Source organism: Phocoena phocoena, chromosome 4, assembly GCF_963924675.1.
Source record: "Phocoena phocoena chromosome 4, mPhoPho1.1, whole genome shotgun sequence".
NCBI lineage: Eukaryota > Metazoa > Chordata > Mammalia > Artiodactyla > Phocoenidae > Phocoena > Phocoena phocoena.
In genome coordinates, this window is record NC_089222.1 from 73759935 (window position 1) to 73832023 (window position 72089).

Here is a 72089-nt window from a genome sequence, read left to right on the forward strand (position 1 = left end):
TACTGAAGCCCACGTGCCTAGAGCCTAAGCTCCGCAACAAGATAAGCCACTGCAATGAGAAGCCCACGCACCGCGACGAAGAGCAGCCCCTGCTCGCCACAACTAGAGAAAGCCTGCGTGCAGCAACGAAGACCCAATGCAGCCAAAAATTAAATAAATAAATAAATAAATAAATAAAAGAATAACAGGACAGATGGAAATTTAAGATAAGTAAAATACGAGACTTAGAAAGATTAAATATGACAATTATTTTTATTGATTAGGTGTAATACAGATCTTTAGCAGTATAGAACTTAAACGTGCATCAATAATATTACACCAAAAACATGATAAAAATCATTAGGATAGAGAGAACATGAAGACAAGCCACAGAGTGGAAGGAAATATTTGCAAAAGAAGTATCTGATATAAAGATGCTCAGTCTCATACTTCATTAGGGAATTGCAAATTAAAACAGTGAGATAGCACTACACACCTATTATAATGGCTAAAATCCAAAGCACTAACATCAAATGCTCGTGAGGATTTGAGCAACAGGAATTCTCATTCACTGTTGGTAGGAAAGCAAAATGGTTCAGCCACTTTGAAAGACAGTTTTAGCAGATTCTTTACAAAACCAAATATATTCTTACCATACAATCCAGCAATCATATTCCATGCTATTTACTCATATCAGCTGAAAACTTATGTCCACGAAAAACCCAAATTTGGATGTTTATAGCAGCTTTATTCATAACTGCCAAATGTGGAAGCAACCAAGAAGTCCTTTAGTGGGTAAATGGGTAAACAAACTATGGTATATCCCAACAATGGAGTATTATTCAGCATAAAAAAGCAATGAGCTATTAAGCCATGAAAAGATATGAAGGAAACTCAAATGCACACTGCTAAGTGAAAGAAGCTGAAAAGGTTACATATTGTATAATTCCAACTATATGACATTCTGGAGAAGGCGAGACTATGGAGACAGTTAAAGCTTCAGTGGTTATCAGGAATTAGCAAGAAGGGAGGGGTAAATAAGTGGAGCACAGAGAATTTTGGGAGTGAAGAAACTATTCTGTATGATACTGTAATGGTGAATACATGTCATTATCCACCATTCGTCCATACCCATACAATGTGTAACATCAAGAGTGAACCCTAATGTAAACTATGAACTTTGATGGGTAATGATGTGTCAACGTTGGTTCATCAATCATAACAAACATACCAAATATTGCAGAATGTTGATGATGGGGGAAGCTGAGGAAGGAGGGAGATCAAGGTATATGGGAACTCTCTGTACTTTTGGCTCAACTTTTCTGTGAACCTAAAATTGTATAAAGTCTATTAATTTAAAAAAAAAAGTCATTAGAAATAAAAAAGGACACTCTTTACTTAACAAACACATACTGCATACATACTTGTTCTAAGTTCTGAACAGAATAATAGCAAAGAGATAAGTGAATGAAAAAATAATTTCAGGGCTTCCCTGGTGGCGCAGTGGTTGAGAATCTGCCTGCCAATGCAGGGGACACAGGTTCATGCCCCGGTCCGGGAAGATTCCACATGCCGCGGAGTGGCTAGGTCCGTGAGCCATGGTCACTGAGCCTGCGCGTAAAGAGCCTGTGCTCCGCAACGGGAGAGGCCACAACAGTGAGAGGCCCGCGTACCGCAAAAAAATAAATAAATAAAATAATAATAATTTCAGGTGGAAGTGCTATAAAGAAAAACACAGAGGGGAAAGAAGTTAGATACTGAGCAGGAGCAGATGGAGGCTATTTTAGACAGCTGATCAAGTAAGGCCTCTTTAAAACAGTGACATATGAAAGGAACACAGTATTCAGGGGGAAGGAACAAAAATGTAAAGGCCCCAATGTAAGCACAAGCTTTTCAGAAACAATGCTAACTCTTAGTCTTTGACAGATTAAGATTAAAAACTTAATAAAGGATGTCTTATAATTAATAAAAACTATTAAGGAATAATAAGATAATTTGAATAAAGTTTAACTGACAGATATATGTGCGTATATAAAACTGTATGTGCAAACAGAAAATGTTCCTAAGTTTTCAAAGAACATTTAGCAAATTGGATTATGCTTTAAGTCACAAAAAAACCCTGAATAAACTTAAAAGGTATTTTAAAAGAACATAGTCACTGACAATGAAAGAAAATACAGTGAATAAAACTATACCAAACAGTTCCTGAGTCAAAGAGGTAATCAAACTAGAACTAGCAACTATTTGGAAAGCAATGAATGTAAGAATATCATTCACAGACATTTTAGAGTGCAGCCAAAGCTGTACTCAGAGGCAAATTAAGAGCATTAAAAATGTTTTCATTTAAGAAAAAGAAGAGAGAACTAAGAATTTACTAAGTTAGAAAAAGTACAGTAAGTCCCCTACACATGAACCTCCAAGTTGTGAACTTTCAAAGATGCGAACATGTGTTCACAGGTCCAACCACGTAAGTTAATTCACATGTCTGGCATACATTGTCACATGCGGGCATCCTCTGCAAGTGGTTGTGCTTTTGTGTACTTTACTGTACAGTACTGTAGAGTACAGTAGCACAGTATCTTTATTTCAAGCCCAGGATGTCCAGAAGCAAGTGTAGAAGCAAGCGTAAAAGCAGCATTGATGTAGCTGGTAGTGAACGTCAGGTGTGAGTGAAACTGCAGCTTGCCCTCCATCTCCTATTGCTGACGATCCTTCAGCTCTACCATCTCCCACCTCCTCTCCTTCCTTCAGTCAGTAACTCTTCTTGCCTGTTCACTCAATGCTCGTATGTATGCCAGCCGTTGCACTGTACTACCATACTTTTCAAGGTACTGTACTGTAAGATTAAAAATATTTTATTTTTTGCATTTCTTTTTTATGTATTATTTGTGTGAAAAGTATTATAAACCTATTACAGTACAGTACCATATAGCCGATTGTGTTAATTGCGTACCTAGGCTAACTTTGTTGGACTAAGGAACAAACTGGATTTACGAATGTGCTCTCGGAATGGAATGCATTCGTACGTAGGGGACTTACTGTATGACCAAAAAAAACCAGAAAAACCAGAGCAAAATAAAAAGTAGAAATTAGAAAATCAGAGAACAGAATAAATCTCAAAGTTTCTTATTAAAAACCACTAAGTAAACATTTGGCAAATCAAATTAAGAAAAATAATGAAATCACTAATAAAAGGTGGAGATGAACACCACAGATTTTAATTATAAAAAATATTACATACACCAATGTAATAATAAATTTGAAAATCTTAAAAAATATAATCTGGGGAAATACAAATTTCTCAAAACTGACTCATGAGTAAGTAAGGATTTCTCCAGACTACAGAAGGAACTACAGAAGTTACCATATGGACTGTGTATTTTTATTAAACTAAAGTTCTATGAGACTCTCTTCTATTCTTTCAATAAATTCTGTACACTTGACTAACAAGAGTGGGGGTTTTGATTCCTCATGATATATGCCTTAGGATATATAACCTTTGGGAATGTTACTAGCAAATTTATTTATATACTTTTATCAGTAGTTAAAAGAAAAATCTTATCATCACCTAAATAAGTTACAAAAACATTTGATAAAATTCGGAAGACACTCCTCTTTTTTACAAGAACAGAATAAATAATAAAAAATTTCTCTCTAAAACCAACAGCTGCATTCATCCTTAAATCGTTAAAATACCAGAGACATTCCAAGACAATTATCACCTCTCTTATATAACTGTGTCTTGGAGATTCTGATCAACGTAATAAAGAGCTAAAATACTAATAAATTTTATAACTATTGGAAAGGAAGCAAAGGTTACTATTATTTTCAGGTAAGACAATGAACCTGAAAAACAAAAGTAAATAAAATTTTACTGAAGTCCAGCAAGATAATAAAAATAATCGTGACCACAAAAATCTAGTTACTTCTAGAGGTACAAACTATTGGGTGTAAGATAGGCTCGAGGATGTATTATACAACACGAAAAATACAGCCAATGCTTTATAACTGTAAATGGAAAGTAACTTTAAAAACTGTACAAAAAAAAATTTTTAAGGAAAAAGTGAACTTACTACTAAAAAAAAACCTAGATACTTCTGTATACTTATCAGAAATAACGAAACTAAATCAAATTCACAAAAACAAAATTATAATTTAAACAGGAAATTTAAACAGGAAATGCAAATTAAACTGTATTTTTTATTTGCCTAGCAATAAGCAAATTTAACAATTTCATTAAGAATGATGGCTGTTTCAATGAGGATAGCAACAAAATGAGATTCACAATGCTAGTGATGGTATACACCAAACCTTTCTGAAGGGTAATTTAACACTTGTAAATGCTTATACCCTTTCATTCAGTAATTCCACTTATAAGAAAATATTCTAAAGTAATACTCAGGGATGAATAAAAAGATATTCATCATAGCATTATTTATATAAAATATTAGAAATAAGTTATACATTCACCAATAGGAGAATAATGAAACTAAGGCATAGGTGTGCAATGGAATGTTAGACAAACATTAAAAAATCATTTTTAAATAGAATTTTTAAGGAGAAAGAGGGAAACTTGCAAGATTTGAGGGTAAGTTAAAAAAAGCAAGATAGCAAATTATATAGAATATGATTCCAATTTTAGAAGAGTAAACTATGTACACACACAAATATAAAGAAACATCAAAATATTAACAGCAGTTATCCACAGGTAATGAATTAAGGGTTTTTTTTAAACTTTATTCTTTATCAAACATCTGGTTATATTTTTACCATTGTATCTGCCAATGTAACTTTTTATTCTTTAATAATTTGTTCTTTAGAGCACCTGAAATTGTGTTTAAAAGTTTTACTCCAGGGGCTTCCCTGGTGGCGCAGTGGTTGAGGGTCCGCCTGCCGATGCAGGGAACACGGGTTCGTGCCCCGGTCCGGGAAGATCCCACATGCCGCGGAGCGGCTGGGCCCGTGAGCCATAGCCGCTGAGTTTGCGCGTCCGGAGCCTGTGCTCCGCAATGGGAGAGGCCACAACAGTGAGAGAGGCCCGTGTACCGCAAAAAAAAAAAACAAAAAACAAAAAAACATGAGGTTTAACTACAAGTACTAAGATGGAAACGAATTCATAATGATTAGATTTTTTAATTAAAAAAGAAAATCAAGGTAAAACTACATACACACTGTGCTTATTTCTAATTGCATAAAGAAAACAAAATTGTTTACAGTGGGTACCTGTAAGGAATGGGACTAAAAAGTAAGGAAAGTAATTTTCACTTTCTACTCTACATAATTGACTTGCTTGAACCTTCTGTAATAAGCATGTACTGACTACCTTTGGAATTTAATTTAAAAATAAGGAAAACAGGCACTATTCTCATCTGTTATGATGGTTATCTCTGGGGGCTAAGTGATTTTTGTATAGTAATTTTTGTCCCATTTCTTAATAGTTTTCACCACTTTCTAAATTTTCTACGAGAAGTATGCCTATTTTAAAATCTGAGAAACATGTATTCAAAAAACCTGTATTTTATTTCAGTGATGAAACTATTTTTTTTCCTGAAAAGTAATTTTTAACAGTTATGGTCTCAGAAACTTGGCCCTGAGATTCCAACCACTTTCAGAAAGCAGTCTTAAATCTACGTTTGGAAGTATAATATTTGCTGTAGAAGCAATTACATATAAAACCTATTTCAGAATGGAATATTAACTATTAATATTATTAGCATTAATATTAATAACATTTATTAATCACTTAAACACTTCATTTGCTAAGTACTTTTCCCTGCATTATCTCATCTGCTCTAAATAGCCCTATGAAATGTGTATTATATTATTATTCCTCATTTTACAGATGAAAAAAACAAGCCTGAAAAGAATGTATATCTTGCCCAGGGTGAAGTGGAAGAGCCAGCATTCAAACCCAGGTCTCCAGCTCCTCACCACTTGTGATACATGGAATGACAAGTACTACTGTACCTCAAAGATAAGAGGCTAGTCCTCTGAAATCCAGCATGAATGTTCAGACTGACTACTCTTATTCAGGTTAGTGATCCTAAAATGAAGAAGTAGTGAAACTCAATTCTGGTCACAGAAGAAAATAATCAGTATTTCTTCAAGGTAACAGGGGCTATTTTTTTCCATCTCTTTCTGCTTCTACCAAGGTACAAAAAGGATACCAGGGACAACTCAGATTCGCAAGTAACTTAACACCCTCTCTGATTAGTCTGGAATTACCCCTCTAACTAACTGGAAGGGCTTTTGAAAACAAATTGATCAGAACCCCAAAGCCTTAAAGACTTGAAAAAGGTGCAGTTTCACACTTTAATCATAAGTAGAAAATTCAGAAAGCCAAAAGAAATGTTATACTCAAATATTAGAATAATCAATATTGACGGATTAAACATAGGAAGAATTTAACAATACCTACCTATTTATTTCATCCTTAGCTATTTGAACAAGGTCTCTCTCTCTTCTAAAAAGAAAAACTAAAAGTTTATCTTTAGCTACCTGAACAAGTTCTAAGTTTTTTCTTTAAAAAAGTACAATTGAAAAGGTACACCAACCACTGTTAACCATGTCTACTTGGAAATCGCCCTTTCATAAAGATCAGAGAATCATAGGAACCCCTATTCATTTGTTTAGTAGATAGACTCCAACCACAAACTTACTTTATGAATTTGGGTTTTCAAGGCTAGTATTTAATGTCACAAAGTCCAGAAGAATAACTCTCTTTGAATAACTGTAAACCAGAATCGAGGTCCTAAGAGAAGCAGAATACCCCGAACTCTTCCTCAGTAAAACTGTCTGTTTGTAGAAAGAACTGGCAGAGAAGCTGACATCAACAGACCTAGTTTCACACTCCAACATTTCTAGACCTTAACCCCTTAGGCCAAGAAGACCTCTCATTGAATTAAGGACAACTGACACTACCAAAATGACAGTATTGAAGTGAAAACACAGAATTCACTGAATTTAGGTCAACCTCTTTCACCAAAACATGAAAGTGGGTTTAAGACCTACATACATTACAGGTCAGAAACATTTTAAGGTTCATTTTTCATAATGTAAATCAGTGTTTCTAGTTAATTAATTACTAGAAAGATTTAAAAGCTAAGGATGAAACAGTTAACTTAAATCAACACCCTTAATAGGAGAACATGAACAAAGCTTTTCATTTATATATATATATTTTTTCATACATATATACAAAATATATATAAGTGATTATGAGTGTGTTTTACAAATGCCACAGAGCTCCTGGCAAAGTTGACAAGTTCTAACCTGCTTTAAAAATTACTGTTCACTGCCTTCATCCCAATCTAACTTTATTTAATGTTACTGTTTTGAATAAACCTACAAAAACAAAACCCCCAGAGCAAATTCTTCTACATTTCAATATCCTGCCTACTTACAAGAGCGGAAGAGTCAAACAGAGCAGGGGAAAAAACGTGACGTGCACAACCTTGATCCAAAACACTGCTCGTCGTAGTCTAATTTTAGGCCTAACCATTTTGATTGTCTTTTTACAGAGGTTTAAAAAGAAAACAAAGAACTATAGATCACTTGTAAAATAAAACTGAGATAATTATACCAATGGGAGTTAGCATTATTTATCAAGGAGAAAGAAATCACGCTCGCACTGCCCAGAGAATTCCCATTAAAGATAAGATACAAGGACTGGCAGTACAACTCCACAACGTCTGACGACAATGGCAATTACTTTCTACTCTTCAGTTCTTGGATGACTCTATCTTTAAAGAATTAGTCAAAAGGTTGAGTCCACTGAGGAATATTCGGCAACATATTGTGTACGTTGTTTGAAAGAAAGCCAAACATGGTGAAAGCCAACCTTCACCTAAGTTACCTAAAGAAGCAAATATCCACCTCCTGGCTGAAGATCAAACAGGAATCACAAGAAGATCCGAAAGTTCTGTTCTTAAGCGGAGGCCCTCAAACCCTCGGAAAACTATTCGTTTCTACTAACGCGGAATATGGAAAGATCACAGATTGCAGTTTAGAAAACAGTAAAGGGACCCTAGACAATATGCCTAAGCAAAGAAACTGGGATGACCAGAGAGACAGCAAGGAGGGGCTAGGATTCTGTGAGAGACGAAAAAATCGAGGAATAAAACCCGCAACGTTTTGTACAACACAAAAGTAAATGGAGAAAAGGAGGGTGGAAACGCGATGGAAGGGAGATCAACAGAGGGCAGACTGTGGCGCGACAGGGTTCAGGGCAGGGCCGGGTCCAGGAAGAGTTAGACCTCACCAGCCCAGCAAGCTTCCCATTTCAGACTACAGTCGGGGAAGAAAACAGCCGGAGGGCGCAGACAATGAGCCACCGCCCCAAGAGTTGCGGCTCCAGGCACGCAGGTGGCGGCTTCCCAGCCCCGCGCGGGGCAGGTTATCTGCCCCGGGCCGCTCGCGCCGGCCAGGCCGCGGAGAAAGAAGGAAGGAGAGCGACGGCCCGCGTCCCGGCCTGTCTGCACACTTACCCCAAGCGAGGAAAGATCCCCGCCCCGGCGAGGAGCCTCCGGCCGAGCTCCCGGCGGGCTCAGGAGCCGCCCCGAGCAAGCGCGCGACACGGGGCGGGGAGGGGAGGGAAAGGGAAGCGGGGCGGGAAGAGGAACCGCGCTGGAGCGCAGCTGCTGTTATTGCTAGGCCGGGCGGCAGCCGAGCCCCGCGGGCGCCGGGAAGGGAGTGCAGGGAGCCTTCGGCAATGGCGACGGCCCAGGCCAGAGGGGAAGCGGAACAACCGCCGCCGCTGCGCGTGGCCACAGCCCTGGGGGAGGGCTACGGCGCGGAGCGGGGAGGGGTGGGGCCGAAGCCAGGAGTTCCACGGGGCGGAGACGGGCACCGCCTCCCAGTGGGCGGGTTCACGCGGGGCCTGCTGGGCGTTGTAGTTTGGAGATGTGTGCCACTTATCTCCGCCACCCCCCACCCCCCGCCCCGCCTTTTTTGGGTATTCTTTATATTGAGAGACACCGCCACTTCCTCATGTAATTCAGCATTGCCTCCAGTCAGGTCTGTGGCCAACCAAAGATGCTGAAAGACGATTCCTGTTATATGAACCTGCTCTAGGATACGTGTTCCTGGGAATTCATCCACTATCCATTTTGCTTTTTACCTACAGCTCTTAATATACTTTGGTGCTAAATTAAGCCCCACCTCCTTGCAAATTAAGGCCTCTATGTTTTATCCATGGAGGAGTTCATTAATGTATTCACTAATTCTACAAGTATTTCAGTGTCTAACATGTACCAGACACTGCTGGGTATCAGGGATACAAGGGTGAATACAAGTCACTTTGTCTTTGTGGAACTTACAAATATGAAAACACAATAATTAAAATAGTGATATCTGGTATGAGGGAAAAACTAGGATGATTACTTTGGATAAGGTGGCCAGGGAAGGCATCTTTAATGAGGTGACATTTAAGCTGAGAACAGAAAGAGAGAGCCATGAGAAGCTCCCAGACAGAAGGAGGAAGAAAAGAACTTGCTAAGGTCAGTTAAGAAGGCCCGTGTAACTGCAGTTTAGTGCAAGAAGAGTAGCATAGTGGGAGAAAACAAGATTCAGGTCAGGAAGGATCTTAAATGACAGGTAAGGATGTTGGACTTTATTCCAAGAAGTTATTAAAGAGTTGTAAGTAAGGAAGTGATGTTACCTGGTTTACACTTTAAGATCACTAGAGGGCTTCCCTGGTGGCACAGCGGTTAAGAATCTGCCTGCCAATGCAAGGGACACAGGTTTGAGCCCTGGCCGGGGAATATCCCACATGCCGTGGAGCAACTAAGCTCGTGCTCCACAACTACTGAGCCTGTGGTCTACAGCCCACAAGCCACAACTACTGAGCCCACATGCCACAGCTACTGAAGCCTGCAAGCCTAGAGCCTGTGCTCTGCAACAAGAGAAGCCACGACAATGAGAAGCCCGCGCACTGCAACGAAGAGTAGCCCCCACTCACCGCAACTAGAGAAAGCCCACGCACAGCAACAAAGACTCAACACAGGCAAAAATAAATAAATAAATAAATATATTAAAAAAATAAAAAAGATCTCTAGATTGCTACATGGAGAATAGAGTACTGAGATGCAAGAATAGAAGGGAATGAACTAGGGAGGCATTAATCATGACTGATGCTAGAGCAATAGCTGTGGAAGTGGAGATAGGTAGTAGGCAGATTGTTCTTACTGATAGATGTAGAGCGAAAAACTCAATTGATATGGAGAGTACGAGAGAAGGGATTCAAGGAGCAATATGGCACACTATTAGATAACTTGAAAAACAGTCCCACTATTAAACACACAAAATGCTGGATAAAATAGAACATCCTTTCAAAGGCATAACTAAGCTTTCAAGGAAGAAAGAGGAATACATCTGATAGTCTTCCAAACTCCACATTCAACCCAAAGGGGGGAGCAAGAAACCAGAGTAGTAACCAGGTCAGTGAAGCCTATTGTGTTATGTTGAAAGAACCTACTTATCTCAGAAAAATCTATGGTTTTACTGGCTGCACAGGAGACAAGAGACCAAAGACAAGGCCTTGGGCCTGTAGAGGTGTTGGGATTATAATCCTGCACAAGGCTGGAAAACTCAAAGGGCTATACCCTCTAAGAATAGACTGGGAAAAAAAAATCCCCTGGACCAACTCAGGGTGATATGCAGATACTTGTAAGTTTTAGCCTGGACTTTGGCATCGAGGGGAAAAAAACTTTCCCTTTAGAATTCGTAACCACAAACTTTCCCTCACATGGGTTTGAAAGTTCAAATTTATAGTACCTACACTGCCCAGGAAACTTGAAGTCAAGAAAATGTCCCAGGCTGGTAATGCTTGGAGGCCTGGAAGAAACAAACACAAATCTTCACTGCACAGGTTCACTCTCAACACAGGACTGAAAGAATTTCCACAAATAGGCTATCAAAAGTTAAACATAAACACCCAAAATATAATACATCTGAGAAAATAAGCCAGGAGTGAATCAACAGAAACCATAAACAGAATAAAGAAGCCCATGAACTTTAGATACTGGAATTATTGATTACAGAATATAAAATAAGTTTATTATAATGATTAAGCAGAGTAAGACAGGATACTATTTTTAAACAAGAAACAAGATACTATTTTTAAAAAATGACCAAGCAGCTTTGAGAAGGAGCCAAGTAGAACTTCTAGAAGTAAAGAATATAATAATTGAAACCAAAGCCAATGTTTGGGTTAAATAGATTACACACAGTTGAGGAGAAAATTAATAAACTGGAAGACAGATCTAAAGAAATTACTGACAGCAGCCCAAAGACAGAGGAAATATGAAAGAAAGACTGAGAGACATGGGGATAGATTATGAAGGTATACCATTTGCCTAATGAGAAGTTCAGGAGAGTAAAAAGAGAAAACAAAAGAGGCAGTATATGATGAGATAATGGCTAAGAATTTTCCAGAATTGATTAAAGACAACCTTCAGATTCAAGAAGCAAGTGAATCCCAAACAGGATAAGTAAAGGAAATCTTCTCAAACACATCAAAGTGAAACTGCAGAATACCAAAGATAAAGAAACCAGAAAAAAAAGACACCCCCTACAAAGAAACAACTATTAAATTCAGTATAGATTTCTCAACTGCAACAATGTGTGCCATCTGACAATGGAAAAATATTTTCAAACTACCAAGAGAAAAAACTAAACTTAGAAGTATATATCTTGCTAAATTATCAGTAAAAAGAGTGAGGGTGAAATAAAGATATCATCAGGCAAAAAACAGAGATGTTACCAACCACAGAGACCTACTAAAGGAACATCTTAAAAAGATATACTTCAGGAGGAAGGTAATCCCGGAAGTAAGGTCTGAGGTGCAAGAAATCAGATAGGCAGTTAAACCTACCATCCTATCACCGACTAGGACAATTCTCTATATTATTTCATTCTCTCACAGCCTACCAAACCCTATATTCAACTACCTAGATCTCCATGAGATCTAGCTAAATAATCTTAAGTTCCTAGCAGAGTGGCTGAGATACACACACACACACACACACACACACACACACACACACAAAACAATCTGTACCCCACCACCAACCTTAGTTGAGTCTCTATTATTTTCATCCAAAGAACATTACCTGATACTTTAAGAAAAATAAACCATAGAAGTGGAACAAATACTGGAATACAATGACCAGGAGAACAATACCCATTTTCTTGGCTATAAACAAAAAAGACCATATACAGAATTACAAAACTGATTTAAAAAATAAAGTGCTTATTCATTTCTTAAGTATCCAAAGAAGATAATACAAAGAGTTCAAAACCAGAAATGCTGTTATGTTAAAAGTGATGTCATCTGCAAGCATTTATCAAGCAAGAAAAGTCATATCAAAGTATCTTCACTCACATTCACATTTTTATTACATTTCTGAATACCTGTATAAATGAGAAAAATGGCTGAATCATGTTACAAGCCACAAATCTCAAATATTAACTTGAAAACATTTAAATACTGAGGAACTTGGCTTCGATGTGCAAAAGAAAATACACACACACACACACTTAAGAGGTTAAATATAGTACCGTGTTCCCCCACCTGACTAACCATATTCCAAAATGTTGTTGATGTTACTGAATTTTTACTGACATATAATTCTATTTCAAGCCACTATATTAATCCCACTGTGAAAAAAAATGCCTGGAAAACATGGAATTCTGTCTTATAAGAAAATACTAAACAGCTATGAAGCAAGACTGGGTTGAAATTTTCACCGTTTTAAAGATCTCTAATATTTCTGCTTTATGGCATTGGGTGGCCTTTCTCAATACATAAGTTCTCAAACACATCTTAAAAAAGAACTGTTATTAGTAGGTCAAGCTATACGTGGCAAATTATAAAAGATTTATTTCAGAAAAACACCAGAATGTTTTAGGAAATTAACCAGTGATAGCATATATGAAGTACATCATATCCCATTATGCCACAGAAAACAAACAATGCCAACATACCCCAGTTTTTCGGCTTCTGTTTTGGAACATGCTTGCCCTTCTATTTTTTAATTAGCTTATGGCACTTACTTTATTTTCTAATTTATACAAAGAAAAACAGTAAATCAAGACCTTTTGTTTTTTAAAAAATCACCCAAAGATTCAAAAAAGTTTTATAACTGTACAACTTAATAAAATATACTTTAATCTTAATTTCATCAAGCCCTTTGCCAATTCATATATTCAAAAGCAGTATTATAAAATACAAAAGGAGAATGGAAATGCTTTAAGGAAAAATCAATTTTGATATTAATAATTTCTTAGCTGTCCTAGTTTAATGATTTTCTTTGAAACACTAGATAAATTAATATTCTCATAAAATTAATATTCAAATAAACTCTGATCATCCAAATTAATCTTATTCATAACAATTTTCTCAATTTTTAGCGATAATTTGTCTCTAATACATAAAGTACTCATTTATAACACAAATGAAGATAAAGTCACTTCTCACAAGATAAATATTAATTTAACAGAATTAAGTTTCCTCTATTGGCACTTGATGCTTGAGGATTATGAGAGGTCGACACAACAGAGCACTGAATTTTGAAATTAGCTGAGAATCATCCAGAATTTCCTCTAGTAAACATAATATTAGCCATAAATGAAGATGAAAGAAAAAAGTAATGACATAATTCTAGAACGCTTCTAGTCACAAATGAATAGGTCTTATTTAGGTTTATGGAAAGCGTTTAACTACATAAAACTCATAGGGAAAAATGGCCATATTTGAAAACAGCCACAAGGATTAAAGTAGAACACAAGATGGTAATAAACAGAGTCACAGAACATACTAAAGAGGTATGTATGGTCAGTCCCACTGGAACCTGTAGATTCGCATTCTTATATACCTAGGGAGAGAGATGGATAGAGAAGTTAAAGACATTTAAGATCAATGTCCTAAGGTGAAACCACTGCTTCTTTGATTTTTAATTTTAACTTTTTCTTTTTTCTTTTAAATATCTTTCAGCCATTGCTATACTACATATAACATTATTATTTGAATGATTCTTTTAAATTCAACATTTCAGTTAATTTAACAGAATCAGACTCAATTCCCATAATAATTCTTAAATTCTCATTAGCTTTGACTTTTTCTGCTTTTTACATAGAGTTGAGTATATTGTTAAAAAATACTAGCTATATCCTAATGTCACCTCTGTAATCAATATAAACATTTACTTCCTCTTACTATGTTTCATATTAGAAAACAGAATAATCTAGAAGTTAAAGCCCTAAAGGAAAAACATTAAAACAACAATAAAACTAAAGGATCCATTCTTTCCTGTTTTGCTGTTTCTCTCCTCAAACAGCTTTTAAAAGTTTGTTAGGACTTCCCTGGTGGCTCAGTGATTAAGAATCCACCTGCCAATGCAGCGGACACAGGTTCTATCCCTGGTGCGAGAAGATCCCACGTGTTGCAGAGCAACTAAGCCCGTGTGCCACAACTACAGAGCCTGCACTCTAGAGCCCACACACCACGACTACTGAAGCCAAGCACTGCAACTACTGAAGTCCACGTGCTCTAGGGCCCATGTGCTGCAACTACCGAAGCCCACACATCTACAGCCTTGCTCCGCAACAAAAGAAGACACGGCAATGAGAAGCCTGTGCACCGCAACGAAGAAGAGTAGTCCCTGCTCGCCGCAACTAGAGAAAGCCCACGTGCAGCAACGAAGACCCAATGCAGCCAAAAAAAATTTTTTTAAGTTTGTTATTCACAAATTACACAATTGAATGTGTCCTTTACTGTATTTAAAACATCCAAGTAGTTGCAATACTGACTAGCAATACAAAAATTCTCCTATGTTCAACTTGGTTTCTATTTTCTATTTGGTTTTGAAGATAAAGGGTTCAATTAGAAACTCTGGTAAGTTTTATGGTTTAAAAATAGGTTTGGGGCTTCCCTGCTGGCGCAGTGGTTGGGAGTCCGCCTGCCGATGCAGGGGACGTGGGTTCGTGCCCCGGTCCGGGAAGATCCCACATGCTGCGAAGTGGCTGGGTCTGTGAGCCGTGGCCGCTGAGCCTGCGCGTCCGGAGCCTGTGCTCCGCAATGGGAGAGGCCACAACAGTGAGAGGCCCGCGTACCGCAAAAAAAAAAAAAAAAGGTTTTTAAAAACATTAAAATTTAGGTAACTTGGGAATTCTTTTATTTTTGGTTTCTTTTTATAAATGCATGGATTACACTTTCACATGCAAAAAAAAAGTTACCAACACAGTCTGTAGCAAAGTGCCATCTAAAAGTATCTTTCAAATAATGGCATTTTAAAACAAGCCTTAGTACAGATCACCATGTTAGTAATGGTCACCTATTTTTCTGGTATATATAAACAAGAAATGTAACAAAGAAAAAAATCAAAGTACTTAATTATGACCTCCTATTTCAAGTTACATGGTCTTAAAGAGAACTGAATTCAAAATGTTTTAATAGAGTGATTTTTTATTGTGTAGCAATGCACACCACCAATTTTTTAAACCAATACATCATAAATAGTATAAATACTAATCATACTCTTCATTCACATAAGAAAATCAAATGTAATTCTCCAGATGTATTTTAGAGTTTGAAAAAAATCCAGGTACTCTATGGCAATAGAAATCTCAAAAGCAAATTTATGTTGCATAACATATTAGCACAATCATACATCTTTCCAACTGTCTGTTCAAAGAAGGTTCTCCAATACAAAATAACAGGCTTTGCAGTAGGGCTTCACTGTCAGTAGTGGTTTTCTGAGTTAGCTGGTAAACATACTTCTAAGCAACTACAAGGAAAACACTTCAAATCCAAATACCCACACATATGAACAAATCTGCTTTATGTTTATCTGATTGACAGTTATGTTGTCTGCTAGTTTAAATTTTTTAATTTTTTTTATTTTTGTTGCAAACTCATTTGACTCCTTGTAAAAATAAATTGTAAAAATAATGACACAGATTGTGGCATTCAACCAAAGAAAACAGGCCTTAAAGAGAATTAGGAACAAAGAGAAATTCAGATACTACAAGCATCAGTTAAAAGGCAGCTCTTAAAAGAGTAACAAAAGAACAGAAAAAAAGAGGGAAAGAAAAGAGATATGTTGTACAAAGACTTACCACTCTGAAGAGAGGAAAGTAGACTATGTTAGCTCAAGCGGGTAAGTAGAAAACTACAGACTCCTTAGACAAAGCCAGTGTTAATGAAGTACTAATACTTACCTAATTTAATAACTGAAAACAAGTTGGGAGGCTAAAACACTAAAAATGGCCTGAAACAGCCTAGATTTAGATTTATAATAACAATATAACTGTCTAGAACTACTTAACCACAGTTGAAATGATACAACTTTAGAGTTTTACTTTCCTTTTTTCATTTGTTCTGTGTAATATAATAAAGTCAACTAATTCATTTTGTTGCTCAAAAATTAATAAAAAGTTCTAAATAAAGTGAAGTTTTATTGATTAAAATCAGATGGACACACCACTGTTTTTCTTTACCATTCCACACTTTTAAAAAGCCCATCAGCTATACTTAAGCTCTGGATCAATGAGGCATTGGGACTAACTCTAAATCCCCACCCCCAAATTAAATGATTCTATGACTGTTGCTATTAGTAACATAGAAACAACATTAAAAACAAACAAAAAACAGCTTTCTATGATAGAATATAAAATGCTAATCTCTTAAACGTGGCAGAAACATTATAGAAAGAGTTTTATATGAGGCCGCATGACCTAAAACAACATAAAATATTAACTTACTGATTTATATTTCATATTGTTCCATTGGCAGTTATCCTTACTGTTCAAAGCACAAGGAGCTGTCACTTCTGACTGAGCCCAGCATTTCAAAATTGGAAACTCTGAGAAAAAGTGGTAGAACACCATATCAGAAAACTGATCTGGACTAGAGGCTAGGCCAGTCTTTCATGTTGGGATATGAGTATTCAAATATTTTAATACACAATGTACATGATTTGGACCCAACTATCATGTGCTGTTCTATTTTAATAGCCTGTTCTAAGTGGATGGCTAGGAAATTATAAAATTACAAAGACTGCATAGAAGTTGAGCATGACTTCTTAACAAATCCCACTACACCAGGGGCCATTTTTTTTTAAACTTTTTTTGAAGTATAACATATCTCAGAAGAATGAACAGATCCTAAACCTACAATTTGATAAATTTCCATAGAGAAAACACACTCATGTAAAGAACTCTCAGACCAAAAAAATGAACAATTCCAGAACCCCAGGTGCTCTCTTGGGAGGGAGCACTTTTCCAAAGTTTATTTAGGGTAGGTAAAATGTACCATGAGAAGAAACAGAAAACTAGGTTGGATAAACAAAGCTAACACAGTTGAATACTTTTTAAGTTTTCTCATCATGAAATATATGATGACAGCAAATGTATAATTAAAAACTTTCTATCTGCCAATCTTTAGTAACAGTGCTACTGACTTCTGTTTGAAGACACAAAGAACCAAAATCTGAAAGGGGCTTCTTAAAGTCTTGATTGTAGGAAGACTGAAAATGATGAGAGCATAGTTGTTTAATTTACTAAAATCCACACATAGGGACTTCCCTGGTGGTGCAGTGGTTAAGAATCCACCTGCCAGGGCTTCCCTGGTGGCGCAGTGGTTGAGAGTCCGCCTGCCGATGCGGGGGACACGGGTTCGTGCCCCGGTCCGGGAGGATCCCACATGCCGCGGAGCGGCTGGGCCCGTGAGCCGTGGCCGCTGGGCCTGCGCGTCCGGAGCCTGTGCTCCGCAGCGGGAGAGGCCACAACGGTGAGAGGCCCGCGTACCGCAAAAAAAAAAAAAAAAAAAAAAAAAAAAAAAAAAAAAAAAGAATCCACCTGCCAAAGCAGGGGACACAGGTTCGAGCCCTGGCCCAGGAAGATCCCACATGCCGCGGAGCAACTAAGCCCACACACCACAACTACTGAGCCTGAGCTCTAGAGCCCGTGAGCCACAACTACTGAAGCCCTCGTGCCTAGAGCCCGTGCTCTGCAACAAAGAGAAGCCACCGCAATGAGAAGCTCACGCACTGCAATGAAGAGTAGCCCTTGCTCGCCACAACTAGAGAAAGCCCGCATGCAGCAACAAAGACCCAACACAGCCAAAAAAAAAAAAATCCACACATAAAAACAGAAAGAACAATCACACACAAAACCAATAACTCATAGACAACTTTTACAACAAAACTAGGTGATAAAGTATCCCCCTTAAACACCAAAATACATGTGCGTGGACACAAAGCACTAACAGCTACAAATCCTGCAATATCAGTATGAAGAAACAGAAAGCAGCAAAGGAGTAATAAGGATCAATGGCTGAATAAAGAAGCAACCAGACATTATATGCCCTCTCATAAAAGATCATATCACCACTTATAGTCTGGCCAAAAGAATCAAACCTGAATCTGATCACACCTCTCGAGCCAGCTGCCAATTTCCAAGTAATAAAGAAGTCAGATGAACTAATGAGTATAATCACCCAAACCCCAACAGTGATAGGGTCTCAAATGACCCCGGTTCTTCAACAGATAAGTTTTTTTTAAAGGGGATAGAGGAGAAATCTGTAAATTAAGAGACTTAATGGAAATAACATTTTTTTAAAATGGCAAGACTAAGCTACAGTGTCTAAGAACGCCCACTTGAGTGATAAAAGTATAAAAAAACATAAGGAAGTGATTAAAAGTCAGGAGAGTGTGTTACTCTTACAGGAAAGGAGATTGGGACAGAACATCCGGGGCTGCTGCTCGGGCAGCTGGCAAAGTTCTGTTTCTTGACCTGGGTGGTAGTTACCTGGGTATCTGCCTTCTAATAAGTCACTAAACTATATATTTGTGAAGTTTTTCTATATCTGTGCTTTATTTTACAATCAAAAAGTTTAAAAGAAAGAAAAAAGAAACATGATTTTGTTATCACCGTCCTTGACTTCAGACTTACCATTATACCTTTAATTTTATTTTCAACTCTCCAAAAAGACTTGCAATCCTTACCTTGGTCACAATACATCAATAAATCTGGGTTATTGAGCACAATAAAGGTTTCTCCATCTTTACTATGTGGCCGATGATAGCGATAATGCACAGGCAAAAAAGCTTGGAAACAATCAATGCACTGTGAATCCTGTCTGGCATAAATGAGAACTTCAGACTCCTTGGACAAATAGTTGGGAGCCTCTATATTAAAATTTTCTGAAACCATCACTACCTGTCAAAAAGAAAACAAATATTAGTCCAGAAGAAATGAATGAGGAAGATTAAAAAATAAATAAAACCAGAAGATTGTTATATAGATGAGCAAAAATGTCAAAACACCCCCCTTATAAACAATTTCCATTCCCCTTCCATCCTCAATTTTAAGTAGAAAACACAAGATATGATGTGTGTTTAATAACATTTACTAAAAGTAAACTGAGGAAATTATACTCTGCGGTGTGAAATTTCCCCATAATAAAAATTTCTATGTAATTTCCTTATCAACCTTTGTTTAGGTAACTACACAGGTACCAAGAAAAGAAATTTCATGAATAAATATAGCATTATTCAAAAAGTATGAAAACTATAACAAAAACAGTTAACCCAGTATTGGGTTAAAATGACTGGTGTCATTCTGCTAATTTCCTGTTCTTCACAGAAGTAAGATGATAGTAAGATAGAGCACTGTGGTCAGGAAGTCTAAGCAAAGGTCAGCACTCTTTCCATACTGGGCATAAAAAGTTAATGGAAAAAATGGTAAATGATTCTTTTAAAAAATAATATGGTAAAAAACATTTTAAAATAAGTATTCTACACCAAAAGTAAAACTGCACATGTGGCAGAAATTAGCCCTAACTTACAAACGTATCCATATACACATACATACATATTTATGTATGAAACCACACATATATACATATGCACACACATACACATGTATATCAACATTATATACATAATCTGTGTTCGTGTGTGTGTGTATGCATACACACCCGCAAGTTTTCTCTAGATTCTTTATGGAAAGAGAAAAAAATAGCGTTAACTTCTACCCACCACAGCGAGCATTCTAATTCTTCTATTTGACAGTGATACCAAGTGCTATATTTTCACATGTTGTTTCTTCTCTGTTCATCACAGGAGTAACAGAACTTATTGGTAAAGGTCAAGGAATTATATAATCTTGAGCCATAAGGAACCTAGAGGTAATCAAGTTAAACCACTGTTCCAATGAGAGTATTTATCAAGTATCCAGCCACTATTTTAATGCTTTCAATGACTGGAAGGGAGTTCATTACTTTGAGCCATCTCACTTTATGTACTGTTAAAATTATTCCTTTTTTATTAGTAGAAACTTGATGCTCTGACCCATAATAATTCACCAATTGTCGATGCTTACAATATCTGCAATAAATATGTCCTCTGTTTTACTAAGGGTCCCTTATGCATCAGAAGGCAACCACACTGCCCCCACTAAGTTTTCTCCTCCCCAAAGAAATATGCAGTTTTCTTGGTTTCTCATGACATGGTGTCTAAACCATGCATCATATCAGCTGCCTTTCAAAATACTCAGAGGAAATAGTAGCAACACTACCTTCTTTAGCAAAAATTGCATTAGCTTTTTTTTTTTTTCCAGTTTCTAGGTGTAAAAATTGCATTAGCTTTTTAGCAGCCTCATTTCAGTGTGACACATATCTATATACTATCTCTCTCTATTTTTTTAATTAATAGATTTCATTTTTTAGAGCAGTTTTAGGTTTACAGAAAAACTGAGCAGAAAATAACAGCATTCCCACATACTCCCCACAGCTCCCACACACACTCAGAGTTTTTTCTATTATTAACAACAGTTTGGTACATTTGTTACAACTGATGAACATTATTATTAACTAAAGTCCATAGTTTAAGTTAGGGTTCACTCTTTACATTGTATACTCTATGGATTTTTCACAAATGTAAAGTGACACGTATTCATCATTACAGTATCATACAGAATAGTTTCACAGACCCTGTGCTCTGCCTATTCATCCCTATATTTTTCATTTGAACTTTTTGCACAAAACTTTAAATAACTCCCATCCTATTTTATCGAGTAATTGATGTTTTACTAATTAAATGCAGGGCTTTATATCTCTCTCTATTAAATTTATCTTTCTGGCTACAGTCCATTTTTTCTAGGCTATTGAGATTTAATTGAAATCCCAATCTGTCAACCAGCATTAATCAACTAAGAACCAGCAGAAGCTAGTCCACAAACAACAGTCTGAGGTCCTGGAGCCGACTCAGGAGTTTAGGCTATGAATTTCTTGACACCTAGCTACAATAGGGAAGAAGGGGAAATGTACAAATAGGTATACCAATTGAGAGGTGATCAAAATCTCAAGAGAGTTACAGGTATATGTATCACTTTAGATTCAAAATAATAGAGAAATATTTTTGAAAATCATAACCTGACAATCAAAAGCGATCTAGACAATAGCTAGATGCTGGTAAATCTCCCAAACACGTGCCAAACCATCAGTGCAACCCCAAAAAGTCCAGTGACTCTACGCTGATCCACAAAAGTCAGAATTCATTGTTCCACTTTCACCATGATAAAACAATAGCAATAGAATGTTATCAAGAAATTAAAATTATGTATCAAAAATTAATCCTAGAGCAACATGCACTGGTTAACAGACATGGACCTATACTTTTTCATGACAACACTCAACTACATGTGTCATAAACCACCAGAGCAAAGTTAAATGAATTAAGCTATAAAACTTTTGTACCACATCTGTAACATTCAACAGATCTTTCTCTCATAGGCTAGAGCTTTCAAAACAACCCAAAACATTCCCCAATTAAGACACAGTAATTGGTATCTCTGAATAACTTGTACAATCTAAAAATGTAAAACTTTATAAAAAATGAAATGTACAATACTTTTCTGACACAGGGATGTTAATTCTAACAGTACTTATTTTTTTTATAATCAGTCTGGCTAAGGGTCTATCAATTTTATCCCTCTTAAAGAACAAGTTTTTGGTTTCACTGGCTTTCCCTATTGTGTTTCTGTTTTCTAGTACATTAATTTCTGCTATGATCTTCACTATCTATATTCTTCTACTTTGGTTTCATGTGCTCTTCTTTTCATAGATTAAGGAGGCTTAGCTGAAAACACTGACTGAGACCTCTCTTCTTTCTAAAATAGGCATTTTAGTGCTACAAATTTCCCTCTAAACACAGCTTTAGCAGTACCCCACTAGTTCTGATATTTTGTATTTTCATTTCCATTCAGCTCAAAATTCTTTATTTCCCTTTTGATTTCTCGTTTGACCATGGATTTCTTAGAAGTATGCTAATTAGTTCCCAAATGTTTGAGGGTTTTCTAGAGATCTTTCTCTTCTTTATTTATAATTGAATTCCTTTGTAGTCAGAGAATATTCTTGGCACATATTGAATTCTTCTAAATTTATTGAGGCTTGTTTTATGGCCTAGAGTGATCTATCTTGGTAAATATTCCATGTACACCTAAAAAAAGAACGTGTATTCTATTGTTGTCAGGTGGAGTATTCCATGAATGCTAATTAGGTCAAGTTGGTTGATAGTTTTATTCAAATCTTCCATATCCTTATCAATTTTCTGTCTACTTATTATGTCAATTATTGAGAGAAGGGTACCGAAATCTCCAACTATAACTGTGGATTCATCTATTCCACCTTACAGTTCTACCAGTTTTTCTTTGTGCATTTTGAATCTCTGTTATTAGTGGCATAAATGTTTAGGATTATTATTTCCTTCTGATTAGTCGATCCCTTTATCAAAATGACCCTCCTTAGCACTGGTGATAGTCTTGGCTCTGAAATCCCTTTGCCTAATACTAATATAGCCACTTCAGCTTTCTTTTGATCAGTGTGAGCATGTTCTATCTTTTGTTTTAAAATTTAAAGTTCATTTCTTGTAGGCAACATACAGTTGGGTCTTGCTTTCTTATCCAATCTGAAAATCTCTGACTTTCAATGGAGATATTTAGACATTTACACTTAATATGCTTATTGATATGGTTAAGTTTAATTCATCTTGTTCTCTATATCTTACGTCTATTTTTTGTTCCCTTTATCTTCTTACTCTGCCTTCTTTCCGGGTAACTGAATGTTTTTTATAGTTCCATTTAATCTGCTTTGCTGGCATATTAACTACAACTCTATTTTGTCATTTTTGTGGTTACTTTAGGGTTTACAGTAAACATCTTTAATGTAGCAGAAGTCTACCTTCAAGTGACATTAAACTGCCTTACATTTAGTATAACAACCTTACAAAAGTGTATTTCATTTCTCACTTCCCAGCTTTTGTGATAGTGCTATCATACATTTTATTCTTAGACATGGTTAAGAATGGCTACACTACATTGTTATTATTTTTTGTCAATTATCTTGGAAACATTTAAATAATAAGAGAAAAAAGTCATATTTACCCAGTAGTTATATTTCAAGTGCTAGTCTTTCCTTGGTGTACATACAGATTTCATTTGGTATCATTTTCCTTCTGCCTGAAGGACCTCTTCTAACATTTCTTGTATTGGAGGTCTGATGGTAATGAATTCTTTCAGCCTGTACGTCTGAAAAAGTCTTTATTTCACCTTCACCTTGAAAGGTATTTTCACTGGCTACAGAATTCTAAATTCACAGGGTTTCTTCAATACTTTAAAGATGATGATACTCCATTTTCTTGCTTGCATTATTTTTGACAAGAAATCTGCTGTTATTCTTATCTTGGGTACTCTGTATTTTACATGTGGTTTTTTCATCTTGATGCTTTTAAGATTTTCTCATTGTTTTAAACAATTTGATTATCATGTACCTTGGTGTAGTTTCCTTCATATTTCTTGTACTTGAGCATCATAGATATGTGGGTTTATAGTTTTCATCAAATTTGAAAATTTCTCAGCTATTATTTCTTTCTTTCTGGCTGCGTTGGGTCTTACTTGCGACACACCAGATCTTCACTGTGGCATGTAGGATCTTTCGTTATGGCACGCAGGCTCTTCATTGCAGCGCGCAGGCTTCTCTCTAGTTGCGGTACATGGGTTCCAGAGTGCATGGGCTCTTTAGTTGTGGCACGCAGGCTCTAGAGAACGTGGGCTCTACAGTTTGTGGCACATGGGCTCTCTAGTTGAGGCATGCGGGCTCACCAGTTATGGTGCACAGGCTTAGTTGTCCTGTGGCATGTGGGATCTTAGTTCCCGAATCAGGGATTGAACCCACATCCTCTGCATTGGAAGGAGGATTCTTAACCACTGGGCCACCAGGGAAGTCCCTCAGCCATTATTTCTCCAAATATTTTTTCCATCTCCATCTCTTTCCTCTCTCCTTGTGGACTCCCATTACACCTCCCCCCCAGCTTTACTGAGATATAATTGACATACAACATTGTGTAGGTTTAAGGTGTACAACATGAAGATCTAATATATGTATATATTACAAAATGATTACCATAATAAGATTAGTTAACACATCCATCACCTCACATAATTACCTTTATGTGTGTGTGTGTGTGTGTGTGTGTGTGTGTGTGTGTGAGGTGAGTACTTTTAAAGTATACCCTCTTAGCAAGTTTCAAGTATACAATACAATATCGTTAACTATAGTTACCATGCTGTACATTAGATTTTCAGAACTTACTCATCTTGTAACTGGAAGTTTGTACTCTTTGACTACATTCACCCATTTTCCCCACACTCTCACCCCTGGTAACCAACAACCTGCTCTCTGTTTCTGAGTTCAGTTTTTCTTAGATTCCACATATAAGTGAGATCATACAATATTTGTCTTTCTCTGACTTATTTTACCTAGCATAATGCCCTCACAGTTCATGTGTTCTGTTGCAAATGGCAGGATTTTCTTTTTTATGGCTGAATAACATTCCACTGTGTGTCTGTGTGTGTATACATATTTATGTGTGTATATACATATATATACACACATACACACACATGTATATACACATTTATATATAGCTCTCGTTTTCATATCTATATCTCTCTCTCACACTTCTTTGTCTGTTTATCCATTGATGGATGCCTAGGTTGTTTCCATACCCTGGCTATTGTAAACAGTGCTGCAATGAATGCAGGGGTGCAGACATCTCTTGGAAGCAGCCCAGTTACACTTACTGTGGGGGCCACTTGAAGTTGTCTCACAACTCACTAATGCTCTACTCGCTTTTTACATTTCTTTTTTTATCTCTTTTATATTTTTGGTAGTTTCTATTGCTATGATTTCAAGTTCATTAATCTTTTCTTCTGCATTGATCTGCCATTAATTTCATCCAGAATATTTTCCATCTCACACTTTGTAGTCTTAATCTTTAAAAGGTCAACTGTCCTTTCATATATCTTCCATTTCTCTACTTACCTTTTTGAACATATGGAACGCAGTTATAATAACTATTTTCTTGGCCTGTCTGTTAATTCTAATATCTGGGTCAGTTCTGCATCAGTTTTGACTGATTCATTGATCTCCTCATTACAGGTCATATTTTCCCGCATCCTTGCATCCTTGCAAACTTTTTATCAGAGTCAAGACATTTTGATCTTTTTGGGTGCTAGATATTCCTGCATTCCTATAAATATTCTTGAGCTTTGTTTCGAATGCAGTAAATTTACTTGCAACAGTTTGATTTTTGGAAGGTCTTGGTTTTGAAATTTGTTAAGCAGGACTGAAGCAATGTGCAGTCTAGGGCTTAGTATTCCCCACTACTGAGAAAAAGTTCTTCCGTTTAATCTATCCAATGCCCAGTGAATTACGAGGATTTTCCTAGTCTGGTTGGTGGGAACAGGCACTACAACTGAGCCAGTGTGCGACACTGTTACCTCTAATTTTTTCATATGGTTCTTTTCCCAGCATCAAGCAGTTTCCTCACATGCATGCATTAATTAATACTCAACTACATACTTGAGGGGAACCTCTACGGATCTCTGCAGTTTGTCTCTTTGCAGTTCTCTCCTCTCTGGTACACTGTCTAGTGAATTCTAGTGACTTTGGTCTTTCCCAAATCTTACCTTTATCTCCTCAACTCAAGAAGTCCACCAGGCTCTGCTTGGGTTTACCCTCCCTGTACTACAGCCTGAAAATTCTCATGCAAAAAGCTAGGACAACTGAAGGGCTAACCTTATTTATTTCCCATCTCTAAGATATCACTGCCTTCACTGCCTGATATTCAATTATTTTTTCCATTATTTCATATATTTTGTCTATTTCTTGGTTGTTTCAAGTGGGAAGGTAAATCTGGTCCCTGTTCTCCAACTTGGCCAAGGCAGAAGCCCTAACACATTTTGATTGAGTGAAACTTATGATTCCAAAAACACTGTATTTCCAGAACACAGGAAGAAATGGTGACTGGGGGTTAAAAAATAGGTGGAAGCTTATCATGTATACATTTTTACACCCCCTGAATTTTGAATCATGAGAATGTAATTACCTACTCAAAAACAAACTTAAGTAAATAAAACAGGTGAAGAAATTGGCCTAAACCACAGTTAGAAATAAACCGCCATCATTAATGACTCTAAGCGTATCCATTTCGTCTTTTAGAAATTCATATATAGATTATAATCCTATGAATTAAGACAGTGTTCCCCAAAAATTCTTAATAGGAATCACTTGAGCCATTGACAGATTTTGGGGTCCAATATGAACTGCTGAATTAAACGTTCCCAGGCAGACAATAACCTGCACAGGTGATTCTTATCAAAGTTAGCGAAACCCTTAACTAAGGAGTAAGAGTTATTTCCCAAAAGAACGACAACTTTGCAATCAGACAATCCTGGATTCATTTTCTTGGCTTTTCCATTTGCCTATGTGATCCTGGATAAGTTATTTGGCCTCTCTGTGCCTGTTTCCTTAACTATAGAATGCAATCTTTCCAAGGTTGTTATAAGATTAATCTATGTAAAGGGTGTGGGACATAGTCTTTCTTATAATGCTTAATTTTACCTTGCTTCCTTTAAAAAAAAAAAGAAGATATTTGTCATACAGATATCCAATAAATATTTGTTTTGTGTCCTCCCATACCCAAATTATACAGGTGTTGGGGTATATGTCAATTTAACAAAGTTGCTGTTGAAGCAGTATTTATTAACTATTAATCTTCTCAAACAGAAGCTTTAACAACATCAGTTTAGTTGGCTTATTACTGACAAGTACGACAGGTATCACTCACTTTATAAAGAATACTCCCGTCCTATCTTTGAAAGGTTACTTTATACACTTTAAAAAAATCAATACAAAAGTACTACAATGTTGTCTTACCTATTTTGTCTTAATCCAAATTATAGCATCCCTACAATAATTTCTCTCTCAAAAAAAATCCCTCTAACCCTTGTACCTCTGTTATGTTTCTCTCTCGTAATGAAGCCAACTCATACGGATCCACAAAAAGTCCTGTCGGGATGTACTGTTTAATTAAGAGTCGGCAGGTCTGTAAGTCCTCAATGCTCTCTCCAAATTTCACTTTTATTAACAGGTCTCTGTAAGACAAGTATGTTTAAAGTAAATATCTTCATTCATTTTTTAAATGAGCTAGTATAACGTTATATTCAAGTTAGTAGAAATACTATATTTCAAATTAGGTTTTCAAAACAAGATTATATCAAGTCAAATGAAATATTTATATCACATCAGAACCACTCATTAGATCTTTCATAAATTCATGTCATAAGCCATAATATAGTATTAGTGTGAAAACAGACAAAGATCAATGGAAAGGGATGGAGTCCAGAAACAGACACACACTTTTTAAAATAAAGGTGCCAATATAATTTGATGGGGATAAGATTGTCTTTTCAGCAAATAGTACTGAAACAACTGTGTATCTATATAGAAAAAACTGAATCTTGACCTCTACCTTATACCATCCTACAAATATTAATTTGAAATAGATTATAAACCTAAATGGATAATTGTCCTGGCATTCTGTCTGGAGGCCCATTCTGGACCAAGTGCAGGGAAGAAGATCCAAAGCACAGTGGTTTTGCTTAAGTGAGAAAACAGAGACAGAAGATAAGGGAGGCTTAAATAGCTAGAAGTCACAGTGCTATGTTCCAGAAAGGAAGGAACTTCGTAGAAAGAGTTCTAGAAGTCTGAAATGGAGTCCCCTTGAGTTTTTGTTGAATACTAAAATAAGCGTGAGTAAGATGTAACTCCACAAGACTAGACAAAGAATTACAAGGGAAGTGAAAGATGAGAAATTCTGAAATTTCGCAGAGGGTGGGGAGACACTGCCAACCAAAGCGTAGAGACCAAAGGGCTCAGCAGAGATTCCCACAGAGATAGAAATAGAATGGTGGTTGCCTGGGGCAGGGGGAAGGGAAGAATAGAGAGTTATTGTTAAGAGGCACAGAGTTTCAGTTTTGCAACATGAAGAGATTTATGGATGAATAGTAGTGATGGTAACACAACAATGTGAATGTCCTTAATGTCACTGAAGTGTACAATTAAAAACAGTTAAGATGGCAAATTTTATGTTACGGACATTTTACCACAATTAAAATAAATAATAATGTAAAAAATATGTGACTGGCTGTTCAGAGCAAAAGTAACAATAATATATGGTAGTGTTTATAACATAAGCAAAACATGTAAAGTTAATAAATGTATAGCAAGAATACCATAAAGGGGAGGAGAAAGAAGTGAACTATTCTGATATAAGATTCATACATTATTCATGGTATACAATAATATTATTTGAAGGTAGACTATGATAAGTTAAAATTGTAAGCCCTAAAGCAAACAATTTTTTAAAAAGAGAGAGGTATAGTTAATAAGCCAAAAATGGAGATAAAATGGAATGATTAAAAAATATTCCATTTATTCAAAATAAGGCAGAAGAAATAAAAAAGATTAGATGGGACAAATAGAAAAAAACACAGAAAAAAAGTAGCAAGATGGATAGATTTAAACCAAACCAACCAAATCTATATTTACATTAAAAGTAAATAGTCTAATCACTCCAATTAGAATGTAGAGATTGACAGACTGGATAAAATATCAACACTTAACTATATGCTGTCTACAAGAAACGTTAAATATAAACACAGATAAAAGTAGAAGGATGGGAAAATGTATGCAAATGTTAATAACAATAAATATGGAGTGGCTATATTAATACTTAAAAAGTGGACTTCAGAGGCTTCCCTGGTGGCACAGTGATTGAGAGTCCGCCTGCCGATGCAGGGGGCGCAGGTTCGTGCCCTGGTCTGGGAGGATCCTGAGTGCCGCGGAGCGGCTGGGCCCGTGAACCGTCGCCGCTGAGCCTGCGCATCCGGAGCCTGTGCTCCTCGGCAGGAGAGGCCGCGGCAGTGAGAGGCCCACGTACCACCCACACACACAAAAAAAGTGGACTTAAGGACAAGGAATATTGTCAGGGATAAAGAAGGACATTACACAAAAATAAAAGGGTCAATCATCAAGAAAATATGACAATCCTAAATGTACTTTATGCACCTAAAAACAGAGCTTCAAAGTATTCATGTATTTTACTTCTTAGCAAAAACTGGTTGAACTACAAGGATAAACAGACAAATCCACAATTAGAGAAAAAGATTTTGACGCCCTTCTCTCCGTAATGGATAGAACAAGTAGAGAGAAAATCAGTAAGGATACAGAAGGCATGGACAACCTTCAATTTAGTTGATCTAATTAACATTTACAGATCACACTCAGTGCATAAGAAAAACTATACGCTGGGCAATAAGTCTAGAAGTTTAAAAGAACTGAAATCATGCAGAATATGGTCTCTAACCACATGGAATTAAATTGGAAATCAATAGGAGGAGGAGACACCGCCTCCACCAAAGCCACAGCTTCAGCTTCTCTCTTGTCCTTCGGGCTATGCCTGGGATCTGCTGCCAGGTAGCTTCAGCCCCACAGCCCTGCATGTGTGGTCTCAGGTTCCTTTAGTTCCAGAAAGAGAAAAATTGACACTTTGCATCCTGGAAACTGATCTAAGAGACTGAAATTAGGGACTTCTTTCAAATTTAAACATGGCTAATCAAGGAGCAACAAGACCCACCGGGCCAAACACTGGAAATAAAATACAGTATGCTGGTACAAACTAGTACTTCTGGGAGAGCCTGCTGTTGGCCCGTCAAACCTGGTGCTTCGTATTGTGAAGGACCACTTTCATGAATTTCAAGAGAGTACCACCTGGGCTGTTTTTTGTTTTGTTTTGTTGTTTTGTTTACCATCCTTGAGCTAAAAATGATTTTTACACTTTTAAAGGTTGTTTTTAAAAAAGGCAAAGAAAAATATTCAACAGAAGCCTTATATGACTCACAAAGCCTAAATAATTTTACTGTTAGGACCTTTACAAAAAATGTTTGCCAACCCCTGATCTGTATGTTCCGTAATGTACTATTTTGATAATAGTTGTAGCTTGATGCTACATCTTCAAGTCAGGAAATCTGAGTCCTTCACCTTTTTTTTTGAAAGTTGTTTAGGTTATTCTAGACCCTTTGCATTTTCATATAACTTTTGAAATCAACTTGTAGATTTCTTCAAAAAAGCTTCATAAAATTTTGGTTGGGATTCTGTTGAAACTCTAGATCAATTTGTACAGAACTGATATGTTGATATTAATGAATGTTCCAATGCATGAATATAGTATTTCCATTTATTTAGCTTTTATCAGTTTATCTTTTTTTTTTTTTTTTTTGCGGTACGCGGGCCTCTCACTGTTGTGGCCTCTCCTGTTGTGGAGCACAGGCTCATTTTTAGCTCATGGGTGTACAAAATGAGCAGGATTTGGCCTATGGGCCATAGTTTGAATACAGTACACAAATAGATCCTCACATATAAGGTAATTAATTTTCAACAAATGTGTCAAGGTAATTTGATGAGGAAAGAATAGTCCTTTCACCAAATGATGCTGGATCAACTGGATATCCATATGGAAAATTAACCTCAACCCCTACCTAACAGTATATAAAAAAATTAATTCAAATTGGATCATACTCCATATAACACTTCTAAAAGAAAATTTCCATGATCCTGGAATAGACAAGGATTTCTTACACAGGACACAAAAACCATGAACCACAAAAGAAAAAGTTTGATAAACTATACTCCACCAAAATTAGAATTCTTGGGGCTTCCCTGGTGGCGCAGTGGTTGAGAGTCCACCTGCCGATGCAGGGGACACGGGTTCATGCCCTGGTCCGGGAAGATCCCACATGCTGCGGAGCGGCTGGGCCCGTGAGCCATGGCCCCATGAGCCATGGCCGCTGAGCCTGCGCGTCCGGAGGCTGTGCTCCACAACGGGAAAGGCCTCAACAGTGAGAGGCCCGTGTATCGCAAAAAAAAAAAAAAAATTAGAATTCTTAAAACTTGATAATAAAATAACAAACAACCCAGTTTAAAAATGGACAAAAGACTAAGACACTTCACAAGTCAGAAAGAGAAAGAGAAATACAATATGGTATCACTTATATGTGGAATCTAAAATATGACATAAATGAACCTACCTACAAAACAGAAACAGACTCACAGACATAGAGAACAGATTTGTAGTTGCCAAGGGGAAGGGACGGACTGGGAGTTTGGAGTAACCAGATGCAAACTATTACATATAGAATAGATGAACAAGGTCCTACTGTATAGCACAGGGAACTATATTCAATATCCTCAGATAAACATAATGGAAAAGAACATAAAAAAGAATGTATACGTATGTATAACTGAATCACTTTCCTGTACAGCAGAAATTAACACAACACTGCAAATCAGCTATACTTCAATTTAAAAAAAAAGACTAAAACACTTCACAAAGGAAGATATACTAGTGGACAATAAGCACACAAAAAGATGCTCAATATCATCACTCATCAGGGAAATACAAATTAAAATTACAACGAGATACCACTACACATGCACCAGAAAGTCTAAAATTAAAAAGACTGACCATATCAAGTGCTGGCAAGGACATGGCTGGCAAGTTCTGTTTCACAATGTATGAAACAGAACTCTCATACATTACTGATGAGAATGTAAAACAGCATAACCACTTTGGAAAACAGTTGGGCAGTTTCTTAAAAAGTTCAACATTTATCTATCATATATCCAGCAATTCTGTTTATTGATATTTACCCAAAATTAATGAAAACATGTCCACGCCAAGACTTGTACACAACTACTCATTATAGCTTTATTTACCATAGCCCCAAACTAGGAACAACTCTGATGCCATAGATATGTGAATGAATAAACAAATTTCAGTACGCTGCAACAAAAAGAACAAATTACTACCATACAGAACATCATTAAATCTCATTGACATAATGCTGAGTGAAAGAAGCCAGATATCAAAAAGTACATACTGTATGATTTCATTTATATAAAATTCCAGAAAATCTATCTAGTAACAGAAGTAGATCAGTGATTGTCTGAGTGTGGGTATGGGTGAGGGAGAATAACTGCAAGTAGCACATGAGTATTTTTGGAGATGATGAAAATGTTCTATATTTTGACTGGTTACATGGTTACATGGGTGTATATAGTTGTCATACTCAATGAAGTTTATTTAAAAAAACCACTATGAGGGCTTTCCGGGTGATGCAGTGGTTAAGAATCCACCTGCCAATGCAGAGGACACGGGTTCAATCCCTGGTGGGGGAAGATCCCACATGCCGCGGAGCAACTAAGCCCGTGTGCCACACCAAGCCTGCACTCTACAGCCCGCGAGCCACAACTACTGAGCACGTGTGCCACAACTACTGAAGCCCACGCACCTAGGGCCTGTGCTTCGCGACAAGAGAAGCCACTGCAATGAGAAGCCGGCACACCGCAACGAAGAGTAGCCCCTGCTCGCCACAACTAAAGAAATTAATCCGCGTGCAGCAACGAAGACCCAATGCAGTCAAAAATAAATTAATTTTAAAAAAAAACACTATGAAATAGTACTATTATAATTCCTATTTTACCTGTAAGAAAACAAAGCACTAGGATGAAATACCCATGTTACTCTCTTCATAGAAAAATTATCATCTCCAACTTAAAAAGTATGGGGAAACGTTTTCAGGCTTTATATAAGATATTCGTTTCTGGTTCTCAGATAATCAATAAATTTATATGAACTCATTGCTCTAGGAACACAGCAGAAATTCCAAGAATTAAATATCAAGAGCAGCTATCTCTATAGATATTTTTTGCTTTTATTCTTTAAAGTAGTCTGAGGTAATTTTACATATAGCAGTTTATTTTCCTAATAATTTGCATTCACTGAAAGAATTCTGAATAGTTTCTATGGCATTGTTATATTCTATTTTTGCCCCAAAATAGCATTTCTAGTGATGCAAAAGCTAATCACAGAATATAAAAATCAATTAAATCCAAAAGTTGTATATATACATGTGAGTAAACAAAAATATTTTACCTCTTTCAAGAAAAGAAAGAGGGAAAGGAAAGCAAAGCACAGAGACTAAGTAACTCAGCCAAGAGCTAAGATTCAAACTCCAATAGTTATACTCTAGAGCCCAAATTGTTAGCCACTATTTCATTCTGCCTCTATAAAATATCAAGAGCAGCTATCTATCTATCTATATATATATTGCTTTAATTCTTCTAAATATATTCTAAAGTAGACTATATCTATTATCTCTTTTCTTCTGGATACTATATATATATTTGTGAACATGTAACATCTTATCATCAGAAAAAACACATATATTTAAAAAGACAGAGACTCTTCAGGACCTCCCTCCAAGATGAATTCAACCAATTAACCAAAACATGTCAGATGTATTTGTTAATCTTTCTGAAGTTATTCACCTGTGTTACCTTTCAGTTCACATTCTTCATCTTGTTCTCAAATATAACACGTAAATTTCATCAAAAGACTTACAGAAAATCAGATATACTATAGCTATAGCATTCCTCTGATCCACCTGTCCAGTAACTCTATAAAAGAAATAAGCTTGTAATAAAGCTTATTCATGCAAGTCCCCAGAAACCAACAGTTTCTATTCTGTGTTCACAAACCATCATTTTAGTAATCTGGCCTAGAATTTTGCCCAGAATCTACAATAACTAACTTCCAGATCATCCAAAGATTACAAACAGAAGTTCAGCAATGGTTTAAGCAAGTTCTCCTACTGCAATGAGATATAATTCATCAGAGAGGGGAGACTCTAAACTCATTTATATTCATTAAGGCCCTTTTGTGTAATTAATTCCCTTACATTTTCTGCACTTCAGTTTCCTACTACCAATAACCACTTGGCCCTTTCCAGAGTGGGATTAATTCTTCTTGACCAAGAAGACAGAAATAAGAGGGGCTAACAAATTCTACTTTCTATGATATGTTAATATTTCTTCATCTACTCTCTCAAGACTATACCTGCTCTAAACATAACTAAAAAACCCTTTTTAAAAAAATGATTGTTGGCATTTTCTGAAGGTCTCAAATAACTCTGAGATTTCTAGTTTCTGAAGCTATTCTTATGGGTTCTGTCACTCTTCACTGTTGGTTTTATATCCTGCTTTTTATCCTCAGTACTTAGAGTTGGACAGCTACTTTTGTTGTCACTATAGTCTCTTCAGTTACTTCTTTCTTCCTTATTGGAATCAGTTATTTCCCATTCCTCTTGAAAATACGTTCCAATTATGTTAAAGAGAGAAGCTATATAATTGGCATAATTACCCTGTTATTGCTTAAAATGTGTCTGGAACTCTGTCAAAAACTCCTTTCAGAAGTGAATTCCCTCCCAAAATCAGTTTTATACTTTATAGTCACACCTCCTCTTTGAAACTGTACTGCCCAGATTGATCACCAATCTCATTATTAATAATAATAGCTGGGCCTTCCTGGTGGCGCAGTGGTTGAGAGTCCGCCTTCCCGGTCCGGGAAGATCCCACATGCCGCAGAGCGGCTGGGCCCATGAGCCATGGCCGCTGAGCCTGCGCGTCCGGAGCCTGTGCTCCACAACGGGAGAGGCCACAACAGGGAGAGGCCCACGTACCGCAAAAAAAAAACAAACAAATAATAATAATGATAGCTAACATTTCCTGGGTATGTGCTATATGACAAGCACTACATTAAGGAGCTTTCCATATATTCTCCGATCTAATCATCACAACCCTAATAAGGAAATACTATCATTATCCACCTTTATCAGTAAGGTAGCAATGACTTAACTTGACTAAGGCCACACAGATACTAAATAATAGAGCTACATTTTGAGCCCAAATTTATCTGAATTAAAAACAAACAAACAGAAAAAACAAGTTTTTCTACTACACCTCCTAGCCATTCACTTGTAGGCTAACATTAAGAGTGACGAGAGTGAGTTGTTTTAGTTTAAGGTGACTTATAAAATGAAAGGATTTAAAAAATATATGTATCAATTTATAAGTCAAATATCTGATAATAATTTCAAAGTGACCACCTTGAGAAGCTTTAAAGTTTGGGAATTTCTTATGGAACAGTTTCCACAACATTTTACCAGTTTTTAAAATATCTTTAATACTGGCAAATATTCATTTTTGAGGATAGTTTCTTTTTTGGAAATAGTTTGGTCTTTGGAACCAAGTCTTGTAAATTAGAAATAGTGATTTAGGGTGGTATAATATCTTAGTACTTGAGAGTGTGGCTTTGGAGTATCATAGCCATAAATTTGAATCAGAGCTCTACCACCCTAACATCTACACAATTATTTAAATTCCCTGAGCCCTAGTCCCTCATCTGAAATACAAGAAAGGTATCATCTATCTTACAACCATTGTGAAGATTAAACGGAATACTGTATATACAGCTTCTGGCTATATAAATATATAATAGATATGTGTAGTAAATAATAAATGTTTGTTTCCTCCTTCTCTTCTCCACAGTTATTTTAATCATTATTTCAAACTATGAATCACGTATCTGTCACTTATAACTTTAAGAAGGCAAGTAATTTTTTTTCAGTTTATCCATTTTTCAACTATTGATTTTTTGCTTTAAATTACATTGAAATAGTATTTTGATGTAAGTATATGTCAATGGGCAACTTACCTGTGGAAACCATCTTTCAAAACTTCTTGCCTCAAAATAATTTCAGAACAAGTGGCCCTTATGCCTATAAGCATGAAAAGATTTTTTTTAAACAAAATAAGCACTCAATGAAAGAATATTTAAATAATCAGAAAATAATAGTTTGAATAGGCTTTAATTACCTGGAAAATCTAACCAACCTAAAAACAAAACAAAAACTTTTAAAACTTAAGCAATTTGAGCTACACATGAATCTATTTCTAGTATAGCATAGGGGTTAAGTCTTGACTTTGGAGTTAGATTGGCTAGTTTCAAACCCCAGTCTGTCTATTAACAGCTGTGTGACATTGGGCAAGATAGCTTCTCTCTCTACTAGTTGTCATGAGAATTTAATATATGTAGAAGCACTTAGAACAGGGTCAACCATATAGCAAGCACTCTATATAACTGTTTGCTATTTATATTACTTTATTCAGGTGATCCCAGGACACCAAAAACAACAGAATGGCAAAGAGCCAGGAAACCTCTATTTTAATCCTAGCTCACTGAAACTGAGTATCAGATACAAACTGGCAACTTCTATATTCTACCATCCACACATAGAAAAAACTGAGAGGATGGTACACTATGCCTTGTGCAGATGTTGAAAGAGTTTAAAGAAACAACAAAAACTGGAGGCTTTTGAAAGGTTCAAAGGGCTCCTTTATAAACTTAGAATAACCAGAAATCTCACTATACTGACTCCATGCAGAATTCAGACATTAAAACTGTTACTCAGTGTCAGTCTCATAAAGTTAAAAATTCAGATACTAATGACCACCAACTCTGCCCAGGCACTTTGCTATGGAATTTTACTCCATTTTCAAAAGCTGGAAGTGTGTGGGAAGAATATTAAAACAAACATACAGAAAAACCATACACTACTGTATGTTGCTAAGTCCATTAGATATATTCCTGAGAAGATCCAAAAAAAAAAAAAAAACATGACAGGGAGATGGAAACATTTGGAATATACTAGGGAAGGAAGGAAAAAAGTATGAAAGACAACATTTATTAAATAATACCTATATGGCAGATTCTCTACTTGGGGCTTTCACATGTATTTTAACTTTCACAGTCTAGCTAAACAGGCAGGCAAAATTATTGCCTTTTGTACACAGGAGGAAACTCTGACTTATAAACAGTTACTGTTTAGGCCACACAACTAGGTAAGTAACTGATTAGAAGCAAGAACCGCCCAACTTTTAAAGCCTAAGGCATTTCCACTCTCCTAGCTATTTAAAGAAATCCTTAATTGCTTTGGAGAAGCACATATCATCTTTTCCCAAGCAACTTACAGAATATCTCTTGCATAAATCAAGATATTTCTTCAATGTTTAACTTTAATAGAGGTGGGGGTAAGGGTTTATATCTGCCTATAAATTAATTAGAAAAAAGGTCAGATTAATAGGCTTAAAGTCTATCAGGATATACACTAGATAATAGTAAATATCATTCATCTTGGGACAGTAGAAAAGCTAATTTACAAACAGTATTGCAAATACTAGATTATTTATGATTTTTAAGGCAAAGGTACCATTTTCTTTCTTTTTTTTGTAATAGTTATTCATTTATTTAGCTGTGTCGGGTCTTAGTTATGGCACACGGGATCCTCGTTGCGGCATGCAGGAACTCGCCTTGCGTCGCGTGAGCTTCTCTCTAGTTGTGGTGCGCGGGCTCAGTAGTTGCAGCATGGGGGATTAGTTGCCCCGGGGCATGTGGGATCTTAGTTCCCTAACCAGGGATCCAACCCAAGTCCCCTGCATTGGAAGGTGGATTCTTAACCACCAGACCACCAGGGAAGTCCTCAAAGGTACCATTTTCAAAGTGAATTTGTTGCATCTGAATGCACCTTCAAGATTTTTCCTCTTAAATATTACCTTACTTGGTTATCACGGCCTGAACTGGCTCTGGAAACTGACCCCTTTTTAATCACAAAATGCCAGTGCTGGAAGTCTTCAGATACAAGTCCAGTTGTTTAAAAATTCTTTTTGGCCTAGTAATCCTTTCTTCAAATAAATTTGGGAACTTAATATGTAAACACAAAAGCAGAACTGCACTGACTGACAGATACTAGTCTAATATCCTCGTTTTAAAGACAGAGAAACTCACCTGATTTGTACTGACTTTCCTTTCCCTATCAAACGTTGTCACTTTATTGTAATTACTACTGCACTGTATACATCTCCCGCTACTGCAATGCAAGCTCCACGAGGGCTGGATCCACAGCGCCTAGCACAGCACTTCTGCCCACGGACTCGGGCCCAAAGAAGTGAATCAACTCGCTTGCCCAGCCCTGAGTCATAAAGAAACCCTAGCGCAATCTAGTCCATTATCAAAAATGTTTGTAAAACGAAACTAGTCTTCCTCCCCTTTCCACGTCCCCCGAGGACAACACACACTATGTATTTCTAGATTGGGGTTCTCACACCTCATAGGGCACTTAGACTTTCCTGGCCCCGTAGTGGTCAGAAGCTTCACGCATTCCAAGAGCATCCCAAGACGCTTCACGTCTGTACTTTACAAAATTTTTTCTTTTTTTTTTGCGGTTTGCGGGCCTCTCACTGTTGTGGCTTCTCCCGTTGGGGAACACAGGCTCCAGACGCGCAAGCCCAGCGGCCATGGCTCACGGGCCCAGCCGCTCCGCGGCATGTGGGATCCTCCCAGACCGGGGCACGAACAAAGCCCGACTCTCCAGAGAACCAGGAGCAGCCACAAAGCAATGAAGACGGGGGGCGGGGCGGGGGGAGTAGCAGGAAGCTTGCGGCCTTTGTTTTTAACCTCCTGCAGCTCACCCTACAGCTCTAGGGTCGCGAGAAGTACCTTTGTTAAGCGCGGAAGGGAGAGTACTGGGGAGCCTGGAGGGCTCCCCACCCTCTCGGCCCTAAACCCCGCCCTCACCCCTGAAGCCCCGCCCTTCCCCTTACCAGCGTCGGTGGGGGTGGTGTTGAAGGCTATGGCTGGCGAGCAGATGAGTTCAGCCACCTCCCAGAGGAGTAGCCAGGCCACCGCCCGGACGGCCACGGCCGGGGTAGCCAGGACGCCGGAGAACGCACGCCCCAAAAGAGCGCGCGGGGACAAACTGCGGTCGGAGGAACCTGCACACGCCTCACACCGCTCCTAGAGCGCGCTGTCACGGAGTTAGAGACCGGGACGGAAGACTCAACGCGCGCACGCCAGCGGTCCAGCCTTTACCCTACTCCCCGCATCCCCGGCCCCCGAAAGTTCCGGCATCAAGGAGGCCGCGGCCCGCCCCCTCGTCGCCCCGCCCCTCGCACTCCCGGTCGGGGGCGGAGCGAGGAGCGGCGGAAGCGCTGTGACGTGTGCCAGGGCAGTTGCTCTAGGGAATGCTCCGCGGGACCCCAGCCTGACTCTGAGCCCCGCGCGGTGTCCTGGGGACAGCCTAGCCCAGCTCCCGGCGTCCACCTCCACTTCCAGGTATTTGCCGATGTGGGCCTCCTGCCGGGGTATTCACCCCACGGTGCGGAGCTCTGGCTGTCGCCTCTTTCTGCAGCGCCAGGCTGCGCCTGGCCTCAAAGTCGAGTGCTCCTAGGTGCCCTACGGTTAGTGGAAACACCCCCTCACGGAGATTTTAGACGTTGACCTGCAGAAGATGCATTTTATGTACTTCTCTATGGGTAAGAAAGTCAGTCTTGCACTAGTGGGGGCGTGGATAGGGAGAGGATCGTCTACCTGATGGCAAAATCCGTACACTTTAGGTGCTGTGGGGATGCTTGGCAAGATTATGCAGGTCACTGATCCTTGAGGAGAAAAGTATTAATGTCTAGGAAGAAGTGCTGGGTAAATGTGTCGTCTGTTTTCATGAACTGAATATGAAAGCAGAGCTGGAGAGTATCCAATGCAGATTGGAACAGAGCGGAGGGCTCTAGGATGGATGTCTTAAAGAGGAAAGATGTCAGAAGATACTACCCTAAAACTGAAGATAGCAGTATAAGCATACTGTTAAGAAATATGAAGATAAATTTTGGAAGAAACATTTAAAAGAAACTTGTTACCTATGGAGAGGGGAAGGGGAGAGGACAACAGTTTTTTGTTATAAACCTCATAGAAGTATGTTACATTTTAAACAGCATACAAACATTACTTTAATAAAAATAAAAGTTTAGTTTTAAAAAGAAGAGTGTAGTCATAAAACTACATTATTGAGCATCACTTGCATATATCATTTATTAATACAGCCATTTGCTTGAGTGTATGGAATTTGTATTGTGCTCAGTAGGATCTTCTAGAAAGTTTACTAACAACAAATTTTAGTGAGGTGAACTGGGAGTAGTATTTGTTTTAAAAAAAAAAAAAAAGAAGAGGTGGAGTGGGATCATGGCATCAGATCAGAGGCAGAGCACAGTAATTTGATAACACAGTTTTTTATATATTGGGTTGGCCAAAAAGTTCCCTTGGTTTTTAAGTAAAAATAAAAGACACACTTTTCAAAAACATATTTATTTATTTCGGCTGCACCAGGTCCTCATTGAGGCACGTAGGCGCTCTTAGTTGCTGCATGCGGACTCCTAGTTACGTCATGAATGCAGGATCTAGTTCCCCAACCGGGGAACAAACCCAGGTCTCCTGCATCAGGAGCGCAGTCTTACCCACTGGACCACAGGGGAAATCCCACATTTTTCATTTTTCATTTCTACCAAGAACTTTATTGAACAACGTATTCACCATTTTGTTCCACTACTTTCTGCCATTTTTCAGGCAACTCAATAATTCCATCTTCCCAAAACTTTTTATCCTTTTGAGCAAAGAACTGTTCTAGGTGCCTTTTACAGTCGTCCAGAGAATTGAAATTTTTTCCATTAAGAGAATTTTGTAAAGACCGAAATAAATGGAAATCCGAAGGTGCAATGTCTAGTGAATGTATTGGATGAATCAGAACTTCCCAGCCAAGGTGTAACAGTTTTTGCCTGGTCATCAAAGAAACATGCGGTCTTACATTATCCTGATGGAAGATTATGCGTTTTCTGTTGACTAATTCGGGATGCTTTTTGTCGAGTGCTGCTTTGAGTTGGTCTAATTGGGAGCAGTACTTGTTGGAATTAATCGTTTGGTTTTGCAGAAGGAGCTCGTAATAGAGGATTCCCTTCCAATCCCACCATATACACAACATCACCTTCTTTGGATGAAGATCAGCCTTTGGTGTGGTTGGTGGTGGTTCATTTCGCTTGCCCCACCATCTCTTCTGTTCCACGTTATTGTACAGTATCCACTTTTCATCGCCTGTCACAATTTGTTTTAAAAACGGAATGTTTTCATTACGTTTAAGTAGAGAATCGCATTCGGAAATACGGTCAAGAAGGTTTTTTTCTCTTAACTTACATGGAACCCAAACATCAAAGCGATGAACATAACCAAGCTGGTGCAAATGATTTTCAATGCTTGATTTGGATATTTTGAGTATGTCGGCTATCTCCCACATGGTATAATGTTGATTGTTCTCAATTAATGTCTCGATTTGATGGCTATCAACTTCAACTTGTGTACCCGACCGTGGAGCATCATCCAGCGAGGAATCTCCAGCACGAAACTTGGCAAACCAGTTTTGACACGTTCGATCAGTCATAGCACCTTCTCCATACAACACACAAATCTTTTTTTGCGTTTCAGTTGTGTTTTTACCTTTCTTGAAATAATAAAGCGTAATATGCCAAAAATGTTTTTCCCCCTATTTTCTATATTAAAACGGCTACACAAAAATTCACCAATTTTAATGTACACTGATATGACAGCTGTCACAATACAGTCTAACAAAACTGTTTCAAATGAAGTTAAAGACAACTAAGCGCTACTAGAGCCAGCTTATGGAACGAACAAACTTTTTAGCCAACACAGTATGATCCATTTCCTAAGAGTAAAAATTCTCACATCCAATAGGAAGGGGTGAATAATATAGATTATGGTATATGCATAGGACAAAACATTTGCAGTCATAAAAATTTGCATTTTAGAAAGACATTTAATGGCAAAATTACATAGGTTGTTAAATTTAAAAGGCAGGACTTAAAAAAGAATGAAATAATACCATTTGCAGCTACATGATGAACCTAGAGAGTATCATACTACATGAAGTAAGTCAGAAAGAGAAAGACAAATACCATATGATATCACTTATATGTGGAATCTAAAATATGACGCAAATGAACTTATCTACAAAACAGAAACAGGCTCACAGACATAGAGAATGGACTTGTGGTTGCCACGGGGGAGGGGGCATAGGAGAGGGATGGATTGGGAGTTTGGGATCAGCAGATGTAAACTATCATATATAGAATGGATAAACAAGGTCCTACTGTATGGCACAGGGAACTATATTCAGTATCCTGTGATAAACCAAATGGAAAAGCATATGAAAAAGAATATATGTATTTATATTTATTACTGAATCACTTTGCTGTGTAGCAGAAATTAACACAACATTGTAAGTCAACTATACTTCCATAAAATAAAATTTTGTAAAAATTTAAAAGGTAGGAAACAGTATGTATGATATAAAAACATACTATAGCTAAAAAAAAAAAACCAAACACAAACAAAAAACTATGCCTAGAAAGACTGGAAGGAATCAGGGATGATTATTTTGTATGTCTCTTCCTCCCCCTTCCCCACTCCCATCCCAGTTTTCTACAATGAACATGTATTAAGTAACCATGTTCCTAGTAATTCTCTAACAGAACTGAATTTATGAAGATATCATCCCTATGCTGCTTTACCTCCAGGTTCTTTGACATTTGCAAATCTTTCTGAGAATATCATAGTCACATCTAAAGCAGTCCCTATAATTAAGTATATTTTGGCATTGAGAGCAGGGAAGGGAAGAGGGAATGGAAAGTATTAACCTTTAAAATGGTTGTTTCACCAAAAAAAAAAAAATGGTTGTTTCAAATACTGTATGCTAACACACATATATGGAATCTTAAAAAACGGTACTGATGAACCTAGTGGCAGGGCAGGAATAAAGACGCAGACGTAGAGAACAGACTTGAGGGCACAGCGGGGGAAGGGGAAGCTGGGATGAAGTGAGAGAGTAGCACTGACCTATGTACACTACCAAATGTAAAATGCATGGCTAGTGGGAAGCTGCTGCATAGCACAGGGAGATCAGCTCGACACTGATGACCTAGAGGGGTGGGATAGGGAGGGTGGGAGAGAGACGCAAGAGGGAGGGGATATGGGGATATATGTATACATATAGCTGATTCACTTTGTGGTACAGCAGAAACTAATACATTGTAAAACAATTATACTCCAATAAAGATTAAAAAATAATAAATAAATAAATAAAATGTTTCTTGTAACTGAAAAAAAGTCATGTAGTGAGACAAATAAGTTGAAATAAAAGCCATGTAAGCTTTATTGCCTCAAATATGTGGAGGCTGATTATTGCCTTTTTTGATCAGACTTCTAAACTGTGAACACTTCAAGGATGTACAGGGGCTGTGTCTTCTATTAACATATTGAATTAAACAATGGAATACCTACTACAGTCCAGGTATTGTGCTGGGGATGTTGTGGTGAACAGTGGATATGTTCCCTGCCCTCATGGAGCATATAGAATAGAAGGAAAAGAAAAGTGATAAAGTAAGTAGTTACAAAAAACTCAATGAGTAGAATGATTGGGGAAGTACAAAGGAGAGAGGTCTGGTCTAGTGAATCCCTCAGGACATAATGTGTAAGATTAAAAAACTCTTAGTACCTTGACATAGAGGGTGCTTGTACATACTTGTTTAATTGGTAAACAAAAAAGATCCTGTAAGTTGATTCTTGGGCTGACTCAGAGGTTCATATACAGTCTTTGGTTAAGAGTACAGTACACGAAGAGATCCAAACTGAACTGCATTTCTAGGTTCATATGTGAACAAATCTACACCCCTCAATGAACCAGGGATTCTAAAGACTAAAGATAACCTGGGGCCAAACTGAACTTTCCAGGTAGGTCTTGAAATACTGAGCTTGAGCTGACTATGCATCTCCAGAACTGGAGTAGATTCAGATCTGCTGGGGAGGAAAAGTAGAGGAGAATGTGATTTATCCAACACTTAATTTTTTTCCCCTTTAGCAGGAAGTCATTATGCGACTAACACATTTTCATGAGATTTCCTCTGATTTACCGTGACGTGTATGTGAGAATGATGTGCACTGCCAAGAAATGTGGAATTAGGTTCCAGCCTCCGGCTGTTATCTTAATCTATGAGAATGAAATGAAGGGGAAAAGTCGCCAGCGCATCATGCCTGTCCGAAACTTTTCAAAGTATTCAGGTATCTTATGTTTTATCTTGCCTCCTATCTTAAATATTCGCTGAGTCAGTTTATAAGAATGATTTGAGTCTCATGTAATGGAATGACATGGCCTTCAGAGTTAGACCGACCAAGGTTCAAGTCGTGACTGTCAGGGTAGGTATGAAATCTTGGCTAAATTACTTAATCTTGGTGAGCATCAGTTTCCTAATCTGTAAAAGGAAATTGATAATCCCACCCTTTGAGATCTGCAGTGTGGGTTAAATGAGATAGCATTATTCAGTAATATTAATTCCCTTCTCTCCCTCCAAATGTGTTTTTTATTTGTAATCTTGATATTTTCTTGGTACCAGTACTAATATCTAAAGCTGTAATACTACTTTTTCTTCTCAGGTGTTTTCTCCAGTTGAAAGTATTTAACATCTCCTCAAAGTGATTTTAAGTTACAGAAATAAAAAATATATCCCTCCTTCCCCCATCACACTCAAAGCTGTATATAAAGAAATAGTTCTGTAAAATAGTTCATTCCCAAAAGCCAGTTAGCTACTTGACTATAATGACAGGTAATTGTTTCAGTAACTTGGGGTACCTGAATAGTCTGTGGTGTTGCTTGTGGTATAATAGTTTTGTTTCTCCCTCCTAGATTGCAGCAGAGCTGCTGAACAATTAAAGAATAATCCACGACACAAGGGTTACCTGGAACAAGTATCCCTGAAGCAACTGGAGAAGTTATTCAGTTTTTTACGAGGTTACTTGTGGGGGCAGAGTTTGGCAGAAACAATGGAACAAGTTCAGCGGGAAACAACCATTGATCCTGAGGAAGACCTGAACAAACTAGATGACAAGGAACTTGCCAAAAGGAAGAGCATCATGGATGAACTTTTTGAGAAAAATCAGAAGAAGAAGGATGATCCAAATTTTGTTTATGACATTGAAGTGGAGTTCCCACAGGATGAAAAACTACAGTCCTGTGGCTGGGACACAGAGTCAGCTGACGAGTCCTGATAACCAAAAACTAAAAAAAAATTATTGGGTAGCAGAAAATCCATGTTTACACAAGACCATAGATTGGGTGTAGAAAAATCTGTAAAGAACACTATGCATATTGGGTCACGTTTGGATTGACCATGTTACTTTTCAAAACCAAGATATGTAGAGCATCTACTATGTAGGTGCATATGGAATATAGGGAAAACAGAATATAGGAATCTGCCTTTAAGGAGCTTACAGTCTAATTGGAAGATAAGTCAAAAGCTTATGAAAAACTAGTTTAATGGTGTTAGGAAACATTAGATCCAAATGCTTGATAAAGGCTAGAGAGGATCAGAACCTAGATTACGGTAGGGTATAGTAGTCAGGGAGGACTTTGTCCATCAGTGGCAAGATGGTACTTTGCCTGGCCCTTGAAATGGTAGTATTTGGATAGAAGCTTATATAGGATTCCAGATTATACTGGGAGGGAAAAAAGGGGGGATGTTGCAAGGGGATTGGTAAAGAGATAGGAATTAGAGCGTTTTATTTGAGGAACAGTAAGCAAATTATAGTTTGATAAGATCAGAGGGCATATATGGTTGCCAGGGGATTTTTTTTTTTTTAATTTTATTTATTTATTTATTTTTGGCTGTATTGGGTCTTCGTTTCTGTGCGAGGGCTTTCTCTGCTTGTGGCAAGCGGGGGCCACTCTTCATCGCGGTGCGCAGGCCTCTTACTGTCGCGGCCTCTCTTGTTGCCGAGCACAGGCTCCAGACGCGCAGGCTCAGTAGTTGTAGCTCATGGACCTAGTTGCTTCGCAGCATGTGGGATCTTCCCAGACCAGGGCTTGAACCCGTGTCCCCTGAATTAGCAGGCAGATTCTCAACCACTGCGCCACCAGGGAAACCCCAGGGGATTATTCTTTATGCATTGTTTTTATATCTATTTAACTCTGGAGTAGAAGAGTACCCCTGCAGAATGCCCTGCAGCTTCAAGGGGATGTAATCTGATGGATAGCAGGGGAATTCTGCCCCATCCCCCTGCCCCAGTATCAGGAAATATGTACTAAAGACATTCTGAAACCCTGAACCTCTTCCCATAAAAAAGAGGTTTGTTTGTAAAATGGGAAATCTACTCATAATAAATGAACATATGTACAGCCAGTTTAGGCCTATTAATGAGTTTTTATCTCCAAAGAGAAGATCTTTGTTGAACAAGGTTATATATGTACAGATATATCTTTCTTCATATTAGAATATCATTTAATTGGTAGAAATCCTGTTTTCTGCAAGGAAATTAATACCCATTAAATAAAGCTATAAAAGTGACTCATTCTTTCCACCTGTCCATCCCTACTCTCCTTACCATTAAAAGCCTCATTAAAGAGGCCATTCTTGGGCTTCGCTGGTGGCGCAGTGGTTGAGAGTCCGCCTGCCGATGCAGGGGACACGGGTTCGTGCCCCGGTCTGGGAAGATCCCACATGCCGCGGAGTGGCTGGGCCCATGAGTCATGGCCGGTGAGCCTGTGCGTCCGGAGCCTGTGCTCCGCAATGGGAGAGGCCACAGCAGTGAGAGGCCCGCGTACCGCAAAAAAAACAAAAAAAACTGCAATGAGGTATCACCTCACACCAGTCAGAATGGCCGTCATCAAAAAGTCTACAAATAGGGACTTCCCTAGTGGTACAGTGGTTAGGAATCCGCCTGCCAAGCAGGGGATATGGGTTCGAGCCCTGGTCCGGAAGATCCCACATACCACAGAGCAACTAAGCCTGTGCGCCACAACTACTGAGCCTGTGCTCTAGAGCCCGCAAGCCACAACTACTGAGCCCATGCGCCACAACTACTGAAGCCCATGCGCCTAGAGCCCGTGCTCCCCAACAAGAGAAACCACTGCAACGAGAAGCCCCCGCACCGCAATGAAGAGTAGCCCCACTCGCCACAACTAGAGAAAGCCTGCGCGCAGCAATGGAGATCCAACACAGCCAAAAATAAATTAATTAATTAATTTTTTAAAAAAGTCTACAAATACTATAGGCTGGAGAGGGTGTGGAGCAAAGGGAACCCTCCTACACTGCTGGTGGGAATATAAATTGGTGCAGCCACTATGGAGAACAGTATGGCGATTCCTTAAAAAACTGAAAATAGAATTACCATATGACCCAGCAATCCCACTACTGGGCATATACCCAGAGAAAACCATAATTCAAAAAGACACATGCACCCCAATGTTCATTGCAGCACTATTTACAATAGCCAGGACATGGAAGCAACCTAAATGTCGATCACAGAGGAATGGATAAAGAAGATGTGGTACATATATACCATGGAGTATTAGCCATAAAAAAGAACGAAATATTGCCATTTGCAGCAACATGGATGGACCTAGAGGTTGTCATACTGAGTGAAGTAAGTCAGACAGAGAAAGACAAACATCGTATGATACCACTTATATGTGGAATCCTAAAAAACGGTACAAATGAACTTATCTACAAAACAGAAATAGAGTCACAGATGTAGAAAACAAGCTTATGGTTACCGGGGGGAAAGCAGGGTGGCTGGGGAGGGATAAATTGTGAGGTTGGGATTGACATATACACACTACTATATATAAAATAGATAACTAATAAGGACCTACTGTAAAGCACAGGGAACTCTACTCAGTACTCTGTAATGACCTATATGGGACAAGAATCTAAAAAACAGTGGATATATGTATATGTATAACTGATTCACTTTGCTATACACCTGAAACTAACACATAACTGTAAATCAACTATAACCCAATAAAATTTTATAAAAAAATAAAGGAAAGGAAAGAATAAGAGAGAAGACTGATGATAGTCCAGTTATGATGTCAGGGGCAGGTTCATGATTTCAGTCTTTTTTTTTGTTTTAATTAATTAATTATTTTTTGGCTGTTTTGGGTCTTCGTTGCTGCACGCGGGCTTTCTCTAGTTGCGGTGAGCTGTGGAGGCTACTCTTCGTTGCAGTGTGCGGGCTTCTCATTGCAGTGGCTTCTCTTGTCATGGAGCATGGGCTCTAGGCACGCAGGTTTCAGTAGTTGCAGCACACAGGCTCAGTAGTTGTGGCACATGGGCTTAGTTGCTCTGCGGCATGTGGGATCTTCCCGGACCAGGGCTTGAACCCATGTCCCCTGCATTGGTAGGCAGATTCTTAACCACTGTGCCACCAGGGAAGTCCAGTCTTCTTCTTAATGAGCCAGGCAGAGCCATCAGGTTATAGTGAGACTGAGGAGAAGCCAGGGTAAGAGTGAGTAGTTAAGGTGAAAATGAAGGGCAAGCATGTCGATGAAAAAAATTAATCCATAGCCCATCTAAGAAAGAAATGGAAAATTTTGTTCGAATGAAACTGAGTATTATAACCCGGGAGGCAGTCTCTCAGAGAGCTCTGAGAACTGTTTGAAAGAGGTAAGGTGATTTTGTGCAACCAAGCACACATCTCAGTAGAAGGTTGCTACTGGTCATGGGGAATAGACCTCTTAGTTAATGGTTTTAGTGCTTTTCTAAGTATGGGAAGATGCAAGAATCCGGGTTTATAAAAAATTTCTCCTGAAAATACCTATCTGAGGGCCAGTTCTGTCAGTTTTCCCAGAGCACAGAGTGCCTCATACTGATCTTTCGCCCTGCATTTATTTCAGGGTGTATTGTAGGTCAGTGACTGCAGCAGTTAAGGACTTGATTCTTGAACTCAATGGTGGGCAACATTTTCTTTCTTTCTTTCTTCCTTCCTTCCTTCCTTCCTTTCTTTCTTTCTTTCTCTTTCTTTCTTTCTTTCTTCCTTCCTTCCTTCCTTCCTTCCTTTCTTCTTTCTTTCTTTCTTTCTTTTTTTTATTTTGGCTGCACTGGGTCTTCCTGGCAGCATGCAGGCTCTCTAGTTGCAGCACGCAGAGAGTGGGCTCAGTAGTTGCAGGGCGCAGGCTTAGTTGCAGTATGTGGGATCTTATTTCCCCGACCAGGGATCGAAGCCAGACCCCCTGCATTGGGAGCACGGAGTCTTAACCACTGGACCACCAGGGAGGTCTCAACATTCTTTGTTTATCGATCACTTCTCTTTCAGTCTTAATTTCGACCAAGGTTTGGGAGGCATTTGGTGACCAGTTTGTTCCAGAGCACTAGGAATGCGCATTCCCAGGTCAGCAAGGATTTCATTGATAGGCCACTCAGTGCTATTGCTGGACTAGGCCCTGTTAACAGCAGCCAAAAGCCTCTGGATTGCCTGTCTTACTAGTCTGTTATGGTCCAGGAAATGGCTCCCTCGTGTTGCTTCTTCCCGTATCTAGAGTTACACAATTACAATCATTGGTCTTATAGGACTATATATTTGGTCAATCATTTCAGGTCACTTAGGCATCATTAATTTTATCTGAGGCTCAGTCACATATTTGGTAATGCAAGAAATAATAATCTTGTAAAATAGGCAGAATATAAGAATACAGCTAGTAACATTAATAAGGTCATAAGTATTTAAGCTGAGGACCTCCATGAAGTGTGGCCCAGTATCTCCCCAGGTTGTCTGACCAGTCTGTTCTGCACCAATCACTGTCTTTTTTTTAAATATTTATTTATTTATATTTATTGAAGTATGGTTGATTTATAATGTGTTAATTTCAGGTTTACAGCAAAGTGATTCAGTTACAAACACACACACACATATATATACATTCTTTTGTAGATTCTTTTCACATATAGGTTATTACAAAATATTGAGTATAGGTCCCTGACCAATCACTATGTTTTTTTAAATTAATTAATTAATTACTTTTATTTTTGGCTGCGTTGGGTCTTTGTTGCCGCTCTCAGGCTTTCTCTAGTTGCGGCGAGTGAGGGCTACTCTTTGTTGTGGTGCATGGGCTTCTCATTGCGGTGGCATCTCCTGTTGTGGAGCATGGGCTCTAGGTGCGCAGGTTTCAGTAGTTGTGGCATGCAGGCTCCGTAGTTGTAGCTCGCAGGCTCTAGAGCACAGGCTCAGTAGTTGTGATACACAGGCTTAGTTGCTCCGTGGCATGTGGGATCTTCCTGGACCAGGGCTCGAACCCACGTACCCTGCATTGGCAGGCGAATTCTTAACCTCTGCACCACCAGGGAAGTCCCTGAAAATTTTTATGTTTAAATTTTTCTTGTCTTGCCTTAAAATGTGATTTTTTTATTTCATTAAGAAGAAGGAGAGGACTTCCCTGGTAGTCCAGCAGTAAAGAATCCATCTTCCAATGCAGGGGACATGGGTTCGAGCCCTGGTTGGGGAACTAAAATCCCACATGCCACGGAAGAACTAAGCCCACACATGGCAACTAGTGAGCCTGTGTGTCTCAACTAGAGAGCCTGTGTGCCACAAACTACACAGCCCATGTGCTCTGGAGCCTGCAGGCCACAACTAGAGAGACGTCTATAGGCCACAACTAGAGAGAAGTCTGTGCACCACAACAAAGAGCCTGAGTGCCACAATGAGAGATCCCGCCTGCCAAAATGAAGATCCCACATGCTGCAACTAAGACCCGACACAGCCAAAAATAGAAAGAAAGAAAGAAAGAAAGGAAGGAAGGAAGGAAGAAGGAAAGAAAGAAAAGAAAGAAAGAAAGAAAGAAAGAAAGAAAGGAAAGAAGGAAGAAAGAAAGAAGGAAAGAAAGAAAAGAAAGGAAAGAAAGAAAGGAGGAGCTTTGTTCAGATGGAAGGGTGAGGTTGGATGTGTTCAACATAGATGGAGAAAGTAGACTGTGGGGAGTCAAATGAAAACCTACAAGCCAGGGTTCACAAACTGAAAAGGATCTCCCCTATCCTTACCTCCTCTCTTCTAGAAACAAACTAACAAAAGAACTTCCCCTGGCCAAGTTGACAAGAGTGTTAACGGCTGAATGAACAATCAACCTTCAACTTCAAGCTCAAAATTTTTAGCTTTTATGGCTGTAAAATCCTCTCAGTGGTTCACCGTTTCACACTGTAGCAGATACTGTTATATAGCAGATTACCTACTCAACATCCTTTCACTTCCTTCACTGCCTGCAGAGGCCCAATACTGTTTGTTCAGGTATAACCCCTCCCACATAAGCCTCAGATCTAGAGGCAAAGACCGTTTGGTCTCAATAAATCCCAGTAGTCCCATTTCATTGTCTATGATTGGTTTAGAGATGGGCATGTTACCCAGTTCTAGCCAATGAGATGTGAAGGGGGATCTACAAGGACCTGTGAAATAGGTGTTCACTATTTTTTGGAGAAAAGGAGTCTCCTCTATTTCTCTGGACATGGTTGTATCTGAATGTGACACCTGGAAATACTGCAGTCATTTTGTGGCCAGTCTGAGGATGACGCTGATCATTAATGAGGGCAGAACAAAGAGAATCACAGAAAGATGGAGCCAGAGCCCTGGAATACTGCACCTGGAGCCTGCCCTACCTTTGGATATTTTGTTACATGAAATAAATTTCCCCATTTTTAAGCCAATTTAAGTGGATGTTTTTCTCTTTTTTGCATCCAAAAAACTCCTGTTAACAAAGGAACAAACCTCTTCCATTGGCCTCTTTCATTTCTGGACCCAGTATGGACAATGTGTGTTTTAAGGATAGACCCAGAGACCTCTGGAAAGAGATTGATACAGTGGACAGAGCAAAGCACAAGAGAGTGAGGAAGGCTAGGCAACTGGCAAGGGCAGTACAAAGCCGTGGACCTTGGACTCTAAAGCTGGGTGGAGTCCTGTGGAGCCAGGAGGAACTGAGTCAAATGGGAGGGGCTGAGCAATGAAAAGTACTAGAAAGGGTGGCATCAGAGGGCAGGTCTGGCAAGTTGTGACAGGTGAGCTTGGGAGAAAACAATAAAGCAATTGGGATAGAGAATGGATATTCTGAGTTAAGAGATCTCAGAAGTTTAGTAAGTCCTAGTGGTCATGAGATCCAGCATCTGAATTTGACAGACCAAGACTGATAGAGAGGGAAATCCATAAAATCAAAAAAGTTAGGGAGCCTTGTGAAATTAAGGAGTCTGGAGGAGCAGTAGCCCAGATGCTGAAAGATCCTGGGAATACTGATCGATGAAGGGCAAAGGGAAGAAGAAACTCAGCCAGTTCCTAAAGTCATTTGGGTAGGTATGAAATGCTTACTATGGTTTTGGGCAACTGCATCAATAATATGAAGAAGAAAATGTAAAAGGATGGAATTAATATTACATGTTTAGGAAGAGGGAGAGAAAAGGTACAGAGGAGAAAATGATAAAAGATTAGAGGGTTGTTTTTTTTTTAAGTCAGGAAAAAGTTCCTATATGTGTTCCACCAGAAGCAAAAAACAAACAAAATTGGCAGTACCTGTTCAAGACAGGATTTTCTTTAAACTGAATGAATGATCCTTGCTCTTAACCTAGATATGGACACCCTAATGCATGATTATGGATCCAGGAACTTTCAGTTTCTGGTAAGAACTCTTAGGTTAGCAAATTCCATTAAGGTTGCCATCTTGACCTTGTTAACAGTAGCATTACATAGTTGGGACAGCAAAATTACCATGTGCCTCTACACTTAAAAGGAAATCTTAACCAGAGCCAAGCAACTGTCATCACTATCATTAAATACTTGTTGATTCCACTGTTCCTCTTCCCTGTTATTAGATACTGGGTACTACATAATTTTCATGTTTTGGGTCTGATGGATTCTCCACCAACAAGAAACTTAGAGGTATCCATTATGTCTGATAATGAACCATAATAAAATGGATAAATTAAAATCCTAATGTAATCCTCAAAGTTCATTTTAGCCAAAACCTTTAAACTCTTCTCTCACTTTCCCTGTTTCCCTCCACTCTACGCCAAACACTTTCACCCTGAAATTAGAGTTATCAACTAGTAACAAAAGAAGTTTTGTGAGATTTATGTTTTCTCTCTCATTATCCACTGTTCAACATTTGAAAAATATTAACACGGTCCAAAACAGGGAAAAGACTAACAGGAGAAATACATATAAACTTTATATTAATATATATATGGAAAAAACTTGTGTTATGAAAAATTATCCCAAACTTAAAATAAGGCAAACCATGAGGGCCACATATCTTTTCAATACTATACTATAGCATTGTGTAGAAGCTTTTCCAAAGATTGCTTAATTTTCTAGGACAATGTATCTGTGTTTGACTTTGAGGTTTACTATTTGATTGGAACCCAGACACTGTTAACATGAAATTTTCTGTCCAGTAAAGAAGATAACCTATAGGTTTACTTGCCTATAGGACATTAACCACTTTTGTATCTAACCTAGCCGTCTTATTCTAACATTCCTTTGTGAAAACGTATAAACACTTGGTCCTTCAAAATACTTTTGGAACCAGCTTTACCATCTTATTGGTCCCCTTCATCAATGAGTTAAAGAATCTTAGCATGTGTTCATTTTATATTGGTTATGAGAATTACGTTTTTAAAATTTTGAAAATTATGCTTTGACACCTGATAGTCCTTATGATAAAAGGATTAACATCTTTTTAGACTTTGGAAGCATGATTCTGATATAATGTGCTCACATTTTTTAAACTTTCAAATCTGACATTTCCACCTATGAGAGGAGCTAGGAACAGGAGGCAGGAAAGAGCCGAAAGCTTGAGGCAAAGGACAAAGAGGCCAAGTTGAGACGTTAGACAAATAAAGGACAATTGCCATATGAGGGCTCACACCTCTTAGGGTCCCAGCAGGCCCAAGCAAGCATGTGGTGTCACTATCTTTCTGACACCACCTCTGAGCAGGCCCACCCTAGCACTGCCAAGCTGACCGTTGGGACCCCAGAATGAGAGGGCTGGAGACAGCAACCTGGTTGGAAAGTTTGGGGGTAAGTAGGAGCAGTAGCTAGGGGAATTGTCTTGAATATGCATAGCAAACACATTGTGTATTTTATAGGCCCTCCCAGGCCAGACCTTGGTTCTGCCATTACCCAAAGCCATGGTTTGGTCTTAGGGAACTGGGATGTCCAACTACTGATGCTAAAATTAAAATTAACCCCCCCACTATCATCAGAGGGCAGTACATTTTAAAAAATTTATCAAAAAGTACCTTTGACCTGGCCCTGGAAGGATGTTAGTAGTGTTTTCTTAAAATTTAAACAATGTGCCTACATCTACATCCAGAGTGAGTTCGAAGTGAGTCTTGCTCAGCCTTGTATGTTGTTTTTAAATACTCTTTTTAAAATGCTAAGTTTTCTGTGTCATACTTAGATTCATTCATTTTAAACACTTAATATGTGCCGAGCACTATTCTAGGTAATAGGGATACAGAGGCGAATAAGGCAGACAGGACCCTGCTTTTACAGAGCTCACATTTCAGTGGGGAGAAATAAGTAAATAAGAAAAGTATCATGTGATCATAAATGCTGTGAAGATAAATTAAAGTAGGGTAATATGGGGAAAATCCTTCACTTAATCGATTATCGCTTCCTCCTGCAGCATCTAAAAAGACAAGGAAAAAAATTCTATCAGCCTGATAAAGCCACAAATGCAAATTCCAAGACCATGTAACTAAAACACCTGTATGACCAAGTCATATTTTATGGCATTATATGCTCAATAAGCTTTACTTTTAAAATCCAACTTCATCTTTTCCTAGCTGTTTCCAATTTTCATCCACTCCTATGCCTGACTTCATTTTCTTCAAAAGGCTAATGAGATGTCACTCTAAGAAGAAGGACACAGGAGTTAGTTTTCCTTGTTTCCACCCTTTGGAAATAAGCCTATTAGTCACAGCTGAACCCAAACCTTCCTTTAAGACTACGGGGTGGAGCTTACGTAACTTGCATGTGTGAGTGCATGCGTAGAAGCAGCTGCATGCCCAGTAGTCACTGAGGCTGGTAACTGAGGAAGATCTTCATCTTCCTCCCTTCCCCTTAGTTTCCTCCTTTATAAAATGCAATATTAGGGCTTCCCTGGTGGCGCAGTGGTTGAGAGTCCGCCTGCCGATGCAGGGGACATGGATTCGTGCCCCGGTCCGGGAAGATCCCACGTGCCGTGGAGCGGCTGGGCCCGTGAGCCATGGCCACTGAGCCTGCGCGTCCGGAGCCTGTGCTCCGCAACGGGAGAGGCCACAGCAATGAGAGGCCCGTGTACCGCAAAAAAAAAAAAGCAATATTAGTATCTGTTTTCACTGGGCCAGTGTAAAGATGAAAGATTAAATAAGAGTGTACTCAATAAGTGGAAGTTTAAAAAAGTGTTTCTTGCCTCCACCTCCCCCCAAGCTCCAGATATATGTTAGCAGTCTTCCAGATGTACAAAAGTAACACTAAAATTCAAGGCAACTAAGGCTGGGAAGTAATAGCCATTGAAAAACAGAATCAAGATTTTAAAATATTTTTCATGACTGGACTAAAACCAACAGGATGAAATTTTATGGAGCTAAAAGTAACGTCCAGCTCTTACATTAAGAAATGTCAACTGCAGAAGCACAGGATGGGAAAGAATTCACTTAAAAGCAATTAATGTGAAATAGAGGAGGTTTTGTAGACAGCAGATTCAGTATGAACAGACTGGAGAGTGGCTGCCAAGGAAGCTAATGTAATCCCACAATGCACTAATTGAGGCTTAATGTCCAGATCAAGGGGAGGAATGGCCCCGATGCACAGCGCCCTGGCCAGATCCTGTCTGGAGCCAAATCCTCCTTCAGGAGCCTTGTCTTAAAGGGGACATGGACCAACTGGAGTATGTTCCGCAGGGAGTGACCACGTCACACGAGAATCTATTGGAAGACGTGATGAGGCTTTTGCCTGGAAAAGAGAAGATGGTCTTTATGAACATTTATTTAAAGACCTTTCATGTGGAAGAATGTAGCAGTACTTCCGGAGGGAAAAATTAGGCACAGTGGGTGGAAGTTTAGGGAGCAGTTCTTACCTCAGTAAAAGGAAGAAGTCTCTGAGGATGAAAGCTTCCAGCAGTAGGAAGGATGACTTTGTGCAGTAGTGATCTGGCTGTCCCTGAAAGCAATCTCTCAAGGCTCTGGATGGGAGGTCAACCAGATCAGTCTTTTTCAAACTGCTCTCTATGGAGTGTCATCCCAGGGAGCCAGGGTAGGGGAGGGGTGGGGAATGGTAATTGTTCCCTAGTGATAGGAAGGAAGGAGACCAAGGACGTGGGAACTGGACCCCCAACTTAACCACAGCAGCTCAGTCCTTATGTTTCTAAGTTTAACCCATTTCAGAGTTCCACCTGAGATATTTCTTAAAGCTCTGCTTATAAAATCAACTTTTGCAGACCATTGGAGATGATGGCTTTATCACCAACTCAGGTGGTGACCCCATACCCCCTCTCTTAGGACTGCGACTATCAGAGAGCAGTCTAGAGCAGGGACTAGATAAATCCTAGCTTTGCCTGAGCTCAATCACTTCTGGAGCTTTCTAAATCGTCCCACCCGCCCCCACTTCCCTTAAGAAAAAAAAGCAGTCTCAGTCTTTTGGTTAGTAGCTCTTGAGAAGGTCTGACAATTTGCTGGATAATTAACATTAACCTTTAAGCCTTCATCACACGCCCTCTTCCCAAAAGCCTTCCTCCTGTCGTGTCTCCTCCATCAGTCTCCACATCTGGCACGGAGAAGAGAAATCCTGGGGCCAAGTTTCAGGCAGAACTTTAGCCCCAGACGGCGGTAGTTCTCCTGTCCCTGCAGGCCCTCCAGGAAATACATGACGGGCACAGGCCCTTGGAAGGGAGCTTATCCCTTCCTACTAGGTGGAGTTTCCCTCCCACCCCAGGCTTGAGTTCTCCCCTCCCTACTCAGAACCTCCTCGTTACCACTATTTATAACAAGGCTTCCCAAACCAGGCTTCTCTTTACAGTTGTCATAAAAATTTGAGCAGCTTTTAAAAGTATAGACTCGGTCACTCCTCAGATGCGAATCAGAATATCTCAGGGTGGGATCTAGGAATCTGTATTTGTAACAGACTGGCTTCCGCAAGGCACATCAGTTGGGAACCACTGGTCTCAACCATCACTTTGGCACAGAGTCCCTCTCACTCTGTAGGACTGCTGTCTTATTTATGCATCCCATCTTGAAGGGAAGGACCATGTGTCACTTGGATTTGTTCCTCCACTTCTTACCACCAGATCCACATTGCAGCAGCTGACAATGGGTGAAGCATGAGCCGCGCCTGGAGTCCCTCTAGCTGCTCTACTTCTCCCGAGATCTTCAGTTGCAAAAGTCTCTTCTTTGCTATCACTGGTTCTCAAACTTCCCAATGAATCAGACTCACCTGGAGGGCTTGTTAAAACAGATTGATGGGCCCCACCCTTAGAGTTTCTGACTTAGTAGGTCTGCAGAGGGGTCTAAGAATTTGCATTTCTAACAAATTCCCCAGACTGCATTTTGAGGAATACTGCACTAGACTCTTGCTTCCCTTCTTTCTTGTCGTGGGTATACATGCTTCTAATCTACACTTCCCTTTCGTACATATTAACTCCAGTATAGCCCATAGTGTCTCTCTGCTTATAGGCCTCTCCTCTTATAACTACATTATTTCTATGAGATTCAGGTATACGATGGGCTTCTATCTCAAACCTCCCCACAATCCCTGGTTCTGTGGCCCAGGGGTTCACCCTTACAAGGTGTTCTGCACTTAGAAGGCATTCTTGCTGAAGAAATTCAGAAAAGGGAAGTACAATTATAGGCCGGAGCAATTGGGAAAGCTTCAAAAAAAAACGCGGTCAGATTTCAGTTCATCCTCAAAGGGAGAGGAAAGAGCATTTATGACAGGGAACCATATCGCCAGTGACCCCTGAAAACAGGAGCGTATATTGGAATGACACTGAGGGAACAGACTCACCCTGGAACACACCTCTCTTCCATGAGGTGGTATATGTCATGGGAAGGCATCCTGTCTGTTTCCACATCTATTACAACTTACCAACCGCACTGGAGGCAAAGTGACGTTGATTTTGTTGTTTCAGGTTATTAGCTGTTCAGGAGCCCCAGGGGCAGCAGTGCTGCGTGGGCCAAGCAGCGTGGGCATCACCGTCAAGAGAATGGGCATGTTTGCTCCTAAGGCCCAGGATAGTTCATTCCACTTCTTCTTTCTGTGGAAAAAGCCCCCCACCCTTAGGGGTGTGGCAAGAGCTGACCTGAGGAAGAAGCTTTGCTCAATAGGAAATGAGCTATGATTGTGAAATGAGGAAGCCCTGCTAAGGTTCAGCTTGATGGTTTTGAATTACAAAAAGAAAAGAATGAGTGAAAAGGGAACATACTAGTGGACAATTGGAAAAACCCCAAATATCCATCAATAAGACACGGGTTAAGTGAATCGTGCTGTGGGCATATTGGGAAGCCCATAGGAACAAAGAGGTAGACCAGGGACCTGGAAATACCTCCTAGCTGCACTGTTGAGAGAAACCAGTTGCCAAAAAACAAGTAAATTATATTCCCATGATTTTTAAAAAATCAGTTAAAAACTCTTGAAGGATCATCACAAGTTAACTTAAATCATGGCCTGTGGAGAGGGGAGCGAAGTTTAAGTGAGAGGGGAGGAACTTAAGTGAGATTTTTTTAGTTTTTAAAAATAAATTTCTAAATGGTTTGAATTTTTACATGTAATTTTTTATTTTTATTTTTTGGCCACGCCACCCATGGGATCTTAGTTCCCCAACCCGGGCCCTGGGCAGTGAAAGCGCCAAGTCCCAACCCCTGGACCACTAGGGAACTCTCATGTTCTACATGTTTTAGACCTATTATTAACTTATTTAATCCACCCAATAAGCCTATTTTATAGATAAGGAAACTGAGGCACAGAGCAGTTAAATAGCCCACCCAAGGACATGCAGGTAATACCTGGGAGAGCCAGGATTTGAACTGAAGTCACCTGGCTCCAGAATTTGTGCACTAAACCACCTCACTATTATGTCTCTCAGTGGACCATGTTGGGCCATTGGATGTTAACCATAAATGTAATACGATCCCAGTTAAAAAACAAACCATATGTATAGAAAAAAATGGAATTCAAGTCTCTAAAGCTATCCTTTTAAAACACTGATCCAAATATTCACTGTGAATTCCAGCTCCGATGGGATAATTCAGGAACGAATTAAGTGATTTCAGAGCTCAAGGAAAGCCTCGCTTCTCTCCCCTACTCCAAACTGTTGGTTAACATTTCTTAAACAAGGATTAAATGTTTTTACTACCCTATTTGGTTTAACATGCAAATATCTCTGGGCGAGGTATAACTATCTTGGATTTAATTGTCCAAATCTCTGATTTAATACTATTAAGGTGTAAATAGCAACTATACACAAAGATTAGGTTGTGATAGGGAAAGGGAAAAAACAGGCAGGAAGGAGACAGCTTGAGAGCACCACAGAGTTCTTATGTGGAAGGCTGGAGGAGGCAGGTTATCATAAACTAGCTATTGATGACACTGCTTTACATGATACAAGCCTTACCTTTTATAAGCACTTGCCCATGTATTTTACACATTCAATCCTTCCTAGGGCTAGGGAAGATAGATATACCCATTTTACAGAAAAGGAAATCAAGTCTTCGGGACATTGTGGCTTGGTTAATTACCAAGTTGGAGCTGGAACCCAAAACTCATAATTCTCCATTCAGGACTCTTGAATCACACCTAAATACCTCAGCTACATCACTACCTTGCTCAGGGATAGGCTGGAGCCAGCAGATGAAAGTGAAAAATTGTAACAGACAAAAGATCCACGTGTTAAGGGTAGCAATGGGGTCCTGGCCAAGACCCACTGAAGGATGTCCAGGTGGGAAGACAGAGCAGGAGCCCTGGTCAACTAAGAAGCAACATGAGGGTGCCAGATCACAAGGTGGGGGAAAGGCCTGGGGACTGGCACCACGTCAGCTGTGGAGCAGGGCAAGAGTTGACTTCAGCATCCATCTGCCAGGACTTTGCTCCCACTCCATCCCCATTTCTAGATCTTCCTCCAACTCCTTTCACTTCTTCCTGTTGCTTCCCTCTCCCACTCCAACTCCAAACTCATATTTGACAGTATTGAAAAATGGGGAAATGCATGATATTTTTAAGAAAGAAAATTGTTCTATCGATGGAGTTGGATTAGTATTCCTATTCATTTGGGTTCCAATTACAAGTCCTACTAATTATTTGAGCTTCTTTCCATTTTATCAGCTAATTAGGATGGGTGAAACTCTATAAATCAGTTGCTTCACTTCTTAATTAAATCCAATTAATCTATTTACTGCTGCATTCAATCTTGAATTCTTTTCATATTCTCTCTACCTACTAGTACTACAAGTTTTAATGTTTAAATGATCTCCAGCAGGATTTTGTGTAACTCCCACAGCTTTGACTCTGTGGTCACAACTCCTAAAAAGGCCATTCTAAGGACATAAAGACATGGATATGCTCCCTAAATCCTTGTGATCTGGAGGAGAAGGAAAAATACAAATGAAAAGAAATATACTACAATTCCTCCAGGGTAATTGGATGACTCCTGAAACTTCCTGCAGTGTGTGTACTACTGATAGTAGGAGGAGGGGAAAGGCACTGAGAAGGTAAGAAAATTAGCAATTAAAAAGCTATTGTGCATTACAAGGAAGGCATCTCATGATTTTTGTTTTACAGTTTCCACCTTTAATTTTTGCCCTTACTACGGCCCACAGAGTTCTAAAAATCGCCACCAGGGAGCAGGAGTGTGCCAATGTCAGGCGTTTGAAATGGCTGGGTTTGGGTTTCCTTGCAGAGAATTTCCCTAGGAAGGAATTACTGTTCCTACTACACAGGTTAAGGAGCTAAGGGAGAGAGAAGTAAAAAGTAGGCAACTCAGCATCATGTGCGTGGCAGAGGTAGGATTTGAACACTGGTTTTGGTAATCCATCCAGCTTTTTTTTTTTTTAAATAAAATTTATTTATTTATTTTTGGCTGTGTTGGGTCTTCGTTGCTGCGCGCAGGCTTTCTCTAGTTGCGGCGAGCGGGGGCTACTCTTTGTTGTGGTGTGCGGGCTTCTCATTGCAGTGGCTTCTCTTGTTGCGGAGCACGGGCTCTAGGCATGCAGGCTTCAGTAGTTGTGGCTCCTGGGATCAGTAGTTGTGGCTCACGGGCTCTAGAGCGCAGGCTCAGTAGTTGTGGGTGCACAGGCTTAGCTGCTCTGTGGCGTGTGGGATCTTCCCGGACCAGGGCTCGAATCTCTGTCCCCTGCATTGGCAGGCAGATTCCTAACCGCTGTGCTACCAGGGAAGCCCCCAGCAGGCTCTTTTAGTGCTCACCTGAGTTTGTGGCTTTGATTTCCACATTGTTTTTCCAAAGGTTTACAACCCCCTTTTATTAAAGGCAATAAATTAAGAAAAACTTAAACAATGTTACTGTAACTGCTTCTTTTTTCCTATTTTCTCTCACTTATTCCTAATTTTTGTCATTCACAATTCTTCTTTCATCCCTGGACCTAATGTCAAAGAGAGAGCCTCGTTCCCTTCCACCAACCTTGACTTTTATGTCCCTCGGTTAAGAAAACAGTTCTGTGACAGCTTCTGTTCTGTTGTCTATAATTTACTTTGACGGCTTCAGCAGAACCACAGCGATATAAACATGTGTGAAGTACACTGGATTTACAAGCCTGAGACAGCCAGATGTCCTAAGCAGGAGTGTTTTCTCCAGAGGTGGTGAGCAAAGCTTGTCATGAAATACCTCCCACATTCCTGGTCCAGTTCACACCAGAGGCTTTGCTAACTAGCAAAATGGATGTTAGACATGTTTCCCTTGGTGACATTAGTAGTGACCCAAGAGGTGTGGATTCCCTGGAAATATTGAAGAGCACCCCTGCCATTGCATGGTCAGAGTCACAAGCTGGTGGCCCAAACCCTGTAGAATGGTGTTCTGGGCTTGTCTCCTAAATGGTCCTGTAATCCAGCCACTGACTCAGAAGAGTCTTGGCCCTTTGAGTTTAACAAGATGGCAGTTGAATCCTCACAGGAGACTCATGTTTTATTTGTTTCAAGTGAGATGGAGTTCTTAAAACAACACCCACCTGGGGCTTCATCAAGTCCACAGAACAAGTTTTAAGACGGGTTTCTAAGCCTGCCTGATAATAACCATTATGTGTGTGTGGCCAAATTTGGGCTGAGACTTGCTTTCATTGTAGCGGCAACACTGTGGGTTGGGAGACCTATGGACCTCATGTGTTATCTACTAGATAGACCCTCATAATTATAAACAGCCCAATTGCCTTGGGTTGGTTCACTATGTTTTGCTTACGCCTTGCTTTGGAGAAAATCCCCTCACGAAATATATCTGCATCTCTTTCCTTCTTGCATGAGGGAAAAGTACAGGGAGGAAGGATTGTCACCTACGTCCCTTCTCCACACATTCACCACTCACTGGAGGAAATAGCTTTCCTTCCTTTCTGTTATTCAGAGGCCTGTTTCCCACAGCTCCATTTTTTTTTTTTAAACTTTCTCACAGGCAATAGCATGTGTGTTAATAAGCCCCTTGGCAAGTTTTCCTAAGCAGGGTTGTAACACTGGCAATTCACTTTTTGAAAAAACGTTTATCTCAAATGTTTAAAGCAACAATCTCTATTGAAATACAAGATAATATTGAAAAGAAAATAAATGTATTTAATCATTATGGGGTGGCTATTTTTACACTTTTTTTTCTTGGTAAGGGGATGTCTGTGGATTCTAATGGAGTCCTGAAGAGTCAACTCAGGAATTACAACACTGCCCTCTCAACATCTGTCTCCAAATTCACTTCTTTGCTCCAGACTTTCATTATCTATTGTCTACACTGTTATTATTGTCTAGATTGGTTACTATTTTTGTTCCATTGTTCTTTTATTTTATAGAAGTGTAGCAAAGTGCATCAATTTAAAATGTACAGTTCAATGAATATTTACATATGTATACATCTCTGGTGCCCCAGAAGGCTCCCTATGCCCCTTCCTTGTCAATACCCAGCCCCCCAAAGGTTACAACTACTCTGACTTCTATTGATACTACCATAGAGTGTTTCCATCTTATCTCATCTTTCACATAATTGAGTGAAAGAGTATGTACTCTTTGGCATCCAGCTTCTTTGCTCGACACAGGGCAGTGAGATTAATCCACTGTGGCATGTAACAGTAATTCACTCTTTTATATTGCTGTGTGGTATTCCATTATATGAATATATCACAATTTGGTTATCCATCCCTCTGAAGTTGTTGCTAGTGTTTGGCTATTATGAATAAAACTGCTAGAAATGTTCTTGCACTTGTCTTTTGGTGGACTCATTTTCCTTGGAGGTATACTATGAATGGGATTGCTTGGTTGTAGGATAGGCATGCAATTAGCTTTAGCACACACTATCCTACAATTTCCCAAAGCTGCATAAATACACATTCCCACCAGCAATGGAGAGAGTTCAATTGTTCCATATATTCATCAATGACTGTTGTCAGTCTTTTAAATTTGAACCACTGTAGTGAATGGGTATTAGTAAATGATTGCAGATTTAACTGCATTTTGCTTATTTGAACATCTTTTTATGTGCTTATTTGTCCATTTGGATAACCTCTTTTGTGGAATCTTGCTTGTGTCTTTTGCCCATTTAAAAAAAATTAGGTTGTCTTTTTCTTACATATTTTTAGAAATTCTTTATATATTCTTATAATGGGGCTTTTGTTGACTATACACATTGTGAAAATCTTCTCCAGTACAAGGCTTGGTTTTCATTCTCAATAACATCTTTGATAAGCACTCTTAATTTTAATCAATTTGAAGCATCATTTTTTTCTTTTGTGTATTGCTTTGTGTGTCCTGCCTAAAAAATTCTTGCTTACTCCAAAGTCATGAAGATATGCTCTTATTTTCTTACATAAATTCTATCGTTTCAGTTCTAATGCTCAGGTCTATAATCCATTTCAAATGAAATGTTGCTTATGGTGTCAAATAGAGGATCAAGGTTCTCCTTTTTCTTTTTCTGTAAGAATATCCAGTTGCCGTAGTCCCATTTGTTGACAAGACCATCCTTTCCCCATTGAATTTCAGTGGTGACTTTGTTGTATATCAAGTGACTCTATATGTGTTGAGTTTATTTCTTAACTTTCTATTCTCTTCTGTGAATGTATTTCTTTGTCTTTATCCCCATACAATGCTGTCTTGTTAATTGTAGCTTTATATTAAGTCTTGAAATCTGGTAGTGTAACTCCAACTTTGATCTTCTTGAATACACCTTGACTCTTCTAGGTCCTTTGCATTTCCATATACATTTTAGAATCTTCCCATCAATTTCTACAAAAAAATCTTCCTGGGATTTTGATTGGGATTGAACTGAATCTATAGATCAATTTAGTGAGATTTGACTTCTTAGTAATATGAGCCTTCTAATCCATGAACATTGTATATTTTTCCATTGATACGTTTTCTTTAATTTCTCTTAATATTTTGTAGTTTTCAGTGTAGGGCTTTTGCGTATCTTTCAGTATATTTATTCCTAAATATCTAGTGTTTTTAAGTTATTATAAATTATATTTTTAAGATTTTCATTTTCTAATTGATCATAAAACATGATCAGTTGTTTTTTGTATATTGATTTTCTATCCAATAACCTTACTTAATTCATTCTTGAATTCTAATCATATATTTGCAGATTCTTTCAGATTTTCTCTATATATTATCTTGTCATCGGTAAATAATGCCATTTTTATTTATGATTTTTATGCCTTTTTCCCTTTGCTTTATAGTAATTGCTAGAGCCTCTGGTACAATATTGAATTCTGGTGGTAACAGAACCACCAATCAGTCATGTTTCTGATGTTAGGGGGAAGTGCTCAGTATTTAAGCATTAAGTGTGATGATACCTATAGGCTTTTTGGAGATAGATACCATTTATTAGATTAATAAGGGTTTCTCTCAATTATTGGTTTGCTTAGTGTTTTATCATTAGCTGTTTATAATTTTGTCAAATGCTTTTTCTACATACTGAGGTGATTCTCCTTTAATCTTTTTTTTGGGGGGGAGGGGAGGCCATGCCATGTAGCATGTGGGATCTTAGTTCTCAGACCAGGGATCAAATCTGTGCCCCCTGCATTAGAAGCTTGGAGTCTTAACCACTGGAACTCCAGGGAAGTCCCTCCTTTAATCTTTAATGCAAAATGTATACTGATTGATTTTAAAACGTTATACTATTCTTGCATTACTGAAACAAATCTGGCATTACCGATCAAGATGTGATATACTTTTTGGATATTGCTGGATTTGGTTTGCTAATATTTTGGTTAGGATATTTATATTTAGGTTCATAAAAGATATTGTCTAATAATTTTCTTTTTTGTAATGTAATTTTTCTTTTGTGACATCAGGATTATCTTAGCATTGTAAAACAGGTTGAAAGTATTCCCTTTTCCCCAACTCTTTGAAAGTATTTGAACAATATTGATATTGTTTCTTTCTTAAACATTTTGAGTAACTCACTGGGGAAGCCATCTGGACATGAAATTTTCTTTGTGAGAAGTTTTTATTTTTTAATTTAATTAATTAATTTTTAATAAATTTATTTATTTATTTTTGGCTGCGTTGGGTGTTCGTTGCTGCACACTGGCTTTCCCTAGTCGCGGTGAGCGGGGGCTACTCTTCATTGCTGTGCGGGGCTTCTCACTGCAGTGGCTTCTCTTGTTGCAGAGCACAGGCTCTAGAGCGCAGGCTCAGTAGTTGTGGCGCAGGGGCTTTGTTGCTCCGTGGCATGTGGGATCTTCTCAGACCAGGGCTCAAACCCATGTGCCCTGCATTGGCAGGTGGATTCTTAACCACTACACCACCAGGGAAGTCCCTGTGATAAGTTTTTAATTACAGATTCAATTTATAGAACTATTCAGATTTTTTCTTTCTTCTTATATCAGTTTTACCTGTATTTTTCAAGGAATTTGCTAATTTCATCTAAATTGTTCAATTTATTGCACAAAGATAGTTATACCATCTTATTATCTTTTCAATGTTGTAGCGTCTGCAGCAATATTCTTATTTTCATTCCTGATATTGATAATTTGTGTTTTTTCCTCTTTATCAGTCTTGCTAGGAATTTTTTAAAATAAACTTTTTACTTTGGAATAATGTTAGATTTACAGAAAAGTTACAATAATAGTACAGAAAGCGCCCATACCCCTCTCACCCAATTTGTTTCCCCTTGTCAAAACTACGAAACCAACATTGGTATGTTACTACTAGCCAAACTCCAGATTCATATTTTACTAGATTTTTTTTCATTAATTTATGACCTTTGTTCCAGTATCTGTCCTAGGTTACTACATTGTGTTTAGTTATTAGTTTCTTAGTCTTTCCTTGTTTTTCATGACCTTCACCGTTTTGAGGAGTACTGGTCAAGTATTTTGTAGAAAGTTCCTCAAATTGGGTTTGTCTTACGTTTTTCTTATGATTAGACTGAGATTATGGGTTTGTGGAAAGAATTCCATGAGGCGATGTACCTATCTCATCACATCATATCAGGGGTGCATAATATCCACATGACATCCCTGGTGATGTCAACTTTGAATGCCTGGTTAAAGTAATATCTGCCAAGTCTCTCCACTGTAAAGCTGCTATTTTCCCCTCTTCACACTCTATCCCTTGGAAGCCAGTCACTAAGTCCAGCCCACACCCAAAAGCAAGGGGGATGGGAGGAGCCTAAGCTTCACCTCCTAGAGTGAGGAGCGTCTACATGCATTATTTGGACCATTGTGTTGACACAGGAACAGAAACTGCTCTCTCAGAAGCACATTAAATTAAGAAAATTGAAAACACAGAAAAGAGCTTCTATTACACATATGCCACACCCTTCTGGTAAGTGTCCAAATATAGCAAGGAGTACCTCAGGCCTATTTTTTTTTTTTTTTTTTGCGGTACGCGGGCCTCTCACTGTTGTGGCCTCTCCCGTTGCGGAGCAACAGGCTCCGGACATGCAGGCTCAGCGGCCATGGGTCACGGGCGCAGCCACTCCGCGGCATGTGGGATCTTCCCGGACCAGGGTACGACGAACCCGTGTCCCCTGCATCGGCAGGCGGACTCTCAACGACTGCGCCACCAGGGAAGGGAAAGCCCTTGAGGCCTATTTTAATTAGAGTGGTTCAGTACTCAGCTCTCAAGTATACTGAGGAGAGCCAGGAACAGTGGAGGGTCTGGGAAATGGAAGTGAAGAAAAGTAACTACAAGTGAAACCAATGAGAAGAAAAATAGCTTTATCTGTATTTCCAGGGCTAAGTAGTGCTTGGCACATGGCAGGGGCTCAAAAAATATTTGCTGGATGAATGAATGTCTTAGGGTTGTGTGCCCGTTCCCTCATTATAGAATACTGGAGGGCATGGGGGGGAAAAGTAAGGTATTTCTGTGCATTTGGGCTTGAAATAAACCCCAAGCAAATGAATGAATATTCTTAAAAGTTAACAAACCTGAAAGGTCTGCAATGTTGAAATCACAAGGAAGACACTGAGCTGTAATTCCGCGATTAGGATGTCAGATTTGAGGATGTAGGGGTAGGATGATGAAGATGGGGTTTTTTTAAGCTCCAGTTGACTGATACCAAGAAACCCGTGGGCAGTTCACCAGCAGAGCACCCCTTGTCATGCTCAGTGACTTCTAACCTTCCTCTTGCCCTGTCCTCCTCAGTTACTGTCAGTTGGTTTGTGGCAGAGGGGAATTCCAGCCCATTTTAGGGCACTAAGCGGGAGGTTCCTGCCCTCTATCCCTTAGATGCATCCTGGAACCCTGATGAGAAGGGTAGATCTGAAACACACCAGTCTCAGAGGGCTACTGGATCAAGAATGGATATGTGTTGGCTAAGACCTTTGCAGACAACAAAAAAAGATCCGTGTATGTGTTCTCACAAATCTGGAAGCTCACAGTTATACACAATAAGATAAAAGGGGGTAACAGAGGGTAAGGCTGTTCCATCATCATCTTTTGCCGTTAGCAAACCAGGCACCTCCGGATTGCGCTGTTTCTTAACGAGGCTGACCGCTCATTCTTCAGAATTTTATTTTCAATTAATATTTTATTTATAAATATTTATAATACTTGCCTACTTCACACAGAGAGATGAACAGAAAGCTCCTGAGAATCATGGAACGTTAGATTTGTAAGTCACTGAAGAAATGATCTAGTTCGGCCTCCTTATTTTGTAAGTGGGGAAGGTGAAGTCCAGGAGGAAAACGCGTGCCTTAAGGGTCACGTCGAGTTAGAAGTCAAGTATAAGCTCACAGTTTAAGGCTCTTTGTTACTCCAGTGCTGCTCTTCTACCTTGGGTAACCTCAGAGTAGATTCTATACCCAGACCTAAGACTGTCCTACCTTCCTACCTAACAGAGTAGTTGGTTGGTATTTCTGTACATTTGGGCTTGAAATAAACCCCAAGCAAATGAATGAATATTCTTAAAAGTTAACAAACCTGAAAGGTCTGCAGTGTTGAAATCACAAGGAAGACACTGAGGAATCACAAGGAAGACATCAAATAGTTGGTTAAAAAAATTTATCTATGTAGACAAGAGCAGCTTGGAATTGGGAAAATGCAGATGTCCCATGAAAGATAGAAACTGTTAGCCATTGAGAACTCAAAGGAGGAGGGCCATTCAACTAGCAACCCTCCCTCATTTGATACAAGCCTCCAAAGGAAGCTCTACTCAGTTATCACAAAGGAGGTGCTGAGCACTGTCATCCAGCACCAGAAATTAAGGAGAATCTAGAATGTAATATTGAAACCCAGTAATATGAGAACCTAGTAGTTTCGGCTAGCAACTCAAACTTAAATTGTCCTCTGAAAATGAACAAACCTCACGGACATGAAAGTTCAGGTACCAGCTAAGTCTTAACAAACAAGCCATGCACCATCTTGGTTACCATGCAACAGGATCACAACTCCCTAAATGATTCAGTGATTAGAACTATGAACAAAATACAAAAGTAAACAGTTCAACATTTTGCAACGGCACAGAGATTTACATTCATGAGGCAAAGAAATCAACATTGGAAAGCTAAGCCCCCCAAAAGAAGTAAAATTTGGTCATGAACTCACAAAAATACATTCAAGAAAACACCTGAAAATGAAAGAAAAGGGGAAGGGGGATGAGTGGGTGCCAACTGGGGAGAAAAATATGAAATAAATCAGGAAGGGAAAAGATGATAAATTCAGTGATGACCCAACTAGAATACAATGCCAGCCACCAGAGGCTGAGCTTCTCACGTAATTAAAGAAGTATCAGCAATATTCTTCCTTTGAAGCCTGAGAAACAAATTGTACCTGTTTACAAGATCTTACATGCCAAAAGGGGGAGAGTACTCAAGTTAACAGCTATCAAAGAGAAAAAACAAAATCCAGCTGTTAAAAGATTTCACCAATGGTCTGAATAAACTAAAAAAGTACAAGGAAAGATGTTCTGCCTCTTGCAGGAAGTGGGAGAGTTAAAACACCAAGAGAAAACTCAGTAGTCGTAGAAACCCTCCCCACCTCGAAAACCTCAGTAAAATTACCTGCAGCCAAAAGTAAATAAAGCACATTTTAAAAATATTTTGGGGCTTCCTTGGTGGCGCAGTGGTTAAGAATCCGCTGCCAATTCAGGGGACACGGGTTGGAGCCCTGGTCTGGGAAGATCCCTCATGCCGCAGAGCAACTAAGCCCGTGCGCCACAACTACTGAGCCTGTGCCCTAGAGCCTGCAAGCCACAACTACTGAGCCCATGTGCCGCAACTACTGAAGCCCATGCGCCTAGAGCCCATGCTCCGCAACAAGAGAAGCCACCGCAATGAGAAGCCCGTGCACCGCAACGAAGAGTAGCCCCCACTCGCCACAACTAGAGAAAGCCCACGCGCAGCAACGAAGACCCAACGCAGCCAAAAATAAAATAAATTTTAAAAAAATTTGTACTTTCATTCTCTTCAAAACATAGGACCATATTTCAGGGACTGACTTCATAAGTACCAATTTCTTGTTTGTAAACACATTCTTTATGCCAACAGTTCTTTCACCTGGAAATGCAACTGTTTTTACAAATTCAAATATTTTATTCTTCCTCCTTTTAATCTTTTTTTTCTGTAATTAATTTGCCCTATTGAAAATATTTCCACTGAACTATTTCATACTTTTGTACATTTTGAATTTTTACTGTTGTACTAAGCTTTTTTAATTCCTTTAATATTTATGAAATTGTGATATCTCATCCTTTTTCCATTTTTGGACCCTCTTTTTTTTCATGTGTAATTTCTTCATTCATTTATCCCCATACACATGCCAAATGGTATTAAAGTTCACGTGAAACTGGAACTTAGATAAAGACCTATGTCTCTTTGTCTTATCTTCGGCAATTCGTTTCTCTAGATCCATTGAACGGATCCATTCTCTAGATCCTTTAAATAGATTGATTTTCAAAACTACAATGAGGTATCATCTCACACCAGTCAGAATGGCCACCATCAAAAAGTCTACAAATAATAAATGCTGAAGAGGGTGTGGACAAAATGGAACCCTCCTGCACTGTAGGTGGGAATGTAAATTGGTACAGCCAGTAGGGAGAACAGTACGGAGGTTCCTTAAAAAACTGAAAATAGAGCTATCATACGATCCAGCAATCCCAATACTGGGCATATGTCCAGAGAAAACATAATTCAAAAAGATACATGCACCCCAATATTCATTGCAGCACTATTTACAATAGCCAGGTCATGGAAGCAACCTAAATGTCCATCAACAGATGAATGGATAAAGAAGATGTGGTACATATATACAATGAAATATCACTCAGACGTAAAAAAGAATGAAATAATGAGATCTGCAGCAACATGCCTGGATTTAGAGATTATCATATTCAGTGAAGTAAGTCAGACAGAGAAAGACAAATATCATAGGATATCACTTATACGTGGAATCTAAAAAAATGATACAAATGAACTTATTTACAAAACAGAAACAGACTCACAGACTTAGAAAACAAACTTATGGTTACCAAAGGAGAAAAGTTGCAGGGGAGGGATAAATTAGAAGGTTGGGATTAACATATGCACACTACCATATATAAAATAGATAATCAGCAAGGACCTACTGTATAGCACAGGGAGCTCTACTCAGTATTCTGTAATAACCTGTATGGAAAAAGAACCTGAAAAAGAATAGATATATGTATATGTATAACTGAATCACTTTGCTGTACACCTGAAACTAACACAACATTGTAAATCAACTATACTCCAATATAAAATAAAATTTTTTAAAAATAAAGAGATTGATTTTGCTCAGCAATTTGTCGTGCCTCACTGTATTTTCATTTTCACCCAATCCACATAATATTAAATCTCTTTTCATCGTGATCATTTAAACTATCAATTCCCAGGTTATATTTGTTCCGTTTTCCCATTCATAATGTATTTATTTATTTATCGTATTTATTCGGATGAATGCTTCAGTAAACTTTGTAGCCATTTTTGCAATTAATGACAGTTTTTATTTCAAAACTGAAAAAAGAAAAAAAAGCTTAATTCAATCTATGTCACAATGCTCCCCACTCCCCAGCAGATCCAGCTGACGGAGCCGAGCCGAGCACCTCCTTCTGCAAACCTACTGCACTGTAGGTTGGTACTTAACACATGCGTAAGGTCTTTTCTCTGGGATATGATACATATTGCAGAATATCTGATAGTCTTCCATAAATATTGGTCCAGAAGATAATTTAAATACTGTTGGAACTTCTGGTAAAGAAGAGTGAAGTAACAAAACATCACCTTTAGAAACACAGCTGGATGTAACAAAAAAAAGAACTGAGGGTGATGCTAGCAACAAAGATGTCTGCGCCTCTTTCCCTTTGTCTCCACCTACCAGGCAGTCCTTTAGGAAAACTGTAGGAAATGGAGTTGGGGATGCAAAACTCACGTTTCTTTCAAGGGGAAAGCATAGCATGTTTGAAAATTTAGAAAACTG

At 38.8% G+C, this 72089-nt stretch overlaps 2 protein-coding genes across 2 annotated transcripts; one reads left to right on the top strand and one right to left on the bottom strand.

The window, feature by feature from the left end:
- Nucleotides 1–13665: 13665 nt before the first annotated feature.
- Nucleotides 13666–41595, bottom strand: PIGX (phosphatidylinositol glycan anchor biosynthesis class X). The gene is made up of 8 exons (XM_065875843.1): nucleotides 41517–41595; nucleotides 38939–39109; nucleotides 36155–36172; nucleotides 35994–36057; nucleotides 27333–27474; nucleotides 18984–19197; nucleotides 16741–16841; nucleotides 13666–13853 (listed from the first exon to the last, which is right to left on the bottom strand). Exons 1-8 carry the CDS (start codon nucleotides 41593–41595, stop codon nucleotides 13710–13712), a joined length of 933 nt encoding a protein of 310 aa, XP_065731915.1. The 3' UTR covers nucleotides 13666–13709.
- A 2557-nt stretch (nucleotides 41596–44152) lies between these two features.
- On the top strand, nucleotides 44153–45272 carry CEP19 (centrosomal protein 19). The gene is made up of 2 exons (XM_065875844.1): nucleotides 44153–44288; nucleotides 44911–45272. The coding sequence occupies exons 1-2, from the start codon at nucleotides 44159–44161 to the stop codon at nucleotides 45270–45272; spliced, it is 492 nt and encodes a 163-aa protein (XP_065731916.1). The 5' UTR covers nucleotides 44153–44158.
- Nucleotides 45273–72089: the final 26817 nt, after the last annotated feature.

Coding starts and splice junctions, on each gene's coding strand:
- CEP19 (XM_065875844.1), top strand. CDS start 44,159: ATGATGTGCACTGCCAAGAAATGTGGAATTAGGTTCCAGCCTCCGGCT. Junction 44,289..44,910: donor AAACTTTTCAAAGTATTCAG/GTATCTTATGTT, acceptor TCTCCCTCCTAG/ATTGCAGCAGAGCTGCTGAA.
- PIGX (XM_065875843.1), bottom strand. CDS start 41,595: ATGACTGATCGAACGTGTCAAAACTGGTTTGCCAAGTTTCGTGCTGGA. Junction 19,198..27,332: donor GAGAGAGAAACATAACAGAG/GTACAAGGGTTA, acceptor TCTTTTTGACAG/GTAGTGATGGTTTCAGAAAA. Junction 13,854..16,740: donor ACAATATGAAATATAAATCA/GTAAGTTAATAT, acceptor CTCTCTCCCTAG/GTATATAAGAATGCGAATCT.